This window comes from Paramormyrops kingsleyae, chromosome 4 (genome assembly GCF_048594095.1).
Source record: "Paramormyrops kingsleyae isolate MSU_618 chromosome 4, PKINGS_0.4, whole genome shotgun sequence".
NCBI lineage: Eukaryota > Metazoa > Chordata > Actinopteri > Osteoglossiformes > Mormyridae > Paramormyrops > Paramormyrops kingsleyae.
The window spans coordinates 7,853,701-7,904,381 of record NC_132800.1 but is presented as its reverse complement, the minus strand read 5'-3'; the positions used below and the strand labels follow the sequence as shown (position 1 = coordinate 7,904,381).

At 48.7% G+C, this 50,681-nt stretch overlaps 1 protein-coding gene across 2 annotated transcripts; it reads right to left on the bottom strand.

Annotated features, from left to right (window-relative positions):
- Window positions 1-1,931: 1,931 nt before the first annotated feature.
- On the bottom strand, window positions 1,932-49,869 carry arhgap39 (Rho GTPase activating protein 39). 2 transcript variants are annotated; one of them, XM_072710571.1, is made up of 11 exons: window positions 49,775-49,869; window positions 21,327-21,758; window positions 16,342-17,635; window positions 14,652-14,816; window positions 13,700-14,099; window positions 13,001-13,093; window positions 9,882-9,955; window positions 7,218-7,417; window positions 6,898-6,989; window positions 5,655-5,824; window positions 1,932-5,103 (listed from the first exon to the last, which is right to left on the bottom strand). In XM_072710571.1, the coding sequence occupies exons 1-11, from the start codon at window positions 49,783-49,785 to the stop codon at window positions 4,909-4,911; spliced, it is 3,126 nt and encodes a 1,041-aa protein (XP_072566672.1). In that variant the 5' UTR covers window positions 49,786-49,869; the 3' UTR covers window positions 1,932-4,908. The 2 variants fall into 2 exon arrangements, with proteins under 2 accessions (XP_072566672.1, XP_072566673.1); XM_072710572.1 differs by lacking the exon at window positions 13,001-13,093.
- Window positions 49,870-50,681: the final 812 nt, after the last annotated feature.

Below are 50,681 nucleotides of genomic sequence, written 5' to 3'. Positions count from 1 at the left end.
GGTTAATAGATTTTCAGCAGTTCTTAATCCTTGTGTTAAATTGCTACAGCAGCTACATTGTATCTGATTTATTTAAAGGGATATTTATTCACTGTTTTTCTATGATATTAGATGTGTCTGCTTGCCTTTTTGTGAAGGTGGAGTCACTTTGCTGTACAGGCCATTAGCAGAAGAAATAGGACATTTTTATGGGTGATTTTATAAAGAAAGCACTCGTGTGGTTTGATAACCCTGTGAGTTATGTTATATAATGAACTTGAAACTGCTGTCAAAATGTGAGCATGTCTGTCTGGACTGGGGTTAAATATCAGCCCTGGACTTTGGGGTCCCCCGTGAGAAATTTGCCGGGGGTGGGGGCTTTAGGGGTCCCTCACGATACATTTTGCTGGTGCACTAACCTGTAGATGCCCGGTATGCTAAATGACCATGAACCTGTCCATCCACTCCGGAGCTGTCATGCTGTAGCAGAGGTACATTATCATGGTCGGGAGCCCCCGGGATATTTTAGTTTGTCAGAGGCACCCTTACTGTGTTCTTCCATGGGTGGGGGGGGGGGGGGGGGCTGGGGAGGGCGACGATAAAAGTAGCCTCTGCATAAAAGGGTGTACATGAAAGAGCCCCTGTACTCCAGTCTGTAATCACAGAAGGGAAGAAATGACCAGCAGGCAGTTCACTGGTGAGAGGAAATGTCTTTTTTAGTAGTTTGACAGGGATGTAGCTGATGGAAGGCCGGAGTGGTTCACATGACACCTTCTGCTGAGACGGCAACTTCGGTGAGGTCCAGCGCACCCAGAAGCTCATTAAATCTGGATTTGGGGCTGAATCTGCTACCACTGGCCGGTGGCTCGAAAATTTCCATGCAATTAGCGAGTCCTCGACGACGTAATGAACATGGGGCTGCTTCTGATGGGCCACCAATGAACCGCAGCCATTTTCTTCAGCTCCGATTCAGAAACGACCGATAACGAGACATATTTTTTTTTTATCTTCATTCTCAAACCTCCAGGCATTAATTACCAGCTTCACTTGACTGAGCCGAACAGGGAAGCTTAGCATTCGTGATGCATGTTTGACTTGCCCAGTGCTAATGCTACTAGTTTTAACATTGTATGACTCATTCCAGGCAGGATGGTGAACAGAAGCTCGTGACAGAGGGATGGCAGGAAGAAAGAAGGACTGTATTTGGGGATGGAGTAGAAGCATAAATGAAACAACAGCAGGGAGGCCTGAGAACAAAAGACCGCAGTTTTGGCATCAATACAGGGGGAACCACACAACAAAACAGGCGTTGGGTCTCTGACGTCAGGAGCTTCGTGCGTTTCCTGAGGGAGATGTTCTATGTGGGCACCTCGCGGCTCACTGCCACAGAGGAGACCTGTCTGGATTTTGCATGGTGCCAATGGGCCTTTTCTGAAGAGTCACAAAAAGGTCCTGGAAGGCGTCCTGTGTGCAGCTTGAGGTGCTTTTGAACCCCAAGGGACACCATCTAGATCCAAAAAAGGCATGAAGGCATGTGAAATTTAGTCAGATGATTACAACTGAATGTCAGATCTCTACAGGTCATGGTTCTGAGGCAGGAGAACCTGAACGCGGTGTATCAGTCTGAGAAAAAAGGCTTTTCTCACAGTCCACATCCAAGCCAGATGTCAGCCCCTGTGAACCTGCCGCAGATGTGGCATTCCCCATCCTGTCACCGGCTTCCTGGACGAGGGAATCCCAGTTCCGGCTAGTGAAACTATGTCAGTGGAAAAAAACATCTGGACAAAAGTCATATTTCAATCTTTTATTAAATAATGTCCTGTTTCCTCCCCTAACTGCTGCTTTCACATAGAGGGCGAGGAGAGAGTGTCCTTTTTCTGTAAAACAGAAACCTTTGGAATGGGGGTGTATAGAGCGACAGCAAGGGGACACTGTTGGGGGGGGGGGGGGGGGCGGGGTGTATTTCTGCTGCCTTTCTGTATATAATCAATATTAACTATATATATGTCATAACAATATGGGCATTGGCAGTCAAACGAACATCAACAGGAGTGACAGAATAAAAAAAGTACAGTAAATATACTAAATAAATAACACAAACATTTTTGGAAACATTTTAAAAAGCGAAAAGATTTTTTTTCCTGTTACATTTCTAACTTGTTACACTGTTGCCTGTTTTTGTTTAAAACATGGAACCGACTGGTGACTCCGAGGCATCAGTGTACCCCACGGATGCAAGCTGTGAGGACCCCCACCCAAAATCTGCATCCCCCCCCACCCCTGTCACCACAACCAGCGCCCCTTAAGTGAGTTATTGTACAGACTGAGATGTATAGACCAGCACAGGGAGCAGTTTAGACTCAGGCACTGTGTGGCACATGTGCGTTGCTATGGCGACTCTGAGATCAATGGCAGACACACAGGTTACACACTGAAAAGACATCCTGCGACTTTGAACAGAACGGTACCAGGGTCCCATCTCTGCCAGATATTCAGGGTTGGCCCTTAAAATTTCTACAGGAGTACTGTAGATATTCAAATACAACTCCTTAAGACCCACAAGGGCATAGATTTCAATTCATATCTCTTTAACTCTTCATTTTTCATATATTAACAAGAACATACAATAACACATTATTTACTTCATATCTGCAGATCTAAACCCTGTTCTCATGACTTGTGTTGGTTTAAACTTTCTTTACATGTGTTATTCACAGATGATTTACTTTTTACAAGCCTGTAAATAACTTTAAATAAACATAAACCTGTCAGGCTCATTTTATAACAAGAGCAGCCCACCTGACATATAATGCTACTCCTAATTTGTGGGGTGTGGCTATGATGTGGGTGGGGCTATGCTGGCCAATCAGGTTCTAAAGAAAAAAGGCAGGGGCGGGGCCTCCCCATCCCATTTATATTTCAATGTAGTAAAATCAGGTGTGATGCCTTTGACACCCAGTGAAACACTCCAGGACACACATGGGAGTTTTCTCACACATCATAGGATCGTAGCCAAATGAAACCATGAGAAGTTCTCACATGCTAAAAATGCATTTGCCAGAGCTCAGTCAAGATGGATCAACTAAACAGTCCTTGAAAAAAAACTAAAACCCTCCTAAAATCAACAATCTTATAAACAATTCCAGTAACAATAGAAAAATGACATCCATACCACATAATCACCTTAAACAGGCTCACGAGACACCTGGCTGTCTCACTATCAGGCAGACTGGCCAGCAGACTAGATGGGGCATTTCAGTGAAATCCGCTGTGTAACGGCGCATTGAACAGTACAAGAAATATGTTGTATGAAACCATTTCTGAAACGTGAAGTCCAAAATATACTAACTGTGGATTTACTATGCAGGTTTCCTGTAAAATCATTTCTGAATATTCATACTGTGAAACACCTTTTAAATGTATAAATCTTATACATAAAAGTGGCAGTTAATATATTTTCACTCTGACATATTAAAAATATTTTCCGTGTACTTTGTGATGTCATGTAAAATAGCTGATTCCTGTATTTCACTATGTCCTGGTGCTAATTAAACCATCAGACCAGTTTTCACTCAGTTCAAACGAAACTTTATGGACTCTTGTCACTAAGTACGTAACTGTTAACGACATCATAAACTAAGGCAGTTTACTTGTAGCTTTGTGTTGGAAGTGGAATGGAATGACTATGAGAAAAAAATGTGAGTCATGGAATGTAATGGAACAGAACAGAGGAATGTCAGGATATGGGATGTTAAAGCACACAATTGAATGGAATATCAAGATATGGGATGTTAAAGCACACAATTGAATGGAATATCAAGATATGGGATGTTAAAGCACACCATGGAATGGGATATCAGGATATGGGATGTTAAAGCACACCATGAAATGGGATATCAGGATTTGAGATGTTAAAGCACACCATGGAATGGGATATCAGGATATGGGATGTTAAAGCACACCATGGAATGGGATATATCAGGATATGGGATGTTAAAGCACACCATGGAATGGGATATCAGGATATGGGTTGGGGAGGAGTATCTGGGAATAGAGTCAGATAACTGAATCAAGGCTGTGAGACGGTGACCGATTAGCTAGGACTGACAGGACGGTATAAGGCAGGCAGCAGTGAAATTCAGCTATGAGCTTAATAGTGCCAGTCAAAACCTGACCCACGATTCAAGCTACCACTTCGATGACCCAGCAAACGCAAGCCGGGCCCAGGTGAAGGCTGGGGGTCCTGGAACCTGAGCAAACCTGGAGCTTGGCTTTACGGCAGACCCACCGGGCCTCGGTAACCAAACTACCGACACCACCCTGTTGTATCGTACTTAAACAGCTTAAACTACGGGAGGAAATAAAGAGGGAATCCTGCAGAATTCCTCCGACAGCATTGGTCCTTGGAAGTAACGGAAGCTCCTCCTCCCCCATTAAAAGCCTACAGAAAGTGTCCTCCTGTCTCACTGACGTTATTTCTGCTCTGCAGAAGCCTGTGAGTCACTCCTTAAATCTCATATTTAGACAGACCCTTTTCAGCTAAGACAGTCCAGATCAAGTGCCCACCTAAGGGTACAACAGCAGCTTCCCTCAGGATAGGGTTGGTACAGAACTGGAATCGGAGTCACCTGCCTGCCTGTCTGTGTGTCCAACTGTCCCTTTGTGGTTTGGTGACACAACGACAATATTGCAATACTAGCGCATGTGCTTGTGGATGCATTCTGGAAAACAATGTTCTGTGTCTTTGATATCGGCTTTTGTCTTGACATGTTAATATCAAAGATGGCACTTTTGTGTTTGCGTGTGTGTGTGGGTGGGAAGGTGAATATCCGCTCTTGTGCATACTCACGTGACCCTATGCTCCTCCGTGCACATGCTTATGTGTGACCCTGCAGGACCCTGTGTGCATGTGTGTGTGTGTCGCATCAGCTATAGGACCCCATCCATGAAGCTGGTGTCCAGCCTCTGGATCAGCACGCGGATGAAGGACATCTCCTTGCGCGTGTTTTCGAAAATGATCCGCGGGTCGTCCGACTGGCAGCGCAGGCAGTTGGGCGCCATCACCATGGCCAGGTTGTTTATGTCCATCTTGGTGATGGCCACGTTGGCGGGCTGGGCGAACACCTGGAAGCAGGTGCAAATGGGTGAGAGAGGGAAAGAGAGACAGAGAGAAAGAGAGACATGCGTCACGTGGGGCTGGCGGTTAATTCATGCTAATTAACAGCTGGAAGTCGCTGGCAGAGGGAGAGAGAAGGGGGGGGTGGATGGTATCAGTGAGGTCAGAGGTGGGAGATGGGATAGGACAGAGAAGCACAGCTGGGGGGGGGGGTTACGTGGTGACAAGTTGGAGAATTAGAGAGAAGCACAAGGTGAGAAGTCAAGTGCATCACAAACAACAAAAAGGAAGTGGATGAGGCAGGAAGGGACCAGTGAGATGTACAAACAGGAAGTGGGTAAGGTACGGAGGGTCCAGTGGGATGTGCAAGCAGGAAGTGGGTAAGGTACGGAGGAAATAGTGGGATGTGCAAGCAGGAAGTGGGTGAAGTAGGGAGGGACCAGTGGGATGGGTAAACAGGAAGTGTGTGAGCTAGGGAGGGACCAGTGGGATGGATAAACAGGAAATGAGCGAGGCAACACAGGAACAGACAGGCAGAAAGACAGGAAGCAGCACTGACCTGCAGGAAGCGGATGAGGTAGCACAGCACCAGCTTGTTGATGTGGGGCAGGCCCAGCACCACCCCGACAGCGGCCTCAGGACTGTCATAGTTTGAGACGCAGTCTTCATAGAACTCATGAGGGATGAGCGGCTCCTCTAGCTCCCGGTACCACAGCTTGAGCAGGGAGGCTGGGGGGGGGGGGGGGGGGGGGCACGCCCAGGCGAGAAATCACTCAACAAAGTCTGCTGGGAGCTCACACAACCTGCGCTAGGCATCCTAACAGCACGCAACTAAGACGGCACTCTATCACACACACACATTTCTATGCTCGCTAACCACGAGGCAAAGCACTGCAGGGAATACTTCACAAGTTCCACTCCTGCTGGGTAACCATGTCATGCAGATCGTACACTGTATAGAAGGTGCACTACCCAGGAGATACTAGCTAAGGTGGGAACACTGATTGTAGTGCTATTTGTACAGTATCCAGTACAGTGTACTGTACAGTACAGTGTTCTACGCTCTACTCTACACCTTGGAGAGGTCACAACTGCCTGGTCCCATTTACAGAGGGGCCTGATTCACACTCATCGTCTCGTCTTAGATCATGGAGTATGACCAGAGCGGGACACAGACGCTGTCAGACCTGCCTGTGTGTGCTGTGTTTCAGTCCCAGCTACCCCTGCTATTGACAGGGTTTATACATCTATATCAGTATGTAGTCCTATGATAATTTTATATTAAAAATAAAAACAAAAATTATATTATGTGTTGGGGTGGCATGGTGGTGCAGTGGTTAACACTGTTGCCTTACAACTCTGGGATCAGGGTTCGGGCCTCCGCCTGGGTTCCATGTGTGTGGAGTTTGCTTCCTATGGCGGTTTCCCCCCACAGTCCAAAGACATGCTGAGGCTAATTGGAGTTACTAAGTTGTCCATAGATGTGAATGGTGTGTGAGTGTGCCCTGCGATGGGCTGGCCCCCCATCCTGGGTTTGTTCCCCGCCTCGTGCCCATAGCTTCCGGGATAGGCTCCGGACCCCCCGCAGCCCAGAAGGATAAGCGGTTTGGAAAATGGATGGATATTATGTGTTAAAAACCAAGCTTGAAAAGAATGTCTCTAGAAGTGTGTGAGCTCACATCACAGGTGTTTCTCACACGTGCTTGCTGCTGGCTCTCTCCGACATGAACCCCATAGGATTGTTGGTAAAATGCTAATGTTAAGGCCTAGACACAGAGCTCAGGATGACAGAGTGGGGGCACCTGGGATATGTGGGTCCTCCAGGCCTGTGGGCACCTTCCATTGGTCCACCTGGAGCTTCAGGGCATTCACCTCGTCGATGTCACCGGGAACCCTGCAAAACAGGGCACAGAAAGCAGCACTTAAAAACAATGAAACCTACAGTGATTCCAGGTCATAGACAGGGGCCAATCTTAACATTAGCCAATGATATGTCTTGAGTTAATTAGTGATGTAATAGTGAGCTAGTCAACTTTCAGCTGTATACTCCCCTGATCTACAGCCATGGAGTAAACCTAACCCCCTTCCCGCCATAAGCCCTGAATCCCTCCCTGCCCCTCACCTGAAGATGCCCTCGGTCTGATCTCCATTGAGGCCCAACACCTCCTCGGAGAGGCGCGTCTGCACCCAAGGAAGCTGCCGGTCGGGGTAGAGGTCCCTCTGCAGAGCCATGACCTCCTCCAGCGTGCTGCCGAACATGGAGGGGCTGAAGATGGCGGTGCAGGCGTGGGCGATCTCCTCGAGGCTTGGCTTCTGCAGGCCCTGGGGAGGGGCGAGACCAGGTGGCCGCATGTTAACACGGTGCCCAGGTCCGGCGCCGTATCCCGACTGTGTCACTCACTTTCTGTGACGGGGGAGGGTGAGCCGGAGGACTCCCTTGACCAAGCCCCCCCCCCCCCCCCACCACAGATGCAAGACGGAGAGGGGAACAGGTTTTGGGGGGAGGGGACAAAAGTATAAAACAAATACTACAATATAAGGCTGTATTTACGGAAGAGGATTAGGGCCACCATGAAAATATTATTTGAATTCTGACTTTAATCTCAGAATTCTGACTTTAATCTCAGAATTCTGAGTTTAGAAAAAAAGTTCAATGCCCATTAAAGTCAGAATTCAAATAATGTTTTCATGGTGGCCCTAATCCTCTTCCGTACTGTATTACTGAAGAAAGTAGGCTTTTCCATTGGGGGGGTGGTGGATAAATACTATGACTGTTGTCATAATGTGTCATTCAGTTCCAAAAACCGAATGACACATTATGAAAACAGTGATGTTTATGACAACAGTCATAAACATCAATAATATGTCATTAACGTGAATGACATGTGTCATGTCATTTTAATGACGATTACATGTCACCCTTATGTAGACTGCTTCAAGTAAAGTGTTACTAAATGTGCTTAGATGTGTTTAGTTCAGTATATGCTCTTCTTGTTTTATCTGGATAATTTTATGTTTAAGTGCTAAAAAAAACACATTTGGGTGTAATTTTTTGGGGGCGGGAACCAATTAATTGGTTTTCCATTAGTTCTTATGGGGAAAATTCGATCAGAACTCGAACTTTTTAGGATTCAATCCGGAGTTCTGAACGGATTGAGTTCGAGTTATGAGGTACCACTGTACTACAAAATAAGATTGTTTTACCAGGCTTCTCCATAGTGGGGGGGTATGACTGTCTTCCTGATTTTCCTATTTTTTTGCTTCCCTAACCCCCCCCCCCCCACAACCTCATGTGGCACCGTTTAACACATCAGCCCGCGCAGTTCTGTCTAATGGCTCTCACTCATCCCGAGGTCACTGCACGTCACTCATTCCCTGTTTAATAATGCATCAAAGGCTGCGCTAATTAAGAACAACAATGTGATTAAGGAAAACCGCCTGGGGAAGTCATTAAAATCCTACTGTGACACCGGGATGGTTCTGATCCGTGAGGGACATGGGTGGGAACAGCACTAATCTTATGGCTCGGCAAACATCCATTTCTACACAAACCAGGAGAAAACACACACACAAATATACACTCTCATGTCATGCCGAAAAATGATGAATTCTTAATCAAAGGCACATGGACTGCTATTAATTAGGGTGCGATGAGGATAATCCCCCATGATGCAAGCTCTCTCCCAAGCAATTTGGCTAGTGCTGTCTGATCAAATAATTTGGCTATTGCTGCCTGATTGTTAATTAATCAATCCACAATACATCCCAGTCATTGAACAGACCGGCATACGCATGTCCACAAACATTACTATCACCAGTACCCTGGCCTGGATGCTGGGTGTCACTCTGGCATGTCTGGTGATTTGAATGCCTGATGCTTAGCGGAGACCCACCAGACCAAACTCATGCTCAAATGGGCAGCTACATTCAGTCTGACCTATATTAGTGCAAAGAACCAGCAGATTCCCCATATTTTTGCTACAGATGGAGGACACCCATTCTCCTCCATCTAGTAATTGCATTTGATATCTAATTGACCATTGACAAGATGTTTTATGAAGTCAACTATTTAACTAGTCTTTGTTCAACAATGGACCGCATACATGACAGTGGTCCTATAAGATTAAAATTGCCCATTGCCCAGTGATGTTGTGGCACAACATTCATGTGTTTGTGTTGACGCTGGTGAAAACAAATCTACTGCCCTGCCAGTTGTATAAATGTATAGCACATACAATTATGTACAGTACATAATACATGATAATGATAAACAATATTACGGGTTTATGTATTTATTATTCTTACTTTTTATCGTTATTTAGGCTATATCATACAGCCCAGGTGTGTAGTAGGGCTATTTCATCTATGTTTGTGTAAGTACACTCTATGATGTTCTCACAATGGAAAAATCACTTAACGACACATTTCTTGGGATGTATCCCCATCATTATGCGACACATGACCTTATTTTTTGCAAGGCAGTTGCTGAGAAAATGTTTTTTCACACTTCTGAAACAATGGAATTTTGAGGATGTGTTTTAATTGGACAGCGATGATATGTGGGTTATTTTAGTTGTGATCTTCCCTTATACATTTACAGCCTAAAGTAAAAAAACACGGCCCACAAGTATTAGTGCACAGCACTTACACCAATGGGCATTTTAAATTTTGAATGGGCTGTTTAAATGGAAATCCTGCTCTCAAGGGTTTATAATGTACATCCACCTGCCTCCTCGCGATTGGTTAGTAACAGCACACGGCGGCCAATGGCAGGCCGAGCACATACCTTCTTGGCACCCGTCAAAGCAGCCTTCTGCAGCTTGCGATGGCAGTACTTAGCGTAACTGCTGATGGCCACGCCTGTAAGAGAGACACGGCAGAGTTGGGAAGGACTCAAGGCCCATGGCTGGAGTCTCACTCAGCCCGAATGGAAGCCACGTCAATCGTGATGAGCCAGGAAATCAAGAAACCCAGGAGAGAGGATCGCCCAGCGTAAGTCACTGGCTGCACCTGTCCCCAGGAGTCCGTGGATTTAGCATCAGAAAAAAAATCACAATTACTTACCAGACGCTTGAATTGCCATGAACGTTGAACCAAGAGCTTGAAACAGGCAACACATTTACTTAGGGGCCGTACCTTTGTTAAACACTTGACTGTCCATCAGCTGCCAACCATCTACCAATTTTCAGGTACTAACTGTGATCCCAAATGTAATGTTGAATGGGTAGGGGTGGGGGGGAGGAGGGTGCTGGGTCAAACGGCAGGCCCTTTCACTTGCCATTAGTGCTGTTTTACCGACCATGTAGGATTGGACCCCATGTCGTTTCTGTGTCCCACACAAAGAGGTATTGAAACCCACATCCTTCACAAGCCCAGCATCTTTCTCCTGCAGTGCACAGGTCTCTGAAGGGGCAGGTGTGTGTTGGCCTAGGGTAGACGTCACAACAAGGGTGGATGGTCCCCTTCAGTAAATTTTGCTGACTTGGGGGGGGGAGGGCACCCTCGGTAAATTTTGCATGATTAACAGGCATTGAAAAAGGGAATTTCGGGGCACGTTCCATCATAATGGCAAAAGGGGCACAAGCCTTGTCTCCTGTATGTCTCACTAACATATAGGTGTCTGTCCTTCACTTTCATCCCATCTGTGCCATTCTGTCAAAGCTAAATTAAGGCCCTGTGCATCAGCTGTGCAAGACACATCCTGATTAATTAATCCAGTCACAAAGTGAAAGCTGCACACAGATGCCACCAGACATGGAGCAACTGGAAACTGACAAAACACAGGGGGGAAAAAAAATCCAGTTTATCCTAGAATGGAGGTGCTTCTGTTTAGACATCACCTCCAGGTAGATATATCCTGCCCGTCAGTGCACGAGACGCCTCTGTGCTAAAAACATATTTTTAAAGCATGAGTAATTCAAGTTCATCAGTTTGAACCAAACGGGAGTGGATGGGGTGAGAGAGAGAGAGAGAGAGAGAGAGAGAGAGAGCGACCGTGTTAGGAGGGGCTGGGTGTTAATTCATGCTAATTAACAGTTGGAAGTCGCTGGCACATCACCAAACCTGATCAGTGGTCGGTCTTGCAGTGCTTCTGGATGAGACCCGGCTATAGCTGTAGTATTAAGCCTGTATTTATCGAATCCTAGGCGATAGCAACCTGGAAAGGCTCCTCAACTCCTCAAACCCTCCTGTACGCATTTATTCTCATGCCTTCACACTCGTTCTTCATTTCAATGCTGCTGGAACCAATATTACCCCTAACTGGCCAAAAGGGGGCACCAGAGTTACATTTGAAAGCACCGACAGGGGCTCTGGAAAGATATTTTGGCTTCTGGACATCTGAGCATGTCTGACCTACAATGAAGCTGTGGTTCGAGCCAAATCCTCTGCCATGCTAAGTAAAACACACACACACTTGGCGGGGATGGCATGGCGACGAATAAAAGTTGAGCAAACATACTCACGCGCAGACGTGCAAACCTGTGATCCAACAAATTTACGTACACACGTAAAACACAGAAACATGCATGCTACGTGGGAGCAGTAAAACTCAGCTTTAACCAATCAGAGGTGAGCTGTGAAAATAACCAATCAGGGGTGAGCTGTCAAATGAGGCACCAAAGAGGCAGATAAAGCAGTGAAATAACAATTTCATGCCTTGAAATCGTTATAATTCATGTTTATGGCCAGAACTCCTTCATATATCCAACACTGGAGTATTAAGAGGACCAATAAAATACTGCAATCGCCAATCAGACACAACAAATTGCATGTGGAATTCGCAAATATATACATACAAATAAAACTATATTAACGCGGTGCCAGATAAGTATGCAAATGTGTAACATGATACATACCCAATAAAAGGCAGTGTTTGTTGGATATGTGTGACTAACGGCCAAGGTGTTCACTAACCAAATGAAAGGAAATGTGGTGATATACCAGCTACCCCCACAGAAAAGTGGTGGTTATACCGAATAATCTTTAAAAATGCAGTTGTGTTCAGGCAGCACATCTTAACGGCAAGTAAGGCTTGCTAAGCAGCATGCTCCTTGGCTCCGAACTTGCGATCAAAAAGTTGCAGTGATCGTGAAGGTAATTTTAGGCTACCTCTGGGGGGAGGGTCTATATTAACATAGACATTCAGTATCCAATTACCAGCTGAAGCAGTCAATCAACCAGGTTATGGATCTTTCGGAGGGGTAGGGACTGGAGCCAACAACCTTTTTGGTCGCAAGTCGCTAAGGTATCCCTCAGGACAGACGTGAAAAATTCAGGCCGTACAAAAACATCTTCAGCGAGATCACATGCACACACACGCACGCACACACATGTTGGTGTACCTATCTAAATGGGGACTGTCCGTTCATTTCTATGGGAAAAACCCTAATCCCAGTCACGACACCCTTAACCCCTACCCATCCCTAACCTTAACCAAACAAAATACAACAGTTTATGCAGTTTTAGTTTTTTCATTGCAGTGACGGGTACCAGTTTCCAGGTACCCATAAGGTAAAAAAAAACGGGTATTCATCACGTTGTGGGGACATTTGGTCCTCACAAGGTAAGGTATACCTGGACCACACACAAACACACACACACACACGCAGGTCAGGGTTACAGGTTTGAAACCTAAAGCTAAACAGGCCGGGTAGTAACGGCATACAGGAGAAGCGTGGTGGTACAGAAAAGGGGGGGGGGGAGGGTCGCAGCGAGAAATCGCTGTCGAATTCGCAAGTGCCAGCAGGGTGCACTAATGGGTAAACGGCGACACACGGAAAGAGCCTCTTAGCGGGACTGTGACAGAGAGCGGCACACGGGACACAGGAAGCCCAGCACGGCGTCAGGCAGGCGCAGAGCAGCGAGAGGGATGTTATGTGCCTCTGCAGACAGGGGGCACCCTACCCTCGGCCGGCTCCCCGGTGCACTTGCCCTTCCGCCACAGTCTGTGCCTCCTCTGGTCCCAGGCCACCAGCAGCTGGCTAATGTGCTGCATCACTGCAGAACACAGCACGGCAGCGTCACCACCGGGGGCAGCGCTCAGCACACATTTTCCACGCAGCACTGGCACGCAGATGCATGGACACGGAACTGGCACACGACACGCACGGCAGTGACACAAGGAAACACGGCACTGACGGGTCACCACACAGCGCAAAGAGACTGTAACCAACATCCTGGTGGACAAGAGGAAAGGAGAGGGTACCGAAGACAGCAGAAATGACACACAAAAACACACACACAGACACACAGAAAGCCACAGCTTGCACACACACACACACACACACTGAGCCTGGCCTCCCATTGGGCATCGATGGTCCTCTACCTACTTTTTTCAGAGCTCCAAAATAAGGCATATTTCTGAACAGTGAAGGTCAACTGCGGCGGTCAACAAGAAGTCAGCCAAACCACAGCTTCATCCCTCTATCCCCTAGACTCCAATCCCTCCCCCACATTCATCCATTCTTGTCACCCCCTCCAATCAGGATGAGGGGGTGTGGTCAAGAAACACAGCGACTGCAGCCCCTAACCGGTCTTCCTGCCTTGACCAATCAAATTCTTTGGCATTAGGACCCGCCCCCAGCCCCACCCCCTTGGTCTCACCCTTGGTGTCATTAAGCGGGTCCATGTGCCGGTAGATGTATCCCTCCAGGTAGGAGTGGAATTTGGGCGTAGGTGGGAAGAAGGCCAGGCAGATGGCCATCAGCTCCCAGCCGCGCTCCAGGCTGTCGTAGCGGAAGTTCTCCGTGGTCTGCCGGCACAGCTGGATGTAGAGCTCGTCGCGGAGGCCCTGGCAGCTCCAGCCGCGCACCACGATCTCCAGCGCCACACTCAGAGGTTCCAGCTTGGTGCGCCGGTCACCCATATACATCTGGATGAGCTTGAAGATCTCCACGGCCTCCTTCTTCACGGTGCGGTCTGAGGTGACGATCATGGGCTTCTTAATGGGCTCGCTGCTCCACGCCAGCATATTGGCGATGGAGACCTTACGCCGGAACAGACCCTGGGGGGCGAGAGGGGAGCTGTCAGAGAGATATGAGGCTGGGAGTGGCCCGCAGCTCCTTTCGATTACATCTCTCATATAGCTCATCATTTTATCCTTTTTTCTGTATACTTGCATTTTACTATTTGTATTTTACCATTTTGTATTTTCCATTTGTATTGCACATGTATTACATTGTGTTCTTAATTCTTGGTATATCTCAGTGTGGCGAGAGCGACGCCTTGGCATAACAATTTCCCTCAGGATAAATAAAGTTTTATCTCATTTTAACTGTAGTTGACTCTAGACTTTTATCCTAAGAGGTGCAAGGTGAGAGAGTCCAACCAGTCATTCATCCAGGTAAATGAATTTGTAAAGAAATAATATATATATATATATATATATATATATATATATATATATATATATACATACATACGTACAATATGGCTATGGCACTAATGAAGAACACAAGCCACATTTTCAAATATAACTTAATATAGTTCAATTTTATTGAACTTGATGTGTTCCTGAAGTGTTTTCATCTGACCAGTAGGGGGTGTGATTTCATACCTGCGTGTGCTTATTGAAGTGCTTGGATGCCCAGTTCTCAATGTCGGTTTCGGAGGATGGCTTGCGCAGGCTGAACTCGGGGAAAACCCCACAACTGGCACTGCCCATCATGTTGCGGGTGTTCCTGAGGGCATCAAACTGGGCACACGCACCCAGATCCTCCGACTGGGGTGGTTTAGGGGGGAGCCAAACAGGGAGGACAATGGAGAGAGGCATTAAGACAGGACAACAAATCAAAGGGAGAAGAGAAGAGGAGGGAAATAAACACGGGGGGGGGGGGGGGGTTGTAGTGATGAATAATATGTACTTAAAAAGGACTTATGCTGAACATTGTGTTTGTGTGGAAGGAGGAGCTGCTTTGGGTCTCCACACTGGTCCTGCCCAGCTACCCAGAATGCCCCTGTGGTTGAAGGAGGAGCGATGAGGGCAATACCGATATCTGATTGCGTCTGCAGTGGAACATCATGACTTTAGTGGTCTGACTGTAGCAGACTGTGGTCTGACTTCTTTGGAGATATAACTTTAAAGGGAATGGCTGCTTGCTGTAAATAACTGTGCTATATTCTGCTGACATTACAGGTTAAGGAGAGTAAAAGTGGAAAGAGCAGGTCAAAGAGTTTCTTTGCCTCTTGTGGGATCTGAAGCTTGATCCAAGCTGGTGCCCCCTCTGCAGCTGCCCCCCCCCCCCCTTCTGGCCTGGAGGTCCAGAAAGGAAGGGTGTGACTAAGGTGATGCTCCTCTTTAAGAGCAACTCACCCTCTGCACCCATCCCCCCTCCCATTACAGCCTCCCCCCCAGGCTAATTCTGTGACAGTGAGGGTGGTGGAGTGAGCATGGGGGGCGGGGGGGGGGGGGGGGGGGCACTCAACATCTTGTTGTCTGCGGTGTGGTATGCTCTGTTCAACTCGCGTCCCGTAATACTACATCCTGGGCCAGGTGCATACTGGGATATGTGCACTACTCACATGGCCTGAACACTAATGTGCCTAATGTGCACACAGCAGCCAGCAGAGGCAACATCATGCCAAGATATATATGGACCTCCATACTGAGCCTGTAACAGTGTGTCTGCCTCAACTGCCTCAACTGCCTCAAGCACAAAGACCAAACTCCTGTCATAACTGTCATAACCCTTGAGACCTGGCAATCTGGATGCCCGCCCCCATCCCAACCTGATTCCATTAGCTCCCCCCATCCTAAAAATTTGATGACACTATCAGAGTCAGAAAACACTCTGAAATAAACTGCGTAATTCCATCGGAACATCACTGCCAGTTATACCTAGGCTGGCCACAAGGGGGCAGGCAGCAGGGCGCCTCCCAGAGGCAAGTGGATACCGGAAAGCTCAGGTCCCCCTGGTGGGAGGCAGAGGGCTTAGGGGTCGAAATCCCTGTCAGCTCTCACTCATTGAGTTAGGATGCAGTGGCCGCTATTAGAAGGTGAATCCCAGGGACGGCAGAGTGATTTCACCATTGGGTCCCTTAGCAAGGCCCTTTACACAAAATTACTCCAGAGACTGACCTTGCTTTCTCAGATGTGTATAACGTTTGATAAATATGTCTACTAAATAAGTAAATAAAATGTAGAACTGCCAGTCTCACAGGTGTCTGGCTATTTTCCCCGAGCCCCGCAGCTTCATTCCTCCGGACCTCATCCTCCGGATCTCAGAGCGAGTGGCTCCCCTCCTCACCTGCGAGGGGTGCAGGAAGGGCTCGGGGGAGGCCAGGCTCGTCTGCATGGACAGGCTCTTCTCGAGCAACGCCTGGGGGAAGCCCAGCTTCTCAAAGGCGCCACGTTTCCAGGGGTGTCCGTCGTGCTGGGCCAGTGCCTCGTCCTCACTGAAGGCCCGCACCACAGGCCCAGGCAGGGGCAGTGGCACAGCGCCATCGCTCTCGTACCCGTCGCCGCCGCCGCCGCCACCAGGCTGCCCCGAATCCCAGCTGCTGCGCTGCTTCATCAGGTGGACCTGCTGCGCTTCCCAGGCTAACCGTGCCTGAGCCGCTGCCACGTCAGCTGCAAACGCCCGGGGTGAGTCCGGCCCCCCCACCACGACCTCCCCGCAGTGCGCCAGCACCTCTGGCGGGAGCGAGGGCTTGCGGGTCTTGCGCTTGCGGTGGCCGCCCGGCGAGTAGCCGCCATGGCCCGGCACGGATGCCCAGGATGCGGCGTCCTCATACAGTGCCCTCTGGTGGCCGCTTCTCGCCGCTTCACCTGGTTCGGGGTCGGGAAGTGAGCGCGGGTCACGGATCAGCGACTGGCTGTGCTGTAGCGTGTGCGAGCCACCAGGGGCACCATAGCCTGCTGATGCCTGGTAGCGGGCTGGCCGGTCCACCGTGCGGAAGCGGGGGCTGCAGCTCGACTGCTCCACATACACCAGTTGCTTGACATACTCCCTGCCTGCCGGGCTGTACTCCAGGGTGGGCGCTGCCTCGGAGCCACGCTGCCTGGTCAGAACCAGATGCTGGTAGGGGGACTGGGCCTGCTTGGGGGAGTGGAAGAAGGAGGAGGATGGTTGGGGTTTGCGGGCTGGGGATGCTGGGGAGGCTTTGAGAGCTTCGCTGCGCATATCAGCGGGCGGCTCCTCGTAAATGGGTGGGGCCTGGCATTCCGGGGGCGGCTCTTCGTAGAGAGGTGGCTCATAGCCATAACGGGGGGAGGGCGGCTGCGAGTCAGCGGAGGGTCGGCGGAAGGGGCCGCCCCCCCCCTCGCCACGTGACAATGGTGACCCCAGCAGGTCCGCCCTCTTCAGGAAGGGAGACTGGCGCCGGTCGGGGTAGAGTACGGGGGGGCTGTCAGGGTCAGGGTTCCCCGAGGAGCGGCGGGAGCAGGACAGGGTGCCGCCACCCCCCCCAGAGGGGCCTCCCACGCCCCCCTCGCATGGGATGAAGCCGTCATCCTGCTGGGACAGGAAGCTGGGGTCGCGGTCTGTCACCTTGATCAGCATTCGCTCCTTGGTGCCAGTATTCCAGCGGAATGGGGATGTCCTGGAAAAGAGAAGGTGGGGTGGGGGGGTGGACACAGAAACCGGTCAGGGATAGCAGAATGGGATGAGCATGGCTTTTCCGGAGAGTTCCAAAATAAGGGTAAAGAGGTGGGCAGAGCTCTGCCACAAAACTTCTATTTTGAAGCATTAAAACACTGGTGGCCAACCCCAGTCCTGGAGTGTCAAGGTCCTATTGGATTTGCATTTTGCCGACAGCAGTGATGAAAGTTCGGCAAAGTAATATCGGAGAAACAGGTGGGAATGGAGCTGCTTTGCGCGATGCTAGACCAAACGCCGGCGTGCCTCAGGCGGGAGAAGACTTTGAGGGTGGAGACCCGAGGAACGGAGCTCAGGGGGGATCGGAGCATTTGAACATCGGGGACTTTATCTCAGAGGGAGGGGCCTTTGGAGATTCCATCTTTAATTTTTTTCCAAGCTCTTTATTTATATGCTGGTTTTGGCTCCGGAACTTTCTCAACGTTTCTCAAGTTCCCCCCCACCACCGCCCCCCCATGAGAAACACAGAAACAGGCACGAAGTATAGCGCACACTTTCTCTTTCGATAAGACAGGCTGAGAGAGAGGGAGAAAGACACACACACACACACACACACACCTCTCCATGGCTGGCCTTTCTTCCTGACTGCCTCCAGTGGAACACCCCCCAGCAAAGTGAAAACTGCCCCCCCACCAGCATCAATGATTCATACACATTTGACCTCCAAATCAATTTACACATTCTCTCCCTCGGCATCACTGTATCGCCCTCTCCCTCTGACTCACTCTTGTCTCTCATCAAGCAGTCTGTCATCTTCTCGTATATCCACCGCCTGGCTCTGCTAGAAACTTCTGGAAAGAGTGGGCATGTGCGTGTTTGTTAGCAAAGTGTGTGTGTGTTCAAGTCTGTAAGTCCCTCTAAAGGTCCTCCTGATCACCAGGTGGCAGCGTATACTGACCTGAAGCAGCAGACTCTCTCCCAATGTTAAAGTAACGCTGTACAGACTCAATGTCTGCATATATGTGTGTTTCAATGAGTTTATGTATGTGTATGTGTGTGATGATAGACTGTCTCACCCACTTACTTAGATCTACATATTCTACAGAAACAAAAGACATTGTGCACAAGTGTGAACCACAGTCTAACACAGTCTCTCTCCCTGACCATCTGAAGCACATTATAACCAAGGCTCTTTCCCCTATTCCCTGAAGCACAGTCTAAAACCCTCTCTGTCCCTGACCACCTGAAGCACATTCTAACACAGTCTCTTTCCCTGACTACCTGAAGCACAGTCTAACAAAATCTCCGTCCTTCACTCCCCAATGCACAATCTAACAGTCTCTGCCCCTGACCACATGAAGCACAGCCTAACACAATATCTGGCCCTCACTAATAATAACACAACAGTTTTCCCACAGGTAAGAAATCGAATCACTTATTTCAAAGAGACCCTCCTTTCCCTGACCATCTGATTCAGTAACAGCTGAGCTTCCCCATAAACCCAACCCCTTACACTACAACCTAGATCAGCAGGTGAGACGAGGAGAAATTACCCGGGACCAGCAAAACCCCTCCCCGCCTCCCAGTGAACCTCCACAAGTCCCAAACACTTAAGAGACAACAGGGGAGTTAATCGGGTGGAGGGATTAAAATACACTTTAAGAAGCACAGATCACAGTGATATGTGGAATGAACCATGTGGTCAGAGAGGACAGGGGTGGATAAGATAAAGTGCTGAGGACAGCAACACTGGACAAACCATAGGACTGAAGCGACAAAAAAGTTGAGGGAAAAAGTTGAAGGTTCTTGTAGTGGGTACAGAGGGAAGTGACTGGGGAGGATGGGGGTGAAAGCTGGGAAAGGAAATCACGGGGGGGGGGGGGGGGTCATCATTGACAATGTGTCCTACCTGATCCAGCCCAGTGTCAGAGACACAAGTGAGATGACCAATCCCATCTTAGATGAAACCAAAAAATCTACATTTCTGTCCAGGACCTGGTAGATGTTCTTCCATGCTCCCCGATGCAGTTTACCTGTGTGGCCGACGAGCCAGGAGGCCTTTACAAGAGCTGCTTTTCATAAACGCTGCCAGCAAGGGAAGCCTTTCCCAGAAGCCCCTGCGCCGCAGACCGGTGGTGAGTCACAGTTGCAGCTGCCCACCGCAGGCCGGCCTCTGACTGCTCGCTGTTCATTAGGTCGACCGACGCCCACGCATCTTTGCACGAAAACAAGGGCCCGTTTCATGGGTCCACTGCCCCCCACGTGGTGCTGGGACATCGCCAATCAATGGGACAATACCCCACGTCTTCTAATGCCCCCCGCCACCCCAAACCCATAGGGGAGTGTGGGTCCAACGAGGTAGCCGGCAGTGGGACCAGCCCTCCAAAACAGGAAGCAGACTGGGAGCAACATTTCCATTGGTCAGGAGCCTCGCTGACCCTGCTGACCTCCACTGGCATGTCGCCATGGGAACAGAAAGCTCAGGGTGGCTCTCTGTGCGGGTCTCAAAGCGCTTCTTCACCAGGAAGGGCAAAAGGTCACCTCTCCCTCCCCATCAACTTCTTTGCCTGTCGTTTACATGCTCCCTGGCCCCATTGACACCCCCGCACCTCTTGTGAACTCTCCTCCTTCAGCACACTCGTTCATTCATTTTCTTCCAACCTCTAAGGCATTTTCGTCACAACCTTAAACCCTAAACCTCCCGCGGCTTCTCCTCTGCAAATCGGTGATACCGCAGACTGAGCCCGAAATAGGAGATGGCCAATCAATTGACCAATCGATTGTTCAATCTCTTAATGGTTCCAACTAACATGTGAGCTTTTAGGCCTCCCTGAACAAGCCCTCCTACCACTGCACCCTGTGCTGCCCCAGAATCGTGGCTCTCCAATGCTGCCCGGGCTGATGCCCTGGCCCATATTCACGACACTAAGCTAATTGGATTTAGTGAACAGTAGTTAGGTGGTATTGGCTGTGAGGGCCCACCCATCCTGTGACTCATCATCGCCCCCTGGTGTTCTGTCTCCAGGCTGAATGGAAGTGAAGTATAAAAACACAAGCTGGCAGTGGAGAGGGAATGTATGCTTCCTGTGCACGGCTGGTCACGCTACGCACGCATGGAAACCATGGTGATGGACGCAGGCAAAGCGACAATTAAACAAAACAGTAGCAAGGAGAGGTGGATGGGAGGGAGTCGTGGCGCAATGCCGGCATTATGTCACAGGAATGCAAAAAGAAAGGAGAGAAATGCTGGCATGACAGAGCGTGTTTGGGGGAAGGAGAGCAAGAAGCATCATGGGAGATTCCTCAGTCCCCCCCCACTGTGTTAGTGGATGCCCCTGCTGAGCTCCTGACAATGAGTCTGCGAGGTGTCCAGAACATTCCGGGCATTTCTGGTGCTCCCAATTTGGCATGCAGGCCCTTTCAGACGTCACCCACCTCTCCAGACTACTCCATTCGAGGACGCTGGGAAACCCCACATCACTGTTACGGGCTTGGGGGTTGGGTGGGGTGGAACTAAGGTAGCCATCCCATCTAGCTGGGCTTGACCCCTTCAACCTTCAGTAATGTTTCTTTACTGAAGGAATTCAGGGTCATTCAGGGATCAAAGGTCCAGCAGATTGTCCCTCTTTCAGATTTCTGCCATGCCCACATCTCCACCCCCCAAGCCCCCCCCCCCCTTACCCCCAGCTCCTTACCGTTCCCCCTCTGCAGTGGTGATGGTGCTCTGCTTGTCTGCCAGCTCCTGGTCCAGCGAGGAGGAGGTGCTGACAGCACTGCCCCGGCCAGGGCTACTGTCAGCAGAGGCGCGTCGGCGGCGGGGAGCTTGGCGCTGTTGCCGTGGCGGAGAGGCGGCATTGGGCTCGCCGTCGGCGGTCTGCTTGAGAGTCTGCAGCTTGGCAAGTGGGATGATGTCGCAGTCGCGGGGCCGGTGCCACACGGTGCGCTGGGACGCGGCGCTGTAGTAGTAGAACCTGGACGTATTTGGGTCGAACAGCTCCCACCACTGGTCGTCACCGGAGCGCTTGATGCGCACGCCCTGCGGCGGGTCCCACACGCACTCGCCCGTCAGCAGGTTGGCGTACATGCGCTCCCGCGTGCGCGGCTCGATGATCTCCACCCACTCCAGCCTGCAGGGGGCGACAGAGAGCTGGGTGAGCATGACACATGCGTGTATGGGTATTAGGGTCAGGGTGAGAGGGTAAGTGCATACAAAGGGTAGACTGTCGGCATCCCTGCTGCCAGACCACAGACACCTCCCACCCCAGTGGTGTTCAGGTGCAGGTAGGGTGCTGCCTTCCCACATCTGTGCCTGGTTACTAGGTGCCATGGCAACAGGGGCGGCGTTGCAGGCGATGAAATCATACTGGTATCACGCTCGTGGGTGAGGCTGGGTGCGATTGGCTCCCCCCTCCACTAAGGGGGTGCTCATCTGCTGACCTCTGCGCCCCTTCCCCGGATGAGAGGGAGGAAAAATGGAATCTGCTAGGGCCCTCCTCCTCTGGCTGTCTCCATTGGCAGGCTGGTCACGTCGCAGGGGAGAGGAGCTGGGCTTGGGGGGGCAGAGCACGGCTGGGAGTGCGGCGAGGCACACCGGCTGATGTGCCTGCCATCATAATGCTGGTGGGGGGGGGGGGGGGTTAGACCCAGAGAGGCGCCCTCCTCTGTGATGGCTTTTCAACAGCTCTGCGTCAGAAACAGAGAGCTCTCTCTCACACACACACACACGTATACACCCTGCCCAGCAGCTCTGTGACTCATGCCGTTCGCATCTCCTCACACCTTCATACCGGATGGAGGTCCCTCACACATTCCCCGCCCACTGCCAGTGCAAAGCCACCCGATTGGCTAGCAGGGAGCCAATCACCACAGCACCTCCATCTTGCCCACTCTCAACGACCCCTGGCACTCCAATCGCATTATTAATTAACCATGTTTGTTCTGCTCTTTATTTTTATTTCATTTTGCACTTTAATTTAAGGATGGGGCCAAGTGCTGCTGACCCTGAATGAGTTCTCCAGGACAGGACTTTGCTGTTGGACTCTTGTAAAAAAAAGGTGTTTCACTCACCAAGACAATAACAACTACAACCTCATTTATGGGGAAACACATTAATTTATCCATTACTCCATTAGGGCACTGCTGTCCTACCCTAATGCGCCTCAGTTTTTCATCAGATGCAACTTGAGCCAGATACAGTAACCATTCTGGCCACCCCCCAACCCCAACGTCCCCAGGCCACCAGAGTCTGGTCTTGGAGGACACAAAGAAAACGAAGCCGTTCATGGAAACCCTCGACCCCACTGCTCATCTCAAAAGCCTCCTAGCCATGTTGGTTATCAGAAAAACACTGTTGCCATCCCTATTTCCAACACAGCATCCCAGCTCGTACTTCCTGTAACCAGGGTGATGCAAGGAGCCTGGTGTTGTGTCAGGCGTCTGTGGTTCAGCGAGTCTCTGTGAATGAGAGCGCCAGTCGTTTGGATCGAAAATTCATGGATGCATTAAATGCGTTGTGGGGGGGCAGGGTAGGTACAAGTGAAAGAGAAAACCCTCTCAGACACACCTCTGCTTTATACTACGTTCTGCTCTTTGCATACCCAGCGTCAAATATAAGCCAAAAATGTCACACGCTAAAGTACAAATGAAGTTTTATTTAAACTTAGGAATGGGACACTAGCTCACTTTAGGAATGGGACACTAGCTCACTTTAGGAATGGGACACTAGCTCACTTTAGGATTGGGACACTAGCTCACTTTAGGAATGGGACACTAGCTCACTTTAGGAATGGGACACTAACTCACTTTCAGACATCATTTAAAGGAATTTAAAGGAGGGGCAATTCAGGCTGCCTGCATTTGTGTGTTTCTCCTGTCTGTTACTGTGACAGATGCGTTAAAAAGAAATTTTACAATAGGTGGTCTATCTCCTATACACTGTGTCAGGCATTAAATCGTCAAGGCAGCTTTTTCCAGAATGATCTGGATTTTACTCCTGAAGGGTTGTTTCAGAAAGCCCCTGACCCCCTCACAAGGTGCCCCTGGTAAAAAAAAAAAAAAAAAAAGCCCCTCCGGGGCAAAGTAGCAGTTTCCTGTTGGACAAATCCCCCAACTAAAGGAACTGAAATTTTTATGAAATGAAGAATAAATTAGTCATTATACACACAACAGATCCACGATTACACTCCTGATCCGCCTACACACACACACACACACACACACAGTCCTGCATAGACACGCTGTATTAAGATAAGCACTTGTGCAGCTTAGCCTAAGCAAACTTGATTTGGGACCCAAATTCAGCTGTCTTATAATATGTCGTCAAACATCTTGCAGCACATCAATTCTAATTGGGTTTGACAGAATGAGGGACAGGACAGCTGTGTCCATGACAAGCAGCTGGCTCTGTGACAAGAATGGGATCTCATCAGGTGGGTCAGCGTGAATTAAGAGCCTGTTAATCCTTAAGTGATCGATCACTCAAGACGACAGACGAAGCCTGTTTTCTGTGATGAGTCACGTGTACAAACAACATTGTGGTGCTAGTCTAATATCCGCTTTACTTTCCCTGATGCTGGCGTGTTTTTGGCAAAAACATAGCCATACTGGCACAGCACAGAGAGGCACAGACACACTGACACACGGAGGCACAGACAGAGAGAAGCAGAATGCAAACAGATATGCACAGTCAGAGACAGATACACAGAGGCATAGACTCAGAAAAGCAGAATGCATACAGATAGGCATAGACTGACACAGAAAAATAGAATGCAGACAGAAAGGTACAGCCTGACAGACACAGAGCAACAGAATGCAGACAGAAAGGCACAGACTGACAGACAGAGAAACAGAATGCAGACAGAAAGGCACAGCCTGACAGATGCAGAGAAACATAATGCAGACAGAAAGGCACAGACTGACAGACACAGAGAAACATAATGCAGACAGAAAGGCACAGACTGACAGACACAGAGAAACATAATGCAGACAGAAAGGCACAGAATTTTTCTTCTCCTGTCTCTACAGGAACTTCCGTTTGACTCAACTTTAATGTGATTATTGCCTTAAAATACCCCACCTCCCCTCCAGAGAATAAAACATTCCAGGCATATTTGCACTCATTCATCAACACAAAGCTTGATTTTCAGGAAGTACTATCTTAAGAGAGCCAGAAAAACCCATAAACAGACAGACAGACAGACAGACAGACTGATACAGGCACACACACATATACAGGCAGAGAGACAGAGAGATACTGAGAGAGGCTCAGTCATGGAGAAACAGAATGCAGACAGAAAGGCACAGACTGACAGACAGACAGACACAGTGACGCAGACAGATGGTAGGGTTCTCCCCCAAGGGCGTCCCGGTCACTCCACTGAAAGAGTCCTGCATTCACAGCTGTCCCTCCAATTCACCACTAAAAAGACACAGCAGGCAGCAAAGAGGTGGCCTACCTCATTAAATACAAGGCCCGACCCCACTCCCTAGCCAAGAGGGCCTATTACTACAGCATTACTGACTGTGTGTATGTGTGTGTGTGGGAGTTCAGATAAGTGCTCACTGGGTGGGTGTGGGAGGGGGTTTTGGGAATCTGACATGGAGAGTCCTTACAATCCAGATGGGGGTGCTAGCTAACTCTTCCCTTTCGAGAGTTTTTTTTTTTTTCTGCCAATCTGCACTTATTTCGCTGGTAGTTTTCAGCTGCATCAACTAACCGCACAAGTGCGTTCATGTAAACTGTCGAGTCAAAAAACAACCACCCACAAGACACCTGGGCTGTAATGTACACAAATCTGTCCAAACTGAAATCACGCAAATGAACTTACATCACCACAGTTTCCGGCAGACACTCTCCAACCATCTGCTTCACACAAGGTCAGGGGATAGTCCTCCTGCTGGCATATCTAGGTCTTTTTCCACCGTGGTACCTGTGCCTTACCGATGCTGGGAGACAGAAGACTGGTGCTATGAATGTGAGACTGATTAGGCACCAATGCAGTGGGATCACAGCCCCCATGTATAAAGCTGTGGTACAAGCTGTCCATTGTGCATTGTCATAAAGACCGAAGACTCAATACAACATTCAACAGCACTATAGAGATCAGGGCCAAAATAGCAATCTAACTATCTTCCAAAACAAATGTCCAACACAAGATGTGCTTGGATCTTATCCATGTGAGCAACAGAGCTGGAAATTTCAGGTTCAGAAAGTATAAAGGCAGACCAAGATTTAGTTTCAACCAACCAGTCGAGTACTCTGTGACAGAATCTTAGTCTTGATTTTCACTTTCTGGACCTGAAATGTCTACCTCTGGTGAGGACCGACCAGGGTACCACTCTCTGGGCAGTGGGAGGGAACTTCACCTGGGAGCCAGATGCGATTCAGCAGCCCTGAAGGTGTGAGGCTACAGTGAAATATGTATCAGTTTGGTTGATAAGAACCATGTCTCAGCCTGAGCTTCCATCAAAGTGGTTCCAAAAGGTGAAAAGTGCAGAGTATTTCATAGAAAACAGACCAATGGCATATGAGTTTTATCTTGATTGGATAGAGCACGCCTAGCTCTGACCAGTCAGGTCTTTGTAGGTAACTGTTTTCATAGCAACAGATGTAACAACAGCATGGGATGGGAAGAGGAATCTGTGTTTATCCTCACGTTCCTGTCAAGCCGGCTGTAATCGAGATGCCCAGCCTTTCAGAGATACGCATTAACATAGCGAGTGCAAATTCATGCACTTTGAAATGCGATTGCTGTGATGGACACTGCAGAGGAAAGAGCAAATGCTCAGTATTTTTATCATTGGTTCCAGAAAATTACTGACCCCATGCTGGGTGGGGAAATTCAAAGTTAAATTGACAGGATGTATCACTCTGGATTTCATTTGTTCACTTCTATCTTGTACACAGTTGCCATACTCTGATGTGTACAATAGACACTGATGTGGAGGCTGCAATATTGGGAAGAATTTGTATCAATCACCTACTCCACAGATAAAGTCCGAGTCAACAAATGAAGACTTTGAAGGAGTCGAGCCAACTGTACCCCATCCCCAAAACGGTGCTGACCTTTAACCCCTTGGTTCGATACTGGGGTACCCCCCTCCAGTGTCTCGCATGGTGCTCAATCCCACAATCCCATTGGATCCAGCACCATTAGTCAATTACACATCCCCAGTGGGCCATTTCACACAGACACCTCGCTTTCCAGGGAGAACGAGCTGCGAAGCTCATCAAACAGGAAGGGCGCTATATAGAAACTGTAATGACACTCTGCCCCCCCCCCCTCCACTTTTCTCCCTGTTGACACCAGCTGGGTAGCAGTAATCATCACATTTATGTGCGTTATTTATTAAATTAATTTAGTGGTTTCCACGGGAGGATCGAGGCAGCCCTTGAGGAAGCAGATGCCATCATCTGTACCGTTAGATAAACAATAAGACCATTGTCACTGGGAGGGTTTGGGCACACAGCAGACCAGAGGAGCCTGGGGGCTTTAATTTTTTACACTCACTCATTTTTAAGGCTATAAAGTAAAAGCTTTAACACCATTGCTATCTAACAGTGAGCGCTGTGTAGCAGCCATGTTGAAAGCAGTGTTATGCATAAAAAATAAACTGAATTCAACTAAACTTATCTAATTTAATGTCTAATTGCCTTTCAGAATATTGCTCCCAAATCCCCACCCAGCTGGTACTGTCTCCTAAATATGATTATTCCAAGTCAGCATGCTGTAGGGGTCAAATATTATAGGCATCCTGCAGTGAGGTGTGGATTGATTCTGTTTGAAGTCTTCGTAACATGCTGCTCATAAAAAGATGCCTGGGAAGATACAGGCTTTAAAGCGGGTCCGTCTCATATGTGCGTAGATGCCCGACTGGCCATTATCTTTGGTGTTCACCTGGTGGAGAACCTCGCCCCGGTTCCCCCACCCCAGCTCCGCAGCCAATAGAAGCCCAGCAGCATTTCTGTGAGGAAAGCCCATCGCCCACCACTCATCCTCACGACGTCCTACACAGGGACTATTGTGAGCATCGTGAGGAGGCCCGCGTTACTGTTTGGTTTGTGAATTGCAGTGTCACAGAACACAAGACCCTACCTCGGACAGTGAGGACAGCTGAGAAGATCATTGGACCGCGGACATTCACAGAACACTGTGCATCCACGAAGCGGGCAGCACTGTGGATGACCCCCTGCACCCCTCCTGCCATCTGGAAAAAGGTACCGATGCATTTGGGTCTTCACAGCCAGACTGTGTAACAGACACACACACTCACTGACATGCACACACAGCTCTGGGAAAAAATTAAGAAAACACTCTATATATATTTTTTTTAAATCTGCATTTGTAAACTCTGGTTTAATCCTGGTTCTGCTGGCAGATGGCTACATGTCATGAGAGGCTGCTTCCAGGCTCAAAGTTTCTAAGGCAGCAGTACACAAGAACAAGGTGAAGCAGGAGACACTGGTAATAACCAAAAATCAGCCAGGCAGAGGGCAGAAACAACTTTCTAATGCCAGAGATGACCACAACTTATCTGGCTGTGCCTCATAAATCAGAGAATACCCTCAAGTGATCTTCAAAAAGAATGGGAAACATTAAGTGCAGGTGTGAAGTGCATTGCTAGGACAATTCATAACAGGCTCCTAGAAGCAGGACTGAAGTCTCATAAAGCAAGGAAGAAGCTCTTCATCAGTGAGAAGCAGGGAAGAGCCAGGCTGGAGTTTGCAAAAATAGTGTATATTTTACATAGGCGCATACCCATAAACTGAGAAATGTCCAGAGCTGTATATATAACTGTATATATAACTACATTTTATTTATGTATCATTACTTGTCATTTCTTCCAATGTTATGTTTACATTTGTTTTCATTCCTACACTGTCACATCTCTGCACACCCTGCTACATTTTGCACCTGTAAATATCAGAGCTGAGCACTGGTCAGCACTGCACTGTCTTGGCTTATTGCACTGTTCTGCAATGTCTGCACACACAAGCACTTTATGTCGTTCTGTGTAGCTTTTGTAGCCATGTTGTTTTATGTAACACCGTGGTCCTGTAGGAACATATTGTTTTGTTCGTTTTGTTTCACTGTGTACCAGGATTTGGGCCATTCTGGAATGCATTCATTAATTCCAGTCTAAATCAGAAAATGGAACTGGAGTTGGAATTAAAATCTCCCTGAAATTCAAATTCAATTCCAATCCCCAGTCCCAACTCCAGTTCCATTTCCTGATTTGGATTGGAATTGATGAATGCATTCCAGAATGGCCCCAAACCTTCTGTGTACTGTATCAACTGTAAATGATATAATGACAAGAAAAAGCCACTTGAATTGACTATCATTCGATAATGTTTCTCAAAGGTCTGAATCAAAAACAGTGCTCCCAACTGGACTCTTTAACAACACCATCCCAAAGTAGAATCATCACCAAAAGTAATCAAAGCTAGACTCATTAACGACACTGTCCCAAGGTAGAGTCATTGAAAACACAGCCCCTAAACTAGTAATCAACAACAGTGCCTCAAACTAGACTCATCTTTTAGGTCAAAGGTCATTATTATGATGTATGAAAACTGCCAGTGGATATATTGAGTAAGTTTTATAATCATTCATGCAAACTGGTTTCACAAATATTTTGAGACCCCCCCCCCCTCCACCCAAGTCTCCATTTATGACTTCCAGATGGGGTATGAACTGCTTGCCTCGACAACCGGGTGGGATCCAGCCGGCGCGCTTCTAACAAACGGGCAATCACACCCTGCAGGGACGCTCCCTGCCCGCTCTGAGCATATGGGCAACTCCATGGCAGCCGACAGCCGCGTCTCTGTCACTTGTCATCTTATTTCTCATCCGTTGCATTTTTCTGTAGCAATCTGTGCTGTTTACCCATCCACACAGTTGGTTTTACTGGTTTAAATATTCCGCCCTAGGGTACAACAGCATCCCCCGCTGCGGCACGAGTATTTAGCAGGCCACCCTCCCCAGAGGCGCTAATTCGGGTGTTTGGCACATCACACTCATTCTGCGATCCGGAACGTCTTCAGATGAGCCGGCGGAAGTGACCGCGGTAGAACAATAGACTGAGAAGTGCGGAATGTTAAATATTAAATAGGCCGGGACAGGGGCCACTACGGGGCCATTGTCTGAGCTCGGCGTCACGCATGGGGAGCGTCTCCGGTTTCACGGCATGGCACAGTGAGTGCGGAGTGTTGCCATGGGGACCAGAGGTAGGGGGGAGAAACAGGTGGGGGTGTGGGTGGAGGGTGTGTTACGAACACAAGTACACGGGTGCGTGTGTGTATTTCGGCACACTCAGACTCACACATATCTATATCGCGGAGGTCAGCCCAAAGCCCAGTGCTTCCTCAGCCCACGTCACCTTTTCCTCCAGCCCAGTAAGATCCCAAGGTCTTGCCATCCATGATGCTCAGAAACACAAGCAGAGAGCCCAGCTTTCTCTGACAGATCGGGCATGAGATTCCGGAATCCTGAGTGGCACTACCAACCTGTTACGTTCAAAAAAATCATGGAAAAATACAAATAAGATGGCAAAAACAAGGCAGAGCTGTCGGATTCAGTCAGTACCCATCCCGAGTCGGCTGTTGCCGTGGAGACCCAGGTGAAGCATGCCTTCCGCAGGGAGGGAGATGGAAAACACGACAGGCTCCGTCAGCGCAAAACACGAGGGAAGGTCTTGTGCTGGGGGTAAACATGAGCAGGGAGGGGGACATGGGGTTTAGCGCCCCCTGTGGCAGCAGCGGGAGATGAAAGGAGCTTCACAGAGATTCAGCCACACACATGCAAAATCACCTCCATGCACCACATACTCCATCAGCTGGCCACTATTCAAATTCGAAAAGCTTTATGACCATGAGGACGGTAGCAGGGGGCAGCCAAAGCATCGTGATTAAGGGACACGGTCCACAACGGTCAATGAGCAACTAGATGGACCTTATTCATGAAGGACTGTAGTAGTTCCCATTGAGACATGCCAATCAGTGGTCGACAGCGTGAGTTGCTTTCCCATCACCATGGAAATGTGATGTGGGGGGTGAGGGGCAGGGGTGCATATGTGACGCCAGAAAACGGCGCCCAAAAAAGTGACCCCTCTGTCACGTGTGCGGCGCCCCCTGACCACAAACAGAACGTGTGGATTCTGCCCCCGAGCTTCACAGGATGAACTCTAAAGGGGTCCCAAATCTAAGCCCCCCCCCCAAAAAAAACCCAAATCTAAGCATGAAATGTAATTCAAATGAAAAATGTTCTCAGCTCCCTTTATGTAAATAAACCCATATCTGGCCGTAATGAGATCGCCAGACCTGACAACACCCCCACCCCCCAACTCTCCGATCCTGCTACTGTCTGTCAGATTAACCCCGTATCCCTCAACCTGAGCCAATACAAAGAGGCTCCAATCTATTAAAGGAAACCTTTACACACACAGTGACACACTGACACACTGACAGTCACAAACACTGTCAGACACACAGAGCATCAAAAACACACACACATACACACACACACTGAGCATCAAACACACACACACACTCACACACACAGAGCGTCAAACACACACACACTCACACACACTGAGCATCAAACACACACACACATACACACACATTTGTATTAATATCTTTGAGGGGACTTGTCCATTGATTTCTATGGGAAAAACCCTAAACCCAGCAATGACAACCTTACCCCCTTCCCAGCCCTAATCTTAACCATAAGTAATCAAACAAAATAGATGACTTTTGTTGTCACAGACTTTTAGAAAATTGAGGTTTATATTGTGGGGACCTGAAAAATGTTCCCACAAACTAAAAAGTAGCAGGTAAAAGTAGTGGCCCCCACAATGTAATATATACATAACCCCCCCTGCCCCCCCCACACACACACGTCCCCGGGCTCCTTTGTTCTAAAACCCCATTCACGGAACACTAAGCCACTATAAATATCCACATGGCTCTTGTGGAAAATTGCTTTTGCACCCCAATGCTCACCCCCGCACTTTCACGTACATGGATATTTTCCCGATACATTTACTGGCAACCTATATGGCTAAAAGAATCCAGCGTATAAAGGCCCCCTTTCCGATACAGCTGTGTTTTTTCGTTTCCATCTCCATTTCCCTCTCTCTCTCCCACTCCCCAGCATATGACCCACCCCCCACCCCCCATCTAGTTTGATGAGACAGGATAATGGGAAATGTGCTCATGGGTTACTGGAGCCCAACAAGAGTGTAACCATGTGGGCGGAGCCAGAAGGCAGGCTGGGGAGACATGGGGATTGGGAGGGAGTGGGGGGCACCCATATCAGTGGTATCTGCCCCAGCAGACCTTCGTGTCTGGAGGTTTCCCCCACAGCTGGGCCCGCCACTACAGAGAACATTCCGGAAGCGCCATTTTGACAACTGTTCCACCTGTACCACCATTAAAATCTCAGGCCGGCTGCCATGCGTGGAAGGATGACACATCTAAGGAACCAATCCTACGTGTTTGTGTTTATGAGCGCGGGCAGCATCGTGACGCGTACTGTAAACATGGAGGAGAAGCCGTCCCATCCTGTTATCACAGCGGTAATTTCCTAATCTAAGGTGCAATAACTTGGCCGGCTTGTGCTCGGGTGCAGTCGCGTGCGAAATTGGGAATTTGACTGACACCGAGGTTTTCCGGTCCGTGACTCCAAGGGACTGTCCTCTGCCATGATGAGAATGAAACGACGAGGTCATTCCCCACCAATGGATACTCGCAATCATGATATATCACCTTCCACTGTTCCACATCTGACAGTGAGAAGTGGGTGTGCTGACCCTGTATGCCCACACGAGGTCCCTCTGCAGTGTCTAAGGTCATCACTTCTGCTCGGCTCTATATAAAACACTTTAATGATGTTTACAGTATTGCTGGATATTTTTAACTGTCCTGGTTTAGAAGAGAAGAAACTCACTGTTCTAGATTTGATCTTGTGCATCTATAGTCTAGATTTGACCCTGTGCATCTCTGGCTCAAATTTGACCCCGTGCATCTCTGGTCTAGGTACAGTATGTTCCTGTGTTGTCTTGGTCTAGATTTGACCCTCTGTATCCCTAGTGTAGATTTGACCCTGAGTGTCCTTAGTCTAGATTTTACACTCCTGGGTCAACAGAAGATAATATACCACATACAACAGCATCTATTAATACTAATCGCCAAGTTTAGGATTGACCCAAAGTTTCACATGTCTTTGATCCTGCCTGGGATAGGCTCCAGACCCTCCCAACCCTGACCAGGATGAGCAGTTGGAAGATGATCCCCATTATTATTGGTCTAGCTTAGACTCTAAGACTCACTACTCTAGATTTGACCCCTATCATCAACAGTGTAAGTTAGACCAAGTTTTCTCAACCTTTGGGCCGTGATTCTATAATAATTAAACATGATTTGGTCCGTAATGGGCTGCCACAGGGACTCAGTTGCCCAATGTAAAATTCATGACAGTGAACCCGCTCTAGGTCAAGGAAAATTTCTGAGGGAGACTCCCTCCCCTGGTCAGCGAAATTTACAGAGGTTACCGAATTTACTCGGTGGGCAACCAACACTTTGTAACGGTCAACAGCCAGGCCGTGTGGTTGGAAAGGTTGAGAATCCCAGTGTTACATCCTAAAATTCACTAGTCCAGATATAATCCAAGGCACCACAGGTCTAATCCCTTGACTGCTGGCCCACCTGCAGGACACAGTAACATACTTACCCCGCCGGTATGTCTCAGAAAGTCTCCTCCTGTGTTTCCAGCCTGCAGCCTTCTGGTCAAATTTCTATTTCTTACTACGGAGAACTTGGATAATCTTGGCGAAAAATCTGGCCACAAGTCTAATAAACACAGGATGTAACCAATAAACCGGCAAGAAGCATAAACAGCCGGTCACCACTAATCCTTCAGGGTTGTGATATTTCAGGAGGAAATACTTCAGTACTTCACCTCCACGTTCAGCATGAGGGTGGTGACAGGCAGACAGACAGACAGACAGACAGGCAGGCAGACAGACAGATAGACAGAAAGAAAGACAGACAGACAGGCAGACAGACAGACAGACAGCTCTGCTGTACAATGAAGGCTCAATAGAGGACCCCACTTTATCAATTCATCAATTGCAAACCATTTTAGTTTAAAACATTCTCTAGCTCACAGCAGAAACAATGGGATTAATGGCTGAGACCAGTCAAATGGAAAAGCTTTGGATAGCCGGACCTTACTGTGCCTCATGCTTTATTCTGTTTTCTATTACTACCAACACAACGGACCCCAGGACCTGCACCCACTCACGCCCTGCATAACAAAGAAGGCCGCTAATCCATCACCCCATCTTTGGCTTCCTGCTGGGGAGGGGTTATCAAAAGCAGAGGTGGGGGTGGTTTAGATTAACCTCTTACGTGTCACGGGAAAGGGGGGGGGGGGGGTCACGTGAGTCGAATCTGAGCTGTCTGAACACCCGGGATCCTTGAGATTATGGGATCGACTGTACCTCTATCTGACAAACCCATCCTGACATATGACGGCCATTCGTGGGAAGCCTGGGTCACGCTCCAAGTCTATAAATAAACCAAAAAGCCCCCATACACACCTGCAGGATCATATTGGGGCAATCCTGAGAAAAAGTATGCCATAAATCCATATCTCAAGCCATCGGGGAACCTCCAGAAGCTGAACTTTCACTCTCTATAAACTCGAACACCTTCTACATCACCTGCGGAACCTGCTTAGTACAGTTTCACATTGTTGGGGGTCTTCGTATATTTGCACACGACACACATGAACCTTCAGGATCAAACGCCATACAGGGAAATTCCTACATGGATTAAGTCCCTGCTTAGGATTCTGTTATAGTCATGCCTATGTATTCCCATGAGAACTGCACTCCATATGGAAACCTAAATCTACTTAAAAATGTCCGCCTTGCACATTTTCCCTTTCACGCCTGCTCTGGGTATTCGATCAATTCGACACTTTCTTAGAGCTGCTCGCTTTCAGGGTTTTACACCCCAGGCTGCCAGATCTCTGCCCCCTTAGGAGGAGATTCCTCCACATGCACGGAGTGTCCCCAGGGCACTGATCCAGGATCAGGAAGACCAAGCTAATCCTGGCCCCAGCTGCTCCATGTGATTACACACAGACACTTACTTATGGTGTTTGTGCCCGATCATCCCAGAACACGCTAATGGCAGATGCTAGCATGGAGGAGAGGTTTACGTTTGCCTCACAACAACTGGAAAACAGAAGCATCCTCATTCACACAACACACGCATAACACAGATAACACTCTTACATATGCATGGCACTCACAACACACTCACAAATGCAGGACACACACAACACTCTCACACAAGCGTGACATTCACAACACACTCACACATGTATGACACACACAACATACGCACATAACACACATGCGCATGAAACTTACACTCTCGCATAGACATAATACACATAACACACTCACAGAGGCATGACACTAACACACATAACACACTCACAGAGGCATGACACTAACACACACAACACACTCACAGAGGCATGACACTAACACACATAACACACTCACACATGCATGGCACTAACACACATAACACACTCACAGATGTATGACACTAACACAAATAACACACTCACAGATGTATGGCACTAACGCACATAACACACTCACAGAGGCATGACACTAACACACATAACACACTCACAGAGGCATGACACTAACACACATAACACACTCACAGAGGCATGACACTAACACACATAACACACTCACAGAGGCATGACACTAACACACATAACACACTCACAGATGTATGGCACTAACACACATAACACACTCACAGATGTATGGCACTAACACACATAACACACTCACACACATAATACAATCACCATACACACACACACAAAACACACTTATCTCCTTAGAAGCAAGCACCTATTCATGTTCCGGACAAGGTCAGAAACACACACACATAGACAGGCTCCCTGAAAAATACACGCTAAGCTAAATACACAAGCCAGCACACTGGCAGGTGGGGAGATGGTATAAGAGACCAAAATCAAGCTGGTGGGGGCTGTCATGCCGTAGATTATTTCAGATTACTGGCCAGCTACCCATTTCAAAGCACCATCTCCCATGTGTAACCCCAACCCCCACCATGTGGCACCAGTCATGGTCCAGGGTGCCCATGTCAGCTCATAACCCCCCCAGGCACTATAAGGGGGATCGAATATGATGCATGCTGCTATGGCTGAGTATGAGTGTTCACTCCATATTTCATTGGCCTTACTTTGCTTTCCTTACATGTCTCCTGGGATTTAACTGATTTATTAGGATATATATGCAATATTGTATTTCTCACCCTACCAATAACTAGCAAAGTACAACCAGTGCTCCAGTGCTACATAGATAGATTATAGCCATGCCTGCAGGGTGGATGATTATATGAACAGGACCACGGCATCATAAGAAGCCTCGTATAGCTTCTTCCCCGAAGTATTTGTGAAGCATCAGCACATTAATGAGTTATGGGTTGTACTCATGGGTGTATTCATATCGGTCCACCCAACCTCACATCCTGGTCAAGGAAGCTTGGAGCCAATGACAGGCAGCACAGGGCACAAGGCTGGGGTCCACCTTGGATGGCATGCCAGCCCTTGGGGACTCTCCATTCATTTCTTTGGGTATAACCCTAATCTCAGCTATCACAGCCCTGTGGGGACTCTCCATTCATTTCTATGGGTATGACCCTAATCTCAGCTATCACAGCCTTAACCTTAACCATAAGTGACCAAACAAAACATAAGACTTTTGCTGGCATTTTTAGTTTTAGATTTCTATAAAATTGAGGTTTATATTGTGGGGACCTGAAAAATTTCCCCGCAAGCTAAAAAGCAGCAGGATTTACCACAATGTGGGGACAGTTGATCCATCTCAATCTCTTTCTCTACCTCTTTACTCTCGCTCTCCTCCTGTCTTCCCCTCCCTCTCGCCCCGCTTCCTTACTCTGCCCCTCATTTGCTGTATCTTCTTTCCCCCTCTGTCTCTCTCTCTCTTTCTCTCTCTCTCCTGGTGTCAGTCCCTCCCTCATGCTAAAACGCCCCCCCCCTCCCCCCCTCCCCCCCTCAGTGTGCACACCCACCTGACAGACCGCCAGCTGCGAATCAGAAGCCGTCCCGCTCCCCTAACTCCCGTAAGGAGAGCGCTGTGCCCCGGAGCGATCCACCAGGAATGTTAATTACCGCATCGACCGCTTCCCCGTTCCCCGAGATCACCGGTGGCATTTCGTCCTGCAGGCTCTCCAGCGGCCCCCCATGGAGCGTTCGCACAAAGCTACTGTTTTCTTCTTAATTACTTAAGCACCTCTGTTTTAATGATATTCTCTATTTTTATTTATCGTTTACATACCTGGAAAGTTTATCTTAGGTACCTTTTATAATAAATAGTGAACTCTGGCTAAGTGGCATGTGAAAATTATGCATGTGTTTGTATGCGTGTGTGGGTCATGTATATATTACATTGTGGGGACCAAATGTCCCTGCATTATTATAAAAACTTGTTATTTTGACTTTGTAGGGACCACCTTTTGGGTTCCCACAAGGGGAAACTCAGTTTATTCCACTGTACCTGCCCTACGTGTGGTCGCTCACACTCACGCACACACACATGTGCTCAGAGAAGCTGTGAAACTCCCACACTGTGTCTCAGTTTAAAATCTGTGACTACCACCAAAAAACTAAAAATGCCAAAAATGATGTATTTTGTTTGGTTACTTATGGCTAAGGTTAGGGCTGGAATTAGGGGGTAAGGTTGTCACTGTTGGTGTTACGGCTTTTCCCAAGGAAATGAATGAACGGTCCCCACAAAGACATTAATACAAACGTGTGTGTGAGTGTGAGTGTGTGTAGCCGCTCCCTCGCCCGTCACCCTTCTCGCAACAAACACCCAAAGCGAAGCCTCTGATGCCACAGCGTCGGATATCAGAAGCGGTAGCGCGCTTTGGCACGCTGGCACAACAGCAGAACCATCGGCGCCACCAGCAACGTGACAGACCATGCGAGCAGCGACTGCGGATCTCTGAGCAGGGGGCCGGACCCCATGTCACAGGCGTTGACACCCCATACCTGCGTTACACTGGCTGCTGGAGCCTCTAGAGCAGGGTTCTTCAAATCTGGACCTCGATTCCAAATCCAGGCCTTGTTTTCAGTTCTCCCAGGTAGTTAGTTTAATAATTACTGATTCTGATTGGTCAGAGGCTTCACACCTGACTGACAGGTAAAGGAAGGCTGGAAAACCAGCAGTGCTCGGATCTCGAGGACCGTGATTTGAATAATAGGGCTCTAGAGGAAGACCTTGGCCCCCACCCCGCAAATAACACATTTGTTACAAATGATGGCAGTACATGACATCGTAAGAAGAGCCCAGCTCAGAAAACTTTGACGGTGTAACCCAAGTGAAACACAGACTGCGCCCTGCCGAGCAATGCCTATTGGAGGAACAGCCATGGAACATTCCGGAGCCAATCGGAGGCGCTCATTAGCTACGCTGAATAGCCCGCCGCAGCTGGTGAGTGACAAAGGGGTAGCAGTGTATATCTCCCATTACTGAAACCTCGACAATATCCCCTTCGGATTATAGCGCAATGCAACTAAATTAAGCTGCTCCTGGGCATTAGGCTACATGGCACTAAGAAACACCCCGAGCCAGAGAAGGATAGAACCAGGACATTGAGAACTAGCAGAAGCCATGTATAGGAAATGCTGCGCGTCCCTGGTAACCAATCGGTTACAAGGCCACACCCCTAAAGCCACACCCCCTGCCTTATGCCACACCTACTGGTGGAATTTTGAGCGCAGTCAGCCGTGTTCTGGCCCTGCCCACAATCCCTGATGCAAACAGCTATAAACAAACTCATCTTGGATGGGAGCTGTGAGATCTCGAGCGCAAAACAGACTGGCCCAGACCTTACCTGTACGGCACAGGTTGGTCCTCCTGCTTCCCTGGTCAGCAAGAGCTATCTGTGTGGTCACATGGTGAGCAGATGGATTAAGGACTGCTGTCTCCGTGGCGACAATCACCCGGGAGTGACTGGGCGAGCTGTTCATCCAGACAGACCTTGCGCAGACCTTGGATTAGAAGATAACCATCCCCCCCCCCCCCCCCACACCTCCACCACCAAAGTCCAGTCCATCCCCCATGTCTTGCATCAGCACACTGCCAGAACAAACCTCCTCACTCCCACTACCTCTAAATCTTCTCATTATAACGAATAAAATTCAAATTCTACCTGTGAAATGTAAGGCCTCCAAACTAATGCATTATAATTAAAAAATGAGTTTTAATCCATGCTAATGTTACTTCAAAATAAAGTTCTAATCACCCTTCAATCATTGACATAAACACACATTATTATTAGACTACTTGGTTCTGATCTTTGAATGCACAGGTGACACTTATGGGATACACCAGCTGGAAGTTTACATTAAAGCGTTTCTGCATTACATATTTCATACAAGCAGACACTTTTCACTGGGGGCCTCCCTTGACACAGTCTTCTCCCTCTAGATTCCCACATCAGCGTAAGCAGCACGCCATTGGTTACCTGTCTGCGATGTTGCCGGGATGTTCATAGCAACCAATACGGCCGCTGAGGCAGTACCCATGACCATGCCTCAAGCATCCCCACCCTCTCCTGCATCTAGCCTCTAGGGGGCAGCATTTGTGAGAAGTGATGGGACAGTGCGTACAGTGGAACACAGTAGCTGAGACACAGTGTGGGAGTTTCACAGCTTCTCTGAGCGCGCGTGTGTGTGTGCGTGAGTGTGAGCGACCGCGCGTGAGGCAGGTACAGCGGAATGCAGCAGGTGAGACACAGTGTGGGAGTTTCACAGCTTCTCCGGGCGTATGAGTGTGTGCTTGCACTGGGCATCCGAGCTGGAGAAGCATCCGAAAAACTGAAATAAATCTTGCCGAACGGCGCCTCGCAGATCCATGCCTGATGCACCGGCCAGTGCAAAGCACCACCTTAATAAGCTTAGTGGAAAAAGGGAACATTAATCCACGGGTAACATCGCAGGTCAATTACGCATCCCATAAATTTGCTCCTCAAGGAACCCAGTGAGCGAGAAGGCAACCCACACGCGAATTACCCGCACGAGGATTACCCGCACGAGGATTACCCGCCACGTAAGACCGAGGTCATCCAGTTACAACGTGCTGTGGCTCGTATGTCTAATTGAACTCCGGTGCCTTTAAGGGTGCAGAACGCAGGCTGCACTTCTGTCTTTAATCAACCTGGCCGAACACAGTCCAGGACACAGTCGCTCAATGCATTTACCCTACTGTGTTTGCCCTTCCAGGAAACTCTCTCTGTCCTGTTTACTTGTTTTCTTGTTCATTTGCTTGATTGTTTGTGTGTGTCACTAAATAATTCAACCAGAAGACAGGTAGTTAAAAAACAGGGGGCTGCTGTTGGACCCTAGAGTGTGATTAATCTAAATTGCCTTAGTAAAGGACGGTAATGTATTCAGACTAAGGGCTCATTATTTACGACAGATAAAGAGCAGCTCCAGAGCAACAAAATACCATTTATGTCTTTATTATTGATTGTTATTTTTTGAGTGCAAGAATTCCACAGAATATATGGCACGGCAGATGTACGTGTGTGATGTACACTTAGAGTGCCCGTTTCTGCCTCTGGCTGTATGCGGTGGTATGCGATCCCTGGCCCAGTCTTTCCCAGAAGGCCTCTCTCTCTAGCTCTGTTGGGGGGGTGGTTCACTCCACCCCCGTTTATCTCTCCCTCCATTTCGCCTCCTTCATCTCCATCTTGGCTTCCTGCCTATCGCCCCCGCAGTAGAGCACAAAAAGAGACAGGTCAGTTTGAAAGCGGGGACAAATATTTCCCAGAGAGTCACAGTTGCATGATGGCAGCCCCCCCCCCCCCCCGTGAAAAGAGGTGATGGGTCCTGGCCACCAGCATGAGCTTTTCTTAAACTTGTCAGCATTTTACCCCCTTTTCACTCAGAATTTGCGCATGGATGTGTGAATAATGCCAAGAATAAAGTCGTGAAGTTTCAAAACACACATTTAATTCTTACTCCTCACATAACACATCACATGACACTAGCCTCCCTCTCATTAGCATGTTGGCGGTCTTTAGCATTTTAGCACTTTAGTGCATCGGCAGCTGTTACCGCATTAGCATGTCAGCAAATGTTAGCATGTTAGCACGTTAGCAGTGGTTAGAGAACATTCCACATTAGCATTTGTTAGAGAACGTCCCACGTTCGCAGCGGTCAGAAAATGTTCCACATTAGCGTTTGTTAGAGAACGTTCCATGTTCGCGGTGGTTAGAGAACGTTCCACATTAGCGTTTGTTAGAGAATGTTCCATTCTCTGCCCTGCATCCTCACAATTGACCGCCACATCTTGGTCCTTGTTGTCACTCGTGTTCTCGCCAGCAGGGTGACACCAGGCAGGAGTAAGCATAACGCGGACGCTAGGGGAAGCACGACTCTGACATGCTGGCATTTGTAACCACATGGTTACTTTGTGGTGTTGCTGTGGCACAGGTATGTGTGCTGCCCAATTACAGATTGAATAGTTTACAGCGCTTTAAGTACCTTCAAAAACGATGCACCAGCATTGCTGGAGATGAAAGAATTTAAGGGGGTTAGAGCTCCCTGACACCCTATATTGGACCCTTGGTAACAGGCGGATGGAGTAATATGTAAACACTCAAAATAATGTTGATTCCAAGGCATTACAATGCAAGTCTCATTGTCAAATTGAAGGGCCAATGAAGAGCAGCTTATTAGCATAAGACACACCCCCCTGGGATGGAATGCTAGAAAACAGGAGGTGGTCAGGCACACGGCAGCCCGCAGCAGCCTCACATCTTGGTAACCGCTAAGCCGGTGTTACTGACGCGGTGGGAAATCTGTGACATGGGCGTATAAGAGATCGCATCGCTTCAAAGGGACTTGGTCTCGATGAGCCTCTGAGGGGGAGGGGGGGTTAAAAATACCACAGCTGGACTGGCACGGTGTGAATCCCATGTGAGGTGAGAAACGGGTCCTCCTCACAAGCAGAGCAGGTGGTTTCACAGATGCTGGAAACATCTAGGATGTGCTCTCAACCGACACTCACACACATTATGCCAGTTCCTGTGGACAGGATTCACACCCCCCCAGGAAGCCAGAATGGTCCCTCCCAAGCACACGGGCAGAAAGCAGAAATATGTGTGCGCGTGTCCATGTGTGCACAAGATAAAAAGATATAGACACACATACATATAAAGAGAGAAAGTGCATTCTGGTTAGATAAATATTGGACTCTCCACTATTGTGTCCCTCCCATGGCGACACAAAGCTGCAGGGAGCCTAGCCTTTATGACCTGGAGAATGCTGGTCCGAGAATGCGGCGCCGGATGGACGGGGGGGGGGAAAAGGCGGCCCCAGATTCTCAGACATGGAGCCACACATCTGCACATGCCCCCTGCAGGCTGACAGGAGGCTTGCACTGCTGCCCACTATGAGGTTGCTGCACCGATGGAGTAGGAGGGGGTGTCCTGTGGTACGAGCCAATCGCTTAAAGCAAGGGCCAGTGCCAGGCCATCTGGCGACCTCACCACCTCAGCCCACCAATCGGATCACATCGGAAGAACTGTTTGATACCCCTCAGCCATATACAGCATTCCTGGGAGGGGGTAGAGGGCTGGATCCCCCCCCCACATTACATGGACAATCCTGCCTGACTCCTTCTGAGTGTCAGCAGGATGCGATGAGCCTGAGACTTGCCTCACGATGCCTATCCACACCCCCACACCTCCACCCCTGGTGGGTTGTAATGAGGCCCCCCAGTAAAAGAAGCTCTGCCATCACTAGGAAAGTCCCCCCCCCCCCCAAGTGCCCCAGTTATATTTATTAAAAATGCAGAAATGCTAAACCTGCACTGTATTTCCTGTTACGGGCAATCAATCACATGTGCAGTTAACCTAACCCCGCCCCCCCATCCCAGCCTCGGCCAACTCCAGGCCTTTCCATGCGAACTGGACATGCCTTTTCAGAGAGCGGAGCCCGGTCCGATGGCAGAAATATCTCCCCCAAGACTAATGACTCATTAGTGCCACCCTCATTAGCCACCACTGCAACCTGCAGTTCTGTAGGGTGCCCAGGAGGGGTCACTGCAAAGTGCTATGAAGGAAGAGGGGGAGAAGGAAGTGGCAGAGGGGAGCCCAGCTAACGCGGAATCTGTGGGCTATTTTATTAGACAGCAGAGAAAGAGACAGCGAGGAAAGCAGGGTGGCTGTCGACGTGACAGAGGAATGACGGGAGAGAAAGAGAGGCAGAGAGAGAGAGAGAGAGGGAGAGAGGGAATGGCAGCGGGGGAAATGGAGCAGGTCTTGGGGACGGCTGTGCATTTGTGCTCCTTAACTGAGAGTGACGTGCGGCTGGCTTGTGGGGGGGCGGTTATTGATCCAGCCTGCTGTCGCTCTCAGTGAATATGGGGGGTGGAGCGGTGTACACACACACACACAGACACACAGACACACACACACACACACACACGCATACACACACACACAGACACAGACACACACATACACACACAGACACACACATACACACACACACACAGACACACAGACACACACACACACACAGACACACACACACACAGCATTAGCCCAGCGCCACATGGATAAACACGTACCCAGCTCCTCTCTCCAGGTAGTAGCAGACAGCTGCAGCAGAGGTTAATTGATTGGATCGATAGCCAATCACCCGTGACGTGCTGCCCGACTCGCTCGCCACCTGCGGACTCCACTTGGTGGTGCGTATGAATGTATGTCTGCGCCCACGGCTGAGCCCGGAGCTGCCATGGTGGTCGCTTAGTGCTGCCATAGAGCCTTGACTGTCAGCGTAAGGTCCCAGCACGCTTACCGCCAGAGGTGGGACTCACCACAGCAACTTCCTGTTCTTTCATCATCTTTTATCCGATCTAGCACCATAAATTGGGCTGGAACCAACACTCTTTGGGAGTGACTAATCGCGTGGGGGGGGAAACCCCGGACTTTGCTGAAGTACCGTGATCCACCAGCAGGGGACCGTGGCCATGCAGAGCAAGCTCACAGACCAGCTGAATTCCCTCTGTGCCCTGGGGGATGTTGGATCCAGTGCCCAAAGTTTCCTCCTATACAGACTACACCACAAAAAGAACAAAGAGGGACTATTTTGGGGTCTCTTCTTGATTAGAGACATGAAGCAAGATGGAGTCCAACCCAGCATAGATGCGAAGGCAGGCCTCTGCTTAGAAATCGAGTCGGGGCAGAGCGGCCTGCTCAGAGAGGAGGGTTACACACAGAGACACTTTATCCTGCAATGTGGGGGGGGGGGGGGGTGTGGAATGACCCAGACGAGTAAAACTCGTTTTTAGGAAATCAGCACAACCCTCCCGTGATTCACTACTTGAATGCCTCAGTCAGGCCACATGTACCAGGCGCAGGGATGGAGCGTGGGAGAATATACCCCCACCTTCGTGAACACTGTCCGCGAATGTCATCATCATTTCCACCTTTAAATTACACTGTCATTACTTGAACACATTTATAACCGTAATGCTCCGTCAATATTAATCTCATTTTGTACCAATGAAACTTGAGAGTGAGCAGGTAGGAGAGAGATGGGTCTGGAATGCTAGCATGTGCCGTCAGGCTAATAAGGAAGCACCGCAGCAAGGAGGCATCCGGGTTAAAGGTGACACGCCCCACTACCGGGCTGGCTGGGGTCCTGTGTCTGGGGCTTGTAGGCTGACCAATCAGGTGCCTGCATGGAAGGAAGGGGGTACCTGTGACAGGTACACAAGCCCGGGCTGCCTCCTCCTTCCTGTGGTGAAGATTTGTTACACGCAGGTTTGTCAGCAGCGACTCACAGTCAGGGAGGATGAAAAAAAATATGTTAATGAACGGCACGAGGAAATCAATGGATCCATTTATAATCTCAGTTACAAACAACGGCACAGTAAGTGACCCAGACGGGCATCGGTTTTCCGTGGTGATGCCGTCTGGCAGCTCCTCCGCACAAAAGGGACCGGTGCCTGGTCTCCTAGCAACCCCTGCAATCCCATCCCTCCTCGTTGCGCTCTCTCTCCCTCTCCCTCCCTCTCTCTCTTTCCCATTCTTCTGGAATTCTGTGCTTATCGTGAATCGGAGTGAGCGCAGATCTTCCAGAACGTCGGCGCATTTTCTGGAGCCGAGAGCTTGAACTTCAGCAAAATGGGACCTCTTTGGAGACAGACCAGTCAAGGTAACTTAGAAGGAATGTGCAAAACATCTGGAAACATCTGGATTTCTACATTCAGACAACAGCAGACCTTGGAAAGCAGACCGGAGTTAGTATCCATATGTCGGCTATAAGATGCACCTGCCTTCAAACGTCAAAACAGCTCTTGTTCCCACATTCCTCATTGTTTATATCCAGGGATGTTCAGATTTTTCACCCCGACATGTTTCCTGGTTTACAGGTAAAGGACCCGTGCTACTGTAACCTTGGGAACGGTATCCCTGTATGAAATACCATGAAAAGTGACGGTATAGCAGGCCCGAGAGATCTCAGCATCCCATGGTGGACAGTCCGGCCAGTAGCCTGACCACTAATAGCCCAGTCAGGGCCCTAAAGGCGGCTCTCTGATTGATTGGCCCAGTTCGGCATCATCCACCTTGCCACACGTTGTTGTGATGCCAGACTAGACCGTGTTCATTTTCTCAATTAATTAATATAAGGATGGAAAGTAGAAGGATGAGAAATTTCGCCCCACAGAGAGTGAGCCAGAGAGGTGAGTCTGCAGCATGAGTAGTGGGGCACGTTCCCCTGGCAAAGCCCTGACCAGCTACAAAAATACCCCCTCCCCCCACTCTTGACTCCCTCAGTGCTTTCCCACAGTCGACATCGAGTTCTGCCTGAATGGGACGGAGTCCTGATCCCTCCCTGATCTGTGTCCCGGAGGAGGAGAAGAAGCAGGCAGACAGACAAGGCGTCATGAGATGGAGACGGCAGCGCCGACAAGAAAAGTCATACAAACACACTCACAAAGGGAATGTGCAAAGAACCACATCAGCTTAAGAAGTGTGCTAAAAAATGTAGCATCACTTAGACAGGCTGTGCCAGGGTCAGAGGCAGGCAGGTCATGGAAAGATGGGGAGCCACAAACCGTGACGGCCCACAACATGCCTGACAAATGGGCACTTAATCACTGGCTAATCGCCACATCACCGTCACCAGATAAGCAGGACGAATGCACTGATAACCAGTACAGAAACGTCTACTTCATTTCAGACAATTCTCTACATTTAAATTGTCCATAAACAGTGTCTAATAGCCCCTGGCTCCCACACGGCCAATTTTATGGTAAAAGAATGATGCTTATTAGTCTGATTTACGGAGGGAAACGAGATTTCGTTCACAGACTGCCAAACCTCGTCTCAGTTCAAGAATGAAAACAGAGGAAAGCAAAGCAACATCCTCGCTCAACGATTAGGAAGGGCTGTCGAGGCATGGAGCAGACGCGGCCCGGAAAGTGTCACCAGCCCATGGAGTAATACAGGCCACATCCAGAGGAATTCTGGGTAATGGGCCTTTCAGCCAATCCTGGGTTATGCGCCAGGTGGGCCAGACAAAGTGACCCTCGCTGTCCGGAAAATGACTTCGGTCAGAGTGATTTGGATTAGACTCACCTCCCCCCCACGCATGCACTCCCCACAGCTTTCAATTAGGGAAACAATTACGGCATGATCCAGGGAGAGCTGATTCTACTCAAGGTGACATGAACAACACCTAACGGGCTGCCCGGTGCCGAAATCACCGACCAAAGGGAGTCGACCGGTGGCGTCTCGTTGGCCTCTACCAACCCCCATGGCATCTAAGACACAGGTGGCTGGAAACAATTCACACTCCCCACTGCCTGGCATCCAGCAGGAACATCCTCCGGCCAACGAGTCTACCTGTCCCCCGTTTTGGTATCTGGGGTCTTAGCCCCATCCTAGGCACTAGCTTGATGGCACAGACCATCCCGAGCTTCCCGGGGGACCTCGATAGTGGTGAAGTCCTGCGATTGAAGCTGAACTGGGCCCCCGTGGAGATTCCATCAATGTATCCCTCAGGACAGTGGTCGCCAACTGGTCGATCGTTATCGACAGGTCGATCTTCAAGACAATTCCTAGTCGATCGTGACAATCAGACCGTCACCTTCACGCCCCCACACCCCCCAGCAAAATATTGGTATCTCCCCAGATTATTTTCTTTGTAAAAGTACCTCTCATTTTTAAAATAAATGGTTGGAGACTATTGCCTCAGGAGGTGGGACTGGCTAAAGACTTTCAATCCAATATTTCATTGCTGTTCTTTTCCTAAAAGGTTAATAAAGGGAAGCTTGGTTTCAGTATAGATAAGCGTGCCAAACTTCTGCTGTTAACATTCTGGGTGATCCCTAATAGGTCTGACACCTGGATGTCGACCATCAGGACTGTGGATTTGGATCTGGCTGAACTTTACTGATCAAACACAGAACTGAAGACCCTTCACATCAGAGGAATCGATGCCACAGTCTGCACACTTTAATGGGAATCCAGGTATAATGTGAATGTTTCTGAAAGGACTGGGGATGGTAAGGGTTGTGGACACCCTTCCTTAGGGGAACAGAGAAAGGAAACCCAGAATCCCGATAGGACAAGATACCCAGAAAGCTTCTGCTTGGAGGACACAGGCCAGGGCACAATCACGCCATGCTCATTATTCATCTGGGGGTGGGGACCGTGAGGACAGGAAGCCAGGGGACTTCATACGGCCACCTCCTCTGCCCCACCCGCCTGTCTCACTCTCTCTCTCTGACCCCACACATAGATTAAAGGCAAGTCGAATTTTCAGGCGTTTTCACCCTAATCCTATTAGCAAAGATTAAACACACTTCCCCACTGCCTCCTCCCTGCACACCTACACTGTAATCGATATTATTTCAGCCACTGTGCTGCTCTGCACCTGGGAAATAGAGCTGTACACATATAAACTGTTAGAAAAAATAAATAGCATTCAAAGGGGGTGTTCCGTGCAGGATTGGGATAATAAAACTACCATAGGTGATCAGAATTCATTACCGCTGTTTCTGTACCGCATAAACTAAATATGACGAAGCACTTAAGCGTCGGGCGCACGTAAATCGATACGAGAGAACCTGTGAGGCCATTTCAGAGCGGAGTCTGCGCGGCCCGTCGTTAGGAGGCCGGCTGAGTGCTGCGATCGATAGTAAATTAGCTGATGACAGTGTACCGTTATCCAAACACGGGAGGCTTGCCATGGAAATGCCCCACTTTTCAAGAAGATAATGCCTGCTTAGACTGAAGAGGGCGGCTACTCCGTGGACAAGCGACCTCCAGTGCAGAAACCTGTGCTTGGTTATGCTATGAGTTTAGACCGGGTTAAGTTAAGTTGTATAAAGCATGCAGTATTTTAAACCGGGAGACTGACGCTCAGTGCATGGCAAATGCACCGTACACCACTCCTGGTAAGGACAGCATGGAAGAAAAAAAACAGCCTTTGATCTGGGCCCAGCATATAGTAACGCTAAAACAAAATGCAATTACAAAACGTCTGTACGATTATAATTTCATCGGGTGTGCGTGTGTGGGAGGCTGTAATCTCAATTAGGACGTGCCTTTTCCTACGAGATCAATTAATGCAGAATTACTGACGTTTAGAGAACCGAAAATGAATGAATGAATAAATGAGCTAAAAGGACCGGGAAGCACGCTGGAGGAGAAGATGGGTTGTTATTTTAGATGCAAATACGTACAGAAAGTGGGAGAAACGACAGGTGTAGCGTCCGGCTCAGGGCGGCGGCGCTTCGCTCTGCAGCTGTCACACCTCCAGACGGCGAAAAATGCCCATCATCCACATCCATTGCATAAATACAGCCAAACAACCCCATTTCTTGAGAATGTATATTAATTTGGCGGCTCCACTCCCTCGCAACCTCCATCCACCCCCGACCCGGATGACAGCTCCCACTAATTGCTTTTGCGTTTATAATTAATTGTATTAAAACCTTTCTTATGTTTATAGGCGAATAGGGTGCACCTGCCTTTCCGCTATTTTCTTTTTAATGTCATGCCACGGACAGCCGCGAAATCCATCTGTGCAAACGAACTGAAAACAAAGCCTCGCCTTTTCGGCAACTAATAAGTCTGACATGGTGTGTAGCAGCTTCCAGATGTGGATCCCTCTCGGCACAGTTCATAATTATATAATCCCTAACCCTGAGTGTGTGCTACTGTGGGTGTTAACATTACCAACGGCCCGTTTGGCACCACTCGTCGCATCTTACTCGAAATGTGTGTGTGGAGGCATATATATATATATATATATATATATATATATATATATATATATATATAGGCATATATATATAGGCATATATATATAACTGCGTTGAATTACGTTTTTCATGTTCATATTCACTGCTTTATCGGGAACAGTGGCTTATCGTTGCTTTACCACTGAAATACTCGCACTATACGAGGTCTCTTGACAGCACGCAACCAATGGTCAATTAATAATTAAACGCACATCCATGGGCTCGATTTTGTTAGTCAAACGCGCTAATAACATTTCATAAACTGCACGAGCAAATATGCAAGGAAGCCGGGTGCTTTTCTGAAGCGGTGGGAGAAGAGCGCTTGTATGGCTGCGGGGATGTAGGACCAGCCCCCGGACGGAGCAGCTCCGGACTAATGCGTTTGTTGCCGGCTCCTCATGAGCGCCAGGCTCATTTCTGTCCGCCGATTGAAGCGGAAAAGCTCACCCGGGGCTTGCCAAGCCCAGCACGTTTCGGGGTGTCCGGGAAACAAGTCATATCTAAAAGCACCGCGGGTCATGTGCAAGCTTGGGGCGGATTTCGCGTATTTAAATACTGGCATCTAATAGACACGAGCTGCGAGGGTGTGAGTAACCAGCCCCCGTTATATATAAAGCGAGAGACATGAACGCATTTCTCCTGATTCAACTTCCAGCCGTCATTTAGATATGTTAAGATGCGTCAGTAAATAAGCAGGCAGACAGGCATGCGGTCTTACCTTTCAGCCATTTCCAGTACTTTCCCGTTAAAACCTGATATTAATAATCCCTGGGATGTCACCCATGGTGCCCGTAGGCTCTGCAGCCGCAGTCAGTCGCTTCCCGTCGATGAAGCGCGCGCTGCCCCTCCGCGGTTCCGTCACCAGCGACAACCTGACATCACGCAGCAGGCACGTTTCCATGGCAGCACGCTTACGCAATATTTTAATAGTGATATTTGTCGTCGAGGTGCTGCCGTCACCACAGCTTTAAGCACGCTTTATAACATAACGTATATTTTTTATATATGTACTTTAAATTGAACTTCAGGTTTCACTAAATAGCAACAGCAACATATTACTAAATATTTGCAAACTAAAGTTGTTTTTGCTAAGTTTTGGAGTGTAAACGCAAAAAAAGTCTGTTTTTTTTTCAAGTATTTGATTTTATGGATAGATAATATTACTTATTTTGTTTTTTTATTTAAATGAATCCATCCACCTTCACACTGCTCCTACTTGACAGGGTCTCAAGCAGTTTAATTCTGGGCAGGATTAATTTGTTCTCAGCTCAGTGGTGAGGCACGAGGCACCTTAAGTGTAGAATGAGGTGTTAATCACGGACATCTGGTGTTGAGCACTGCGTGAGTTAAGGAAAGTGTGAATATAGCGACCTCTGGTGGCTTTATTTATTAATTGGGTTTGTCCCTGATGCAGTCCCTGACATTGTGCAGACATTCACTACTCTCTCTCTCTCTCTCTCTCTCTCTCTCTATATATATATATATATATATATATATATATATATACGTATATATAGCACTCAAAAGTTTGGACAAAAGAAGCAGCATACAAAGGAGAGTGATGTGATAGTGCCACATCACGTGACTTAGACATCCAGTGAAAATGGTTTTAGAAGAGACTGACC

What these genes read in the sequence shown, in the direction of transcription:
- arhgap39 (XM_072710571.1), bottom strand. An exon ending in CCTTCCTGCACCCCTCGCAG is followed by an intron (nt 14,817 to 16,341) that starts GTGAGGAGGGGA and finishes AAACCACCCCAG; the next exon opens with TCGGAGGATCTGGGTGCGTG. An exon ending in CAGACCGAGGGCATCTTCAG is followed by an intron (nt 6,990 to 7,217) that starts GTGAGGGGCAGG and finishes CCTGTTTTGCAG; the next exon opens with GGTTCCCGGTGACATCGACG.